The sequence below is a fragment of the Rhinolophus sinicus genome, chromosome 18, assembly GCF_057876585.1.
Source record: "Rhinolophus sinicus isolate RSI-liver-muscle chromosome 18, RSI-T2T, whole genome shotgun sequence".
Lineage (NCBI taxonomy): Eukaryota > Metazoa > Chordata > Mammalia > Chiroptera > Rhinolophidae > Rhinolophus > Rhinolophus sinicus.
In genome coordinates, this window is record NC_142518.1 from 33,531,098 (window position 1) to 33,603,186 (window position 72,089).

A 72,089-nucleotide genomic window follows, 5' to 3' on the forward strand; every position below is an offset into this window, starting at 1 on the left:
TTGGCAGATTCAGACTTTGTTATCCAAGACATCTCTGTCTACCATTTGTACAAACACATGTGCATCTGGCACAAACTTTCCACATTCCTGACTTCAACTGATCCTAAAAACTTTATTATCTAGTTATGATGTATTATCATTCTATTTCACAAATGAAGTGGTTCAGGCTGTTTAAATAATTTACCTGAGGCACATGACCAGTAATTGTGATAGCCTGGACACAAACCCTAAAATTCTGATATCAATCCCAGTGCTTTCTCCAGGAGACTATGTTGCCCTTGTGGACCGGATACCAACCACAGTAGGACTGTATAAAATAGCGATTAAAACAATGGCTGTGATAGATAGGACTAAAGGAAAAAAAACACTCACAGAGAAACAATAGGATAAATAGCTTTGTGTGCTAAAACTGCCAACAAATTGTAAAACTAATATACTGTATAAAGAATGAATGCAGTGAATAAAAAATAGTCTTATAAATATTTAAAAATTTCAAAACTCTGAGTTGTGCTTACCTTTAAAATATGTGTATGTGCATTTGTGTGTATATGAGTATACAGATATACTCATATTCATGCCCTAATTATTCTATTGTTCTAAAAAGGATTGAAAATGCTTTATAAGAATATATAAAATATAAGAAAATACAATAAATTGAAAATAGAATTTAAAAAATTTAGAAGGGACATAAAATGAAACTAAAAGAAATGCAAAAAAACATGCATATCATAAAAAGACTTTCAGTTGTTATTGCTAAGGATAGACAACAAATTTGGCTCTAAGATTTTTAGCAGTTGAAGTTAGAAAGAAACCTTTGTTTTTTTATTTAACTACCAGTATCAAATGGGTTAAAAAGGCTAATTTGTCCGGAATAATATTCCTAACGCTCTTCAAAAGTAGAGCACTCATGTAATAAAGCACATCATCCAAATAGATGTAACTACAACTTACAAATACATAGTTAATTAAATTAGTCTTATAACATGCATTATTTTTTCTCAAGTTGCAAAAGGAATGTGGGGAGCATAAAAAGTTTCTAAAATATCTAGAAACTCAAAGAAAAAAATAAAAATTGTTCGCCATGGAGAGACAACCCTTTTAATACTATAGTACATACTATATCCATATATACACATATGCTTGTGTTACCATAAGCAGAAAGAATGGGGAGGAAGGGAAGAAGGAACTGCAGAAAACAAAGGAAGGAGAAGATGAGATCATCCTTAAGAAAAGGTGCAACTACAACTAATTGTAATGGATTATAACACTGTTAGCATTGCAGGGAAAAAAATCTCTACTTCCTGTGTCACCATGACAGTTCCGATAAGGGCCAAGTAACAAGGGAATCCCTCCTCAGAAGGGAAGGAGTGATCATCCAGGACAGTAAGGACCAGCCTTGGGAATGCCTGTAATGGTAACGCTAAAACTTGAATTTTTCATGCCCTCATTATAATAAAATCCTAAGCTTCTTTGTTCTTCAGGGCAGTTGCCCTCCTCCTAGCTTGCCTGACTCCAATATTTTGGAAATGTATTCTCTTTCTTTTAATAAATCCACTGCTTATGTGGATTTGCTTGTGTGGCTTAATTCAGTATGTCCTTGAATTCTTTCCTGCGATGTTTACCAAGAACTCTTTTTTTCAGTTAACACTTGTATGTGAATATTTATGTATATATAAATATACAAACATTATGTTTGTGTTACAGATGTTTTAATATGTGTTACTATACATTATACTGTATTCATAATATTTATATATTATACAATTTACAGTATAAATGGCAACATATTATATTACAAAATTGGTGACAAGCCCTCTGCTAATCTCATAATTAATGGTGAAAAACTGAAGCCCCTTGCTCTACGTTCAGGAACACAACAGGGCTGTCCCCTATCACCTCTGCTTTTCAACATAGTGTTGGAAGTCCTTGCCAGAGCAATCAGGCAAGAGAAAGAAATAAAAGGCATCCAAATTGGGAATGAAGAAGTTAAATTGTCACTCTTTGCAGATGACATGATGCTATATATAGAAAACCCTAAAGACTCCACCTAAAAGCTATTAGAAACAATCAACGAATACATTAAAGTTTTTGGATACAAAATCAACGTACAAAAGTCCATTGCTTTCCTATATACTAACAATGAAATCTCAGAAAAAGAAATACAAAAAACAATTCCTTTTGCAATTGCAGCAAAAAGAATAAAATACCTAGGAATAAACTTAACCAAGGATGTGAAAGACCTATATGCTGAAAACTATAAGACATTTTTGAAACAAATTGAAGAAGACACAAAGAAACGGAAAGACATTCCGTGCTCATGGATTGGAAGAATCAACATAGTTAAAATGGCCGTATTACCCAAAGCAATATACAGATTCAATGCAATCCCCATCAAAATCCCAATGGCATATTTTAAAGAAATAGAACAAAAAATCATCAGATTTGTTTGGAACCACAAAAGACCCCGAGTAGCCAAAGCAATCTTAAGAAAAAAGAACAATAATGAAGGTATCACACTTCCTGACTTTGGCTTGTACTACAGGGCTATAATAATCAAAACAGCATGGTATTGGCAGAAAAACAGACACATAGACCAATGGAATAGAATTGAGAACCCAGAAATAAAACCACATAAATATGGACAGATCATTTTTGACAAAGAAGCTAAAAACATACAATGGGGGAAAGACAGCGTCTTCAATAAATGGTGCTGGGAGAATTGGATAGCCATGTGCAAAAGAATGAAACTGGACTGCTATTTGTCACCATGTACCAAAGTTAATTCAAAATGGATCAAAGACTTAAGCATAAGACCTGACACAATAAACTGCATAGAAGAAAACATAGGTACTAAACTTATGGACCTTGGGTTCAAAGAGCATTTTATGAATTTGACTCCAAAGGCAATGGAAGTAAAAGCTTAAAAAATATTACAAAATTGGGCTCATACATTGGTCATTAATTAGTATGCTTTGGATATTTACCCATGCTGTACATTCTTTCATGGTGTATTTATATGTGAAATACTGTGCAGTCATTGAAAATTATGTTAAAATTTATTTAACCAAACTTAAATGGCTAGATATGTATTATATATTTTTCTCTATTATAAATAAAACTGTACATAATAATTTTTGTTGAATTCTGATTATTTCCTTATAATGAGTTACTCAAAAAAAGAATAAGTTAGGTAAAAAGGCATAAACTTTTTTTATGCTGTACATTCACATTCATAATCTGCCTTCTGGGAAAGTGATATCAATTTCTACTTGTTTAAAAATGTATGAGATGAGATTCAAGATGGCAGAAGAGATAAACATTGTGCTTGCCTTATACCATGAACACTAAAAATTACAACCAAATTATAGAACAGCCAACCAGGAAAACTATCTGAAGTTTTATAACTAAGGATATAAAGAAGAAGCCATATGGAGACTGGTAGGAGGAGCAGAGACATGGAATAGGTAGCCCCAAACCTTCCTATGGTGGTTGAAAATTGGGAGGGATATCTCAGCCACGAAGGTTACCCCAGAGGACTGAGGCACCCCAGTCCTATACCAGGCTCCCCAGCCAAGCGCACTGGTGCTGGGAAGAGGCCCTCCACAAGATCTCGCTGTGAAAAACAGTGGAGATTCTGGCCCTCGAGGTGTGATAGAGAGCCACAAGAAACCCAGATGTCCTCTTAAAGGGCCCACACTCAGACTCACATGCAGGCACTCACTCTGGGCTCTGGAGGAGGGACAGTGACTCAGGGGTAGACATTGGAGACATATAGGGAATGACTGAATTGTGTGGCTTCAGAGGAAGGACTAGAGGGACAGTTACCATTTTCCCTGGCTCCTTCTCCCAAGCAGCCAGCAGGTGGGTGCCATCTTTCCTGTATTGAGACCCTCCCCCATGACCATGGCAAAAACTAAATCTGAATTGGTCTGGTGAGCTCTGATCACTCCACCCTGGTGACTCACTGAGACCCACCACACACAACTCCCTACTATAGGAGGATTTATCAGTGGTTGAACCTTACAGGAGCAGCAGCTGGCAGCAAGCCTCAGTCCTGGCTTTCTGCAGAGTCAGCACAGACCCAGTACTCGTGGCAGCTGTTCTCGGTTCACAGCATGGCCTCTCCCACATGCCTCCAGGTCCAGCACAGGCAGTGACCAACTGTGGACCACTTTGTAGATCCTACCAGGTAGTCCCTGGCCAGTTATAGGCAGTGACTTATCTTGCCCTGCACCGGAGCCCCTCCCAAGAGGCCCCAGAGCCAACATACTTGGAGGTTGGTTCAGACCACAGAGCACCACCCAATTAGCCCTACAAGTGGCACACTTGAAGGGGAGTCTCAACAGGCACCAGAGCCTGCTGGGGCAAATCCTGCTCCATTGGTAAAGGCCCCTGCACAGTAGCCCATAAACTGTGAACATGAGTAAATCCCACAGCCAGCCAGCCTGAAGGTCAATCCCACCCACTGACATGCCAATAGCAATCAAGGCTCAACTATAACAAGAGAGCACACATGACCCCCACAAGGGACACTCCTGGAGCACCCAGAGCAGGTGACCAGGGAGACTGTGCCACTGGGCCCCGCAGGACCCCTGCTACATAAGGCCACCTGGCAAGACCAGGAGACATAGCAGCTCTACCTAATACATAGAAACAAACACAGAGAGGCAGCCAAAATGAGGAAACAAATACTTTCCAAATGCAAGAAGAGGAGAAACTCCAGGAACAGAACTAAATTAAATGGAGGCTAGCAACCTACCAAATACAGAGTTCAAAACAATGGTTATAAGGATGTTCAAGGAACTTAGTAAGAACTTCAACAAAGATATAGCAAGCATAAAAATAGACATAGAAACCATAAAAAGGAACCAGTCAGAAGTGAAGAATACAATAACTGAAATGAAGAATGCACTAGAAGGACTCACCAGCAGACTGGATGAAGCTGAGGATCATATCAGTGATTTGGAAGATTCACTTCAAATCGAAAGACACACAGAGACTGAAAGTAAAGGGATGGAAAAAGTTATTTCATGAAAACAACAACAAAAAAGCTGAGGTAGCACTTCTTGTACCAGACAAAACAGACTTTAAAACAAAGGCTATAACAGGAGACAAAGAAGGACCCAGTAAACCCACTTCTGGGTATTTATCCAAAGAAACCCAAAAAGCTACTTTGAGGGGACATGTGCATGCAGACACTCATTGCAACATTATCTATAATAGCCAAGATGTGGAGGCAGCCTGGGTGTCCGTCGATGGACTATGGATTATGGATAAAGAGTAGGTGGTACATATATACAATGGAATATTGCTCAACCATGGAAGGAAATGGGTTGTTGCCATATGTGGCAGCACGGATGGACCCAGAAGGTTGTGTGCAGAGTGGAGCATGTCAGACAGAGACAGATAGATGCAATGCAATTTTGCTTATATGTAGAATCTAAAGAACAAAACAAACAAACAAAACAGAAACAAACTAATAGATACAGAGAACATTTTGAGGTTGCCATAGGGGAAGGGGGTTGAGGAGGTGGATGCAAAAGGAGAAGGAATTAAGAAGTACAAATTGGTTTTCACAAAGTAGTCATGGGGATGTAGGTTATATCATAAGGAATATAGTCAATAATATTGTAATAACTATGCATAACTATGTATGTATGGTGTCCGATGGGTACTAGATTTATCAGGGTGATAGATAGGTGGTGAGTAGGGAGACAGGATAAAAAAGGTGAAGGGATTAAGTACAAATTGGTAGTTACAAAATAGTCATGGGGATGTAAAGTAAAGCATAGGAAATATAGTTAATAATATGGTAATAACTATGTATAGTGCCAGCTGGGTACTAGACTAGTCAGGAGGAATAACTTCTAAAATCACAGAAATGTCTAACCATATGCTGTACAACTGAAATTAATATAAAATAATATTGAGTGTCAACTGTAATTGAAAAATTAGAAAAGGGGGTAAAAAGTTGAAAGGGAATAAGAGGTCCAAATTTCCAGGTGTAAAACAAATGTCATGGGGGTAAAATGTACAGCATGGGGAATATAGTCAATAATATTGTGATCATGTGGTACGGTGTCAGATGGCTGCTGGACTTATGGTGATTACTTCTTTAGGTATATAAATGTTGAACAACTGTGGTGTACACCTAAAACTGATGTAATGTATGACGTCTGACAATTAAATTTGCGAACTTGTTGCAACAATGTTGCTAAACTTTTTTGTTATCAGAGGGATTATTCATTATGAATTTGTACCAATTGGACAAACAGTTAACCATGTTAACTATTTGGAAGTGCTGAAAAGTCTGCGTGAAAAAGTTAAAAATAACCTGAACTTTTCGCCAACAATTCATGGCTCTTGCATCACAACAATGAACCAGCTCACACAGCACTGTCTGTGAGGGAGTTTTTAGCCAGTAAACAAATAACTATTGCAATACCCTCCCTCCTCACCTGATCTGGCCCCCAGTGACTTCTTTCTTAAACATCAAAAGGAAGACATTTTGATGACATTCAGGACATCAAGGGTAATACGATGACAGCTCTGATGACCATTCCAGAAAAAGAGTTCCAAAATTGCTTTGAAGGGTGGACTGGGCACTGGTGTCAGTGCATAGCTTCCAAATGGGAGTTCTTTAAAGGTGACCATAGTGATATTCAGCAATGAGGTACGTAGCACTTTTTCTAGGGTGAGTTCATGAACTTAATTGCTTGACCTCGTATGTTAGCTATATTTTTAAATAAAAATCTTTTTAAAATGTATGAGAAATTAAGCTGACTTCCAAAGTGGCAGAGTAAGGACCTTGGTATATCCGCTTCCCTATAAAAGCATGGAAATACTGACAAAGCAATCCAAAGCAACAATTTATGAACTCTGAAAATTAACCAAAAGGTACAAAACAAAATAAAAAGAGTTTATTCAAGAAAAACTATTAAATCTTGGTAATAATAATGGGTCTATGGCATTTTAATTTGAATCTTCTCCCATGCCTTCCTTCCCAGCTCATTGGCATGGTATCCATGACAAGTTGACAGTCTTACAGCCAACAGTGAGAGGTGACCTCTTTTGGATCTCTGTTAAAAGCCCATCCTTAGAGCACAGTCAATATTTTAATGAGACCCATAGATCTGTAAAAGCTCCAATTCCAGGGTATTGGTGCTACTTAATCTGACTCAGAACTCAGTTATGTGAAACAAGCCCTATCCCCAGAGTGTGACTGAAAACAATAGCAATTAACTAGAATTATTAACATCACAGCTGTCTAAGACTGTGATTTCAGTTGGAGCAAACAGTGTGGTTCACATAACACCTGCTTTCTTTCTCGGACACATGTGCTTGCATGCTAGGCGAAGAGTCTCTGTGACCAGTCCTCAAAAAAAAACCTTGGGCCTGAGTTTCTAATTGCTTCTCTGACAGACAGCATTTCACATGTGTTGTCACAATTTGTTGGTGGAATAATTAAATGTGTCCTCCACTGAGAAAGAACTCATGGAAATTTGGAAGTCCAGGTCTTCCCTGGACTGACCCCATCTACCTTTTGCCTTTGGTTATTTTGCTTTGTATTCTTTTGGTCTAATAAATCAAAATCATGAGTATGACTATATGCTGAGTCCTGTGAATCCTCCTAACAAATCATCAAACCTTCTGTTGGTCTTGTGGAACCCTGACACAATGCCTCAATAAACTTGTAAAAAAATGTATGAGAATATTCATTTTCCTATACTCTCATCAACAATAGATATTAACATTGCTGAAATCTTAAATTCAAAGGCAATTAATGATACCATTTTACATTTTCTTCAGCTATTGAGTTTTAACTTTTGTTCCCAGGCTTATTAGTCATTTGTATTTAATATTCTGTAAATACCTGTTCATGTCCTCGACCTATTTTTCCTTTAGGATATACACACAGACATATTTCCTTAATGATTTCTCAGTTTTCCTTGCATATTAAGGATATTAGTCCTCTGCCACACACTGCAGGTGTTCTTCCCAGTTAATTATTTGCACAGAGATCTTTCTTACTGAGTTCTTCCATACTGACTAGTGGTTCCAAAGCTCAGAGGAAAAGAAAAGGCTCTTTGAGGATCTAATTCCCAGCAGTCCATTTTTCAGGCCTCACTCATCCAGCAACATAAAAAAGAGATTTGAAAATCACTCAAGGAATGCACAATATGTGCATCCTTTAAGGGATTCCTCCGAAAAATATTGTTTCTCTTAGCTATGCTTTTGTTATGTAATAAGAAGCAGTTAAAACAAGATTACCCTATCAGGTACTGGATGTGCACACAGCCCATTGGGTCAATTACAGACCTTAGCAGACACCTGAACTAGGAAAAAAGGTTCATACTTTCTGCCCTCCAGCCTCAATATTTTTTTATTTTTTGTTTTTGTTTTTGGTTCTTCCTGCTGAACACATTCTGTCCTGCCATTAGGTCTTTGTATCTGTTGTTCCCTCAACCCAGAAGCATTACCCACCTACTTGTCCTTCAGATCTTAGCTCAAGTGTCACTTCCTGGGGATGCATTTTTTATTTTCTTCAATTGGTCATATCTCCCTTCATGTGTGCTCTCATAGTACCTCCACCTCCTCACTAGTCACAGTTGGAATTCTGTTTTCATTTGTGAGATATTTTGCTTAATTATTACTTCTCCCACTAGACTGTAAATTCTTTGAGAGCAAAGACTAGATTTATTTTGTTCATTACTGGAATCCACATCCTAGCACAATGCCTGGCACCTAGTAGGTGCTCAGATAATATTTGCTAACTAGATTGAGGCATCTCTTCTATGAATGAATATGTCTCCTCACACCAATGAACTATACCTTAGAGAATATTTTTAAATGATATTTAATGAGTACAAATGCTTTCAAAAGGCTCGGCATGATTGAATAACCTTCTGGGTCCATTTGTGCCCTTCTGAGGGGTTTCAATTCACAAGCCCAATTTTCCCGTCACAATAGCTATGCAATTGCTAAAGGATAAATCTTGTCCTAATATATTGTTTCCTCACTTCCAACCATGAGGATTAACTTTTGCTTTTTATAGCTTTACTAAAAGCAAAAGTGAGGATATGAACCACCTATTGGATAAATAAGACATTGATTGGCTTTAAATGAAAGGATCAAATATCAGAACAGAGATGGTGCATGTTCCAGGCAGAAGTGTGGTCCCAGCTATTCGGGGTCATCATCTGAAGCTTCCGTCTTCTTCTTCTGTTGTATAGTACATCATCTAAAGCACAGGCTCAAAATGATGCTTGGAGGCCATGCCTCATTGTTGAGGTTACACAGGATAAGCTGTCCCCATACACAGCAATTTCAAAGAGAGACTTTGCTTGAGTCTGCTCTGTGGTTTCTGCACAAGGGAAAACTATCACTCAGAAGGGTCTTGTATCTATTGCTGCATAACAAATTATTCCCAAATTCAGCAGCTTAAAACAATAAACAGTCATTGTCTCACAATTTCTGTGCATCAGGAATCCAAGAGCAGCTTAACTTAGGAGTTGTACCTCAGAATCTCTCATGAGGTTGCAGTCAAGCTGCCAGCCAGAGCTGCAGCCATCTCAAGGCTGGAGAATCTGCTTCCAAATTCACTTACATGGTTGTTGGGAGTACTCAGTTCCTCACTGGCCATTTGCAGGAGACCTCAGTTCCTTGCCACGTGGGTCTCTCCATAGGCTGACTGCTTGTCCTCACAACATGGCCATTGGCTTCCTTAGGAGTAAGTGATCTAAGAGAGACAGAGAAAGAATCCAAGATGGAAGTCTTTATAACCTAATCTTGGAAGTGACATACCATGATTTCTGCTTTCTGCTGTTTTCTATTGGTTATACTAAATGAACTTCATATAATTTTGGGAGGGGACTACACAAGGGTGTCAATATCAGAGATTCTTGGTGGTCATTTTGGAAGCTGGCTATAAGTCCCTTCTCATCTCAAGCAGGTGGGAAATTTGGTTCTCTGAATTCAAACCATCAAGATGGGAAGAGATGGTAAAATTTGCTAATGATTGTTAAAAAAATTCCACAGAGTAAATTTGAAGATTCAATTGGTTTTGTTAAGCAATTCATGAATTGGGTAGAATCCCATCTAGCAACCAAAAGCACTCTCCCAGGGGTTGTACAAAATGGAAGGTTTTTCTACAAAAGAAGGGTTTGGCAATGAAGGTATTAGCAATAGAAAAGAATTATCTTTAAACCAGGAAATCTTGTATTGGGGGTAAGGGAATGAATGGCAAGGGTTTTTCATCTTGCCATTTTAGATTGCCACTATTTTCTATGGGGGATGAAGAAGGCCCATGTGATAGATTACTCATTTGGTGTTGATCAGAAAATTCCACACTGGTCAAGATTATATTTCTGGGAGAGGTTAAAAGAGCAATTATGTCAGATATTAAATCTAGGTTTTGTATCATGGGCTTTAGCACAAGAGACACCATTTCGGGCCTATGGTTTTCCTCTGTAACTTCTGGCATCCAGCAAAGTTTAGAGTTAGATATTATATCATTGAAAACTTGGTTAACATCCCTGTAATCTGATAATGCATGTGATATACAAAATGAGAGATGTTTAAGTGATTGGCTGTGGTATTATATCCAATGATAAAATAGAAAATTGCTTTATTAGTTTTCCTGAATACAAAGGCAGGCTTACCTTGGCAGAGAACAGGATGGACAAGCAAAGCGACAAAGATATAGTTTGTATGTGTGTATGCATATATCTACATGCACACATATGTGTGCTAAATATTTGAAACACATCTCATGGCACACCTGGCTCAGAACTGACATTTGAACTAAGGTTTTGTGGGGGCTGGAAAAAATATAATTTTCCTCTCACCTTCTAAGTTCTTCTAGTTGAGTTAATATAATCAAATTAACAAAGTTTATTACAGGTGTACATACAGGGGATGTCAGATATAAAACATGAAATGTATTGGGCAGTTGAGGTTTATATGCCATTCTGGACAAAGGAAAAGGGTGCAGGGGTCTGGGATTTCAGAGAGAAAGCAGACAATTCACAGGTAGGAGAAAGAGGAAACATATAGTAAGCAAATTCTTGCTGGGAAACCCAGAAACAATGGGACACAGAAGGAAGTTCAACAAATGGGCTTTGCTATATTTCTTCCTGTCTGCCACATTTAGTTTATATGTGCTAAGGTGAACATGCTAAGGTGATACTGTTACAGTCACAAGGCTCGTGTATTCAGCATATCAAATATTTAATATTCAAAAGGTCAGAATTTGGAATAAGGAAGGATTTTATTTATCAAAACGGTGCCTTAACGAGAAGATGGGAGATTTCTAGATTTCTCAACTTCATCTTAAGAGTGCCCCAAGTTCCAGTGCCCTATACAGTGGTACCTCAGTTTTCTAACGTAATCCGTTCCAGAATACTGTTCGAGTTCTGAAACGTTTAAAAACCGAAGCATGGTTTCCCCATAGAAAGTAAGGCAAAATGGATTAATCCGTTCCAGATCTTTAAAATCAACCCCTAAAACTGCAAATTTAGCGTGAATTTTACTATCTAATGATACCATACATCCATAAAATTTACAGCGTTTGTAAACTGAAATGCTCGTCAATGGAGACGTTCAAAAACCGAGGTATCACTGTGCATCCAGGGAAGGGAGAAGGGGTGGGGCAAGAGGTGGGATCCAAGGAAAGGGCCTCCATAATCTCCAAATCTCTTTGTTCCCAGTCTGTCAGACCACAAGTCACTCAAGTCTCAGGCAGAACTCCTCCAGTCAATTAGCATATCTATAGAAATGCAGGCTGGAACCTGAGTCAGGGAGGAAAGTAGAAGCATTCCACCCTGTTACAATGCTTCTTTCTCTTAAGCAGGGTTTCCTATCTTAATTCCCTTAAGCAAGGATATTGCCAGTAAGTGGGTTCTAGATATACAGCACAGGAAAGAATTCAAGGATGCACTAAATAAGCCAAGCAAGCAGCAGACTTATTAAAAGGAGGACAGTACACTCTCATGAAGGTGAGTGCGGGCAGGCCCAGAGAAGAGCAGCTGCCCGGAAGAACAAAGAGATTTGGGAATTTATTTCACTAAAAATGAAGCTGTGAATTATTCAAGACTTAGGGGTATTGCTATAGGAATTCCTAGGTGGGTCCTTACTGACCAATCCTACCTGTTAGGAGGAGGGATATTTGTACTTATTTGGCTCTTATTGGAACTGTCATGGTGACACAGGGGGTGAAGATTTTTCCTAACCACAATGCCAATAATATTATAATCCATTATAATTAAAATTCACCTTGAGGGGCAAGATGGCATCCTCGATCTGCTCTTGGCCATGAAATCTAGTTCTGGCTGGTCTGGTAGCTGCACTTCTTCTTAAGGATGATCTCATTTCCTCCCTCCTTTTTCTCACCTTATCTCCCCCTACCCTGCCTCCCCCTCTTTCCCGAGGGACTCTATTTTTTCTGCCTATAGTAACAGGAAGGAGGAAGGGGTCAAAGGTTCTTTCTGAGTCTTTTGTTTCTTAATAATCAGCTTAAAATCAATATCCCAAAAGGCACATTGGTCTCCTTCAGTCTTCTCTCCCCCATATCCACTGATATATGCATAAAACACAACCGCTGTGATATTTTATAGTACTTGTATTAACATCCAATTCAATGTAACATAGCCTGAAATATCTACGTAAGTTATAACCAGATACAACTTTAGAAAATTTAGACAGCTTCCAGACCCTTGTTCATGCTTTTTCCCCTGTTTGAAATTCCATCCCCACTCCCAACTCGAGGACCCCTTTTTCTCTATTGAAATCTTTTTTATATATTTCCCTTTTCTATGATTTTCCTAATTTTTCTTAAATCAAAACTAATTATCACTGCTTCTCAGAACTTATTTACACATCTATTATAGTGCCTATGAACCTAAGTATAAATCAGACTCCAATAAATGGAGCATTCACTTGGGGAAAGGAGGCAGTGCATTTTGTTCCTATACACGGCCCTGAGCATCCAGCAAACTCCTTGAATACAGTAGGTTCTTAAAGGGGAAAAAAGGCTGATTCTGAGAATCTGTTGATTAACAAGGCTCCCTGCAGGGAAGAGAATACAGGGTGGTATAAATACCATGGTTTGTTAGAAAAATACACACACACACACACACACACACACACCCCTTGCACTTATAGTAACCAAATATACAATGAATCACAATAATCACACCAAGTGACACAAATACTTGTTTCACATTTGTCAATACCAGAAAATTATTTTCCAATAAAAACAAGATTAGATACAGTGCTCTGCATACCTAAAATAACAAAGAAAACTCAGGATTTCCTTTTGATGTTTAATATAGCCAATAACTGCCACCTCACTAGAAAACTTTTAAATTATATAATAATTTAAAGTGGCTGTCTTATAGTGAATGGTAATAAAACACAGAGCTGTGTTCCAAATCTTTTGTCAGGATAGAACTATCTGAAATAAAATGTATGTTTTTTTCCAGATTCAAATTACAATAAAAGTCAATAAATTTACTCCATATTACTTAGTTGTAAACATACTGTTTTTCTACTCCATATAATTTCTCCTCTGGCTCGCTACCAGCAGAAATCCTGAACCTCTGTAAGTAGCAGAATAACAACACAATAGGAAGGTAGGATTTTTAGCACTTTAGGTTATAAACCCTGGCAATGTTTACCTATTTGTGTTATCTAGAGGAGTGTTATTTATACTCCCTGATGTTTTGCAAAAGAAAACGGAAAAATTAGCTTTCTTCCTCCCCGGGCTTTGGAAACAATGGAGCTGTGTTTTCATAACAGTCAGGGACTTGGAATCAGTAACAGAAACTCTCTTAAGTTGCCATATGGCCCCCAAGCAGCCATAGGTTTCCAAATGCATGTACTATGGGTTTTAGTCTAAATCAGAGGAGTCTCAGCATGAGTGACACTTGCACTACAAAGAAAGGAACAAAAAAAGCTGAGAAACAAAACAGGGAACTGGAACTACTCTAGTAAATTGGGTCCAAGATTGAGCCAGTGAATACCAGGCACTAACCATATGTTTAGCAAAATAAGTAGAGTTCTTATTTTATTTGAAGAAAAAAACAACAGATGAAAAGTGTAGATATCAAACAAATACTTTGGAAATTGTCTCCTAAAACACACACACACACACACACACATACACACACACACACACACACATGTTCAGGAGCTACAAATCAGCTTGGTGTAAGATGAACAAAACTAAAGTCCTAAGAGAGAAGACCAGATTCAAAACAAAAAATATTGTTCAGGCCTGACTTTAAAAAATATTACCCCCATATAATTCATAATTCCTTGAACTGTGAGTGAAAATGGGGCTCTGTAATAAATTCAACAAGTTCAATCACCTAAAGTAACCTTACAGGGTAATCTGATCATAAATTCCTAGCTGGACAGGTCATGGTGAGTAATCATGCCCCAGGCCTGTAAAAGGTTTATCTTCGTTTTAAGCAAGCCCTGTACATTGTTCCTGTGTATGCAGTTTTTGAAATGCCAGAACTAATCCTCTTTTTCAGACCACTTGGAGGCATAACCACCCTCAAGGGAGTACTCGAGATCTTGCTTCCTGGCATCTCATCAGTTTGGCTCAAATAACTTCTTACAAAATTTTGTATCAAAGATCATAAAAATGGCAGCATGAGGTGAGCCTCTTGAAATCTTCCCTGGAATTTACAACAAATTGAATAGCTAAAATTCCACAAAGGACTCCCAGTGCAGCAGACAAGCAAGACTAAGAGACGTGCAGTTGAAATCATCTAAACGTGGGCAAATTGGGTGAGCAGGGGAGGAGGGATTAGAGAAGTGCAGAGACACAGCCACATCGCAGGCCACAGAGCGCAGAAAAAGCTCAGAGATCCAAGCTCCCTGCATTCTGGAGCTACTGCAATTGCGGAAGAGGGAAGAATTTGGATTGCTAGTGTTCCACTTATGTCCCACAGTCCAGCCTGAGGGATCAGCATATACCGTGTTTTCCCAAAAATAAGACCTAACCAGAAAATAAGCCCTAGCATGATTTTTCAGGATGACATCCCCTGAATATAAGCCCTAATGTGTCTGTTGGAGAAAAAATTAACATAAGACCCAGACTTATTTTTGGGGAAACACGGTAACATGGCTGAACCCAACACTCATAGCAGAGACCTCGGAGCACAGACTGAGGGAAGAAGAGTGAAAGTGGCAGCTTAAGCCCTCACTGTCAAGCAACGGATGGAAAGCATAGGCACGGAGCCTAGCCTCTCCTTCCCAACCTTCCCAGAGCTCGAACTACTGCCACCTTCCTAGTGCTAGAAGCAGAACGATAGCAACATCAGATCAAAAGAACAGAATATTGGCAGTTCTGACTTGCCGCCCAACTAGTTCCAGCAAAGGGGAGGGAGACCTGGGTGCAGGACTGGTTATGCTGTTGCTTGCTGCCATTGCTCTGGGCCAACTCTCACAACCCACCCTGCCCCTGTTCCCACCTATGTGGGTGGATTCTTGCAAGAGTAAACACAGCCAATGAAACACACAGGCTCTGAAATTGGTGCAGGACGACCTTTGGAACTTCAGAAGCTCTCCACATCCCTCCACAGAGGCGGTGCCCTGTTACCCAGGCAACCTGTTCACAGAGGAGAAGCCAGTCTTCCAGGAAATCCCCTCATTGTGTGAGAAGCCAGAACAGTGCAGACAAAATATAACACTAAGACATCAGAGAATAAAGGCTGCAGTCAGAAAGGAAACACAACATTATACCAACACCTCCTGGAAAACAAAAGAAAGACCTCTTCTTACAAATTTGTTGCAGAACCCACTCCCACAGATTCCTAGGAAAAGAAATACTAATTCATTAATTGACAGGAATAACCAAAATAAGACAGCTCAGATAGAAAATGAAAATTCTCCAGAAATGGATGTAAAGACACAGAAATATGTGACTTAAATGACACAGAATTCAAGATTGCAGTTCTGAAAAAACTCAACAAGATGCAAGAAAACACAGACAAAGAGTTTCATGAACTCAGAAACACAATCAAAGAACAAAATGAACATTTTAACAAAAAGGTTGAAATTTTAAAAAATACCAAATAGAATTTCTGGAGATTAAGAGCTCAATAAAATAAATGAAGAATGAAACAGCCAGCATAGGTAGTAGAGTTGACCAGATGGAGGAAAGAATCAGTGACATCGAAGATAGAAATCTGGAAATGACACCGAGGGAAGAAGAGACAGACTTGAGACTTAAACGAAATGAAAGAACTCTGCAAGAACTCTCTGACTCCATCAGAAAGAGCAATATAAAAATAATGGGCATACCAGAAGAAGAAGAAAAGGAAAAGGGAACAGAGAGTATATTCAAACAAATAGTCAATGAGAACTTCCCAAACTTGTGGAAAGAACTGGATCCTCGAATCCAAGAAGCAAAAAGAACACCTAATTACCTCAATCCCAACAGGCCTTCTCCAAGGCACATTGTATTGAAGCTGTCAAAAATTAACAACAAAGAAAGAATCCTCAAGGCAGCCAGAGAAAAGAAGATGGTAACCTACAAAGGAAAGCCCATTAGATTATCATCAGATTTTTAGCAGAAACTCTACAAGCCAGGAGGGAGTGGACTGAAATATTCAAACTATTGAAAGAGACAAATTATGAGCCAAGATAACATAACCAGCAAAGATATCAATTGGATATGAAGGAGGAGTTAAGACCTTTCCAGACATACAGAAGCTGAGGGAATTTTCTAACACACGACCTGCACTACAAGAAATACCGTGTTTCCCCAAAAATAAGATCTAGCCGGATCATCAGCTCTAATGCATCTTTTAGAGCAAAAATTAATATAAGACCCAGTATTATATTATGCTATGTTATGTTCTGTTATATTATATTATATTATATGATAAAGACCCAGTCTTATAACAAAATAAGACCGGGTCTTATATTAATTTTTGCTCCAAAAGATGCATTTGAGCTGATGATCCAGCTAGTTCTTATTTTTGGGGAAACACGGTAGTGAAGGAGTCTATTCGACCTGAAACAAAAAAGCAAAAGCAAAATACAAAACCATGAGTACTGTTACGAATAGAGAGAAGCAGGAAATGGCAACCCTACACAAAATAGGACACTATACAGTTGAACATAACATACAGGATAAAGAAGGAAAAAAAACACTTTAAAAAAGAGGAAAAAGAGAACTTGCTACTGCAGCACAGAAAACAACTCAACATAAATAGTGATAATTTGTGACAACAAAAAAATAGAAGGGGAGAGAGCAAAGGTCTGAACTAGCACAAAGGAATGGACAAACTAACCATATCGAAGAAAATGGAATACTCTAAATATGAAACTTTCTTTTACATAAACTTAAGGGTAACCACTAAAAAAAATCCAAAACAGAAATATACAACATAATAAAAGAAGAAACAGAGGGAAAAATCATAGAATACCACCACACTGAAATAATAGACAACAACAAAAAGGGAAGAAAGAAACAATAGAGACACAGTCTTACCAGAAAACCAAAGATAGAATGATAGGAAATTCTCATATAGCAATAATCACCTTAAATATAAATGGACTGAACTCACCAATAAAAAGACACAGAGCAGTAAATTGGATAAAGAAACTAAACGCAACGCTATGCTACCTCCAAGAGACACAACTCAGCTACAAGGACAAACACAGATTCAAAGTGAAAGGGTGGAAACTGATACTACAAGCAAATCTCATCCAGAGAAAATCAGGTGTAATCATACTGATATCAGATGAAACAGACTTCAGGAGAAAAAAAGGTAACAGACAAAGAATCGCGAATGGTGAGAGCGGGGGAGGAGGGAAGGGAGAAGTGCGGAGACTGAGCCACGTGGGCTCCGTAATGATAAAGGGGACTATACAAGAAGAAGACATAACAGTCATCAATATCTACGCCACCAATCAGGGAGTATCAAAATATACTAAGCAACTACTCACAGAACTAACAGGACAAATTGACCAAAACAAAATTACAGTAGGGAACCTAAATACATCATTGACAGCTATGGAAAGATCATGCAAAGAGAAAATAAATGAAGAAACAGCAGCCCCATATAACACATTAGAAGAAATGGACATAATTGACATTTATAGAGCACTTCATCCAGAACATCAGACTATACGTTCTTTTCTATTGTACATGGAACATTCTCAAGGATAGACCATATATTGGGACATAAAATCAGCCTCAGCAAATTTAAGAAGATTGAAATCATACCAAGCATATTCTCTGGTCATAAGGCTTTGAAAGTGGATATCAACTGCCAAAAGAAAGCAGGAAAAAACACAAATACCTGTAGATTAAACAACATACTTTTAAAGAACGACCAGGTCAAAGAACAAATTAGAGGAGAGATCAAAAGACACATGGAAACATATGAGAATGAAAATACATCCTACCAAAATTTTGGGGATGCAGCAAAACAGTTTTAAGAGGGAAATTTATATCATTACAGGCCTATCTCAAGAAACAAGAAAAATTCCAGAGAAATAACCTCACATTAGACCTTAAAGAACTAGAAAAAGAAGAACAAACGAAACCAAAGTCAGCAGAAGGAAGGAAATAATAAAAATCAGAGCAGAACTAAATGAAATAAAGAACAAAAAGACAATAGAAAAAAATTAATGCAGACGTCATCAAAATGGCGGCATGAGGTGAGCCTCCGTAAAGCTCCCCTGGAATTTACAAGTAATCGAACAATAATAACTCCACAAAGGAATCCCTGCACAGCAGACAGGCAAGACGAAGAGGGCCACTACTGAATTCACCTAAAGGCGGGCGAATTGCGAGAGCAGGGGAGGAGGGAAGCGAGAAGTGTGGAGATGGAGCCACGAAGGCTCAGGATGCAGACCTAGCTCTTGGCTCCAAGCTCGCTGCATCCCGGAAGTGCCGCGGCTGCAGTAGAGGGAGGAACTCGGACAACTGGGGCTCTGCTTGTGGCCCACGGGACCGAGGGGGCGGCATGTAGCACGGCTGAACCCAGTGCTTACGGCAGGGGCCTCGGCGGGAAAGGGGGGGGGGACTGGGGGAGGATGGCTGAAAACGGTGGTTTGGGCCCTCACTTCCAAGTGGAGAACGGGGACCCTGGGCACTGACTAGCCAACCCTCCCTACCCTCCTGGAGCTTGCCCCACACCCACCTGCCCAAGCTGGACGCAGAACACTGGCAGTATCACATCGAGGGAGCGGAGTGTTTGCTGTTCTGAGAACTGAAACGCAGACAGATTCGCAGCCCAACTAGTTCCGGCAAAGGGGAGGGAGCTGTGGAAGTAGGACCGGCTGTGGTGGTGGTCTCCATCATTGCTCTGGGCCACCTCTCACAACTCACCCCGCCCCTAGCCCCACCTATCTGGGCGGATCCTTGCAGGAGTAAACAGAACTGCTGAAACATACGGGCTCTGAGTCTGGTGCAGGAAGAGCTTTGGAACTTCAAAAGCTCTCCCCATACCCACCGGGACACTGCGCCGTGTGACACGGGCGAACTATTAGCAGAGGAGAAGCCCATCTCCCAGGGAATCCCCCCATTGTGTGAGAAGCTGGAATAGTGCAGAGAAAGCATAGCACTAAAATGTAAGAGAGAAATAAAAGGCTGCAGTCAGAGAGGAAATAAAACATTCTACCAACAAGTACTGTAAAACAAAAGAAAGATCTCTTCCTATCAACCTGTTGCAGAAGCCACTCCTGTGCATTTCTAGGAAGAGAAATAATAGATCAGTAATTGCCATGAATAACAAAGGCAAGACAGCTCAGAAAGAAAGTGAAAAGTCTCCAGAAAAGGAACTTAAAGATATGGAAATATGTGACTTAAATGACAGAGAATTCAAGATTGCAGTTCTGAAAAAACTCAAAGAGATGCAAGAAAACACAGAAAGGCAGTTTAGTGAACTCAGAAACACATCCAAAAAAAAACATGAGCATTTTACGAAACAGACTGATTTTTTTAAAAAAACCAAATACAATTTCTGGAGATTAAGAACTCAATAGAAGAAATTGAGAATGAAATAAACAACCAGCTTAGGTAGTAGAGTTGACCAGATGGAGGAAAAAATCAGTGACATCGCAGATAGAAACCTGGAAATGACACGGATGGAAGAAGAAAGAGACTTGAGACTTAAAAGAAATGAGAGAACTCTACAAGAACTCTCTGACTCCATCAGAAAGAGCAATATAAGAATAATGGGCATACCAGAAGGAGAAGAAAGAGAGAAGGGAACAGAGAATACATTCAAACAAATTTTCAATGAGATCTTCCCAAACTTGTGGACAGAACTGGATCCTTGAATCCAAGAAGCAAATAAAACACTTAAGTACCTCAATCCCAACAGGCTTTCTCAAAGGCACATTGTATTGAAGCTGTCTAAAATCAACGACAAAGAAAGAATCCTCAAGGCAGCCAGGGAAAAGAAGATGGTAACTTACAAAGGAAAGCCCATTAGATTATCATCAGATTTTTCAGCAGAAACTCTACAAGCCAGGAGGGAGTGGAATCAAATATTTAAACTATTGAAAGAGAGAAATCATGAGCCAAGAATAATATATCCAGCAAAGATATCCTTTAGATATGAAGAAGGAATAAAGACCTTTCCAGACATACAGAAGCTGAGGGAATTTTCTAATACACGACCTGCACTACAAGAAATACTAAAGGAGGCTATTCGACCACCATCAACAGGGACAATTTGTGGCAACCAAAACTCAAAAAGGGGGAAAGTAAAGGCCTGAACCGGAATATGGGAATGGAGAAAGTAAGCGTGCTGAAGAAAATGGAATACTCTAAATATCAAATTTTCTTTTACATAAAATTAAGGGTAACCACTCAAAATAAATCCAGAACTGAAATATATACTGAAATAAAAGAAGAAACAGAGGGAAACATCATAGAATACCACCACACAGAAATAATAGACAACAACAAAAAGGCAAAGAAACAATGGAGACACAGCCTTACCAGAAAACTAAAGATAGAATGACAGGAAATCCTCACATATCAATAATCACCCTAAATGTAAATGGACTGAACTCACCAATAAAAAGGCACAGAGTAGCAGATTGGATCAAAAAACTAAACCCAACCATATGCTGTCTCCAAGAGACACATCTCAGCTACAAGGACAAGCATAGACTCAAAGTGAAAGGGTGGAAATTGACACTCCAAGCAAATGGTACTCAGAGAAAAGCAGGTGCATCTATACTGTTACGAGATGAAACAGACTTCAGGATAAAAAAGGTAGCAAGAGACAAAGATGGACATTCATAATGGTGAGGGGGACTGTACAACAAGAAGACATAACAGTCATCAATATTTATGCCCCCAATCAGGGAGCAACGAAATACACCAAGCAAGTACTAACAGAACTAAAGGCAGAAATTGACCAAAACACAATTATACTAGGGGACTTAAATACATCATTGACAGCTATGGATAGATCATCCAAACAGAAAATAAATAACAAAATAGCAGCCCTAAATGACACATTAGATGAAATGGACATAATTGATATTTATAGAGCACTTCATCCTAAAACATCAGACTATACATTCTTTTCTAGTGTACACGGAACATTCTCAAGGATAGACCATATATTGGGACATAAAATCAGTCTCAACAAATTTAAGAAGATTGAAATCATACCAAGCATATTCTCTGATCACAAGGCTTTGAAATTGGATATGAACTCAGAAAGAAAGCGGGAAAATACATGGAGATTAAACAACATACTTTTAAAGAATGACTGGGTCAAACAAGAAGTTAGAGGACAGATCAAAAGATACATAGAAACAAATGACAATGAAAATACATCCTACCAAAATGTTTGGGATAGAGCGAAAACAGTTTTAAGAGGGAAATTTATATCATTACAGGCCTATCTCAAGAAACAAGAAAACTCCCAAATACATAACCTCATGTTACACCTTAAAGAACTAGAAAAAGAAGAACAAGTGAAACCCAAAGTCAGCAGAAGAAACGAAATAACAAAAATTAGAGCGGAACTAAATGAAATAGAGAACAAAAAGACAATAGAAAAAATCAATGGGACAAACAGCTGGTTCTTTGAAAAGATTAACAAAATTGACAAACTCTTGACTAGACTCACTAAGATGAAAAGAGAGAAGACACTAATTAACAAAATCAGAAACGAAAAAGGGAAAGTTATCACAGACACCACAGATATACAAAGGATCATCCAAGAATACTATGAAGGACTATGTGCCACCAAATTCAACAACCTAGAAGAAATGGACAAGTTCTTAGAAACATATAGCCTTCCAAGGCTGAACCATGAAGAACTGGAAAATCTAAACGGACCGATCACCAGTAACGAAATTGAATCAGTCATCCCAAACCTTCCCAAAAGCAAAAGTCCAGGACCAGATGGCTTCAGTAGTGAATTCTACCAAACCTTCAAAGAGGATCTAATACCAATCCTGCTCAAACTCTTCCAAAAAATTGAAGAAGAGACAATACTCCCTAACTCATTTTATGAGGCCAACATTACCCTGATACCAAAACCTGGTAAGGACAGCACAAAGAAAGAAAACTACAGACCAATATCTCTGATGAAACTCGAAGCAAAAATCCTAAATAAAATTCTAGCAAATCGAATACAACAATGCATTAAAAAGATTATTCATCACGACCAAGTGGGGTTCATCCCCGGGGCACAAGGATGGTTCAACATCCGCAAATCCATCAATGTGATACATCACATAAACAAAGTAAAGGACAAAAATCATATGATTATATCAAATGATACAGAAAAAGCATTTGACAAGATACAACATCCATTGATGATTAAAATACTGAATAAAATAGGTATAGAAGGAAAATACCTTAACATAATAAAGGCCATATATGACAAGCCCTCAGCTAACCTCATAATTAACAGTGAAAAACTGAAACCCTTTTCTCTATGTTCAGGAACATGACAGGGCTGTCCCCTATCACCTCTGCTTTTCAACATAGTTTTGGAAGTCCTCACCAGAGCAATCACGCAAGAGAAAGATATAAAAGACATCCAAATTTGGAATGAAGAAGTTAAATTGTCACTCTTTGCAGATGACATGATGCTATATATAGAAAACCCTAAAGACTCCACCAATAAGCTATTAGAAATAATCAACGAATACAGTAAAGTTGCTGGCTACAAAATCAACGTACAAAAATCCAATGCATCACCATATATTCGATCTCCCTTACCCTCATCTCCCACCCCCCACCCCCCACCCCCCTTACCCTCTGTGGGTGATGAACACACAATGGGATTTATAGATGGTGTAATACAGAATTGTACACCTGAAATCTATGTAATTTTACTAACAATTGTCACCCCAATAAATTAAAAAAAAAAAAAAGTAACATAAAAAAAAAAAATCCAATGCATTCCTATATACTAACAATGAAATCTCAGAAAAAGGAATACAAAATACAATTCCTTTTGTAATTGCAGCAAAAAGAATAAAATACCTAGGAATAAACTTAAACAAGGATTTGAAGGACCTATATGCTGAAAAGTATAAGATATTTTTAAAAGAAATTGAAGAAGACACAAACAAATGGTAAGATGTTGCATGTCCATGGATTGGAAGAATCAGCATAGTTAAAATGCAATATACAAGTTTAATGTAATCCCCATCAAAATCCCAATGGCATTTTTTGAAGAAATGCGACAAAAATCATCAGATTTGTATGGAACCACCAGAGACCCAAATAGCCAATGCAATCCTAAGAAATAGAACAATGCTGGGGTTGTCACACTCCCTGACTTCAGCTTGTACTACAGGGCAACAATAATCAAAACAATATGATATTGGCAGAAAAACAGACACATTGACCAATGGAATAGATTTGAGAGCCCAGAAATAAACCCAGATAAATATGGACAGATAATTCTTGACAAAGCAGCAAAAAACATGGAGAAAAGACAGCCTCTTCAATAATTGGTGCCGGCAGAATTGTAAAGCCACATGCAAAAGAATGAAACTAGACTGCTATCTGTCACTGTGTACCAAAATTAATTCAAAATGGATCTATGACCTAAACTTAAGACATTGAACAGTAAACTGCATAGAAGAAAACATAGGAACTAAACTTACGGACCTTGGGTTCAAAGACGATTTTTTAAATTTGATTTCAAAGGCAAGTGAAGTAAAAGCTAAAATAAATGAATGGGACTATATCAAACTAAAAAGCTTCTGCACAGCAAAAGTTACCATCGACAAAATAAAGAGGCAATCAACCGAATGGGAGATTTTTGCAAACAATGCCTCTGACAAGGGGCTAATATCCAAAATATATGAGGAACTCATACAATTCAACAACACAGAAACAAACAATCCAATGAAAAAATGGGCGGATGACCTGAATAGACATTTCTCCAGATAGAACATACAAGTATCCAATAGACATAAGAAAAATGCTCAAATCACTAATCATCAGAGAAATGCAAATAAAAACCACAATGAGATATCACTTCACACTAGTCAGAATGGCTATCTTCAACAGGACAAATAATGACAAGTGTTGGATAGGCTGTGGAGAAAAAGGAACCCTCATCCACTGTTGGTGGGAATGCAGATTGGTGTAGCCGCTATGGAACGCAGTGTGGAGATTCCTCAGAAACTTAAAAATAGAATTACCATATGTCCCAGCTATCTCTCTCTTGGATATCTACCAAAAAAATCGGGAAACATTTATTCGTAAGGATGTATGTGCTCTGATGTTCACTGCAGCTTTATTTATGATGACCAAGACATGGAAACAACCAAAGTTGTTGATTGGATTAAGATGTTGTGGTATATATGCACAATGGAAAACTATTCTGCCAGAAGAAAAGATGAAGTAGTGCCTTTTGGGACAAAATGGATGGATCTTGAGATTATTATGCTGAGTGATGTAAGTCAGACAGAAACAGTAGAGAACCATATGATTTCACTGATATATGGTATATAAAGCTGAAAAGAACAAAAGAAAACGAAAAACAATGAAGAAACAAACTCATATACACAAATAATAGTTTATTCCTTACCAGAAGGTAAGGGGGAGGGGATGTACATGAGGGTAAAGGGGATCAAATATATGGTGATGGAAAGAGAACTTATTCTGGGTGGTGAACACACAATATAATATATAGATGATGTATTATAGAATTGTACACCTAAATCTATGTAACTTTGCTAATAATTGTCACCCCAATACAGTTTAAAAAAAGAGAGAATGTCTGAAAATTGTCAACTATCTTGTAAAGAAATTCCATTCTCTACTTGAAAGTTAGTTCATTTTACCTTGCACTTAAAAAATTATTCTTTCTATTTGGGAATTATTATTTTAAATGAGAGGTAAATTTATGGCAAAGTTCGATTATGTGCAGTATAAAGCCACTGCATTAAAAGTTAGGAGTGTGAAAAGGTTAGAAATAGGGGCAGATGTGGGGATAGAACTAAGTCATTTAACTACTGTGACCTTCTATAAGGACAGGGATGTCATTTGCCCTCTCTGCCCTCAGGGTCATGGGGAACATTAAAGGAGTGGATTTGGAAACTTAAGTGTTCTACAAATGCAAATTATTATTATTATAGCTGGTTGTAAAGGCTAAAAGGAATTCTAGAATAAAACCTCTCAAAATACAACCATTTCAAGCAGGGAGACACCACAAACTAGGCATTCTTACAGCCATCATTGAACTTGACAGCAAACAGAATATAGAAACAGGGCCTGCCATGAAAATATTGAGCCAAATAAATTATTAATTAGTAGGTATCAATGAAATGTTTGAGTTTGAATTAACTGATGGTTTGATGTCAAGAATGACAAGGCAGAAGGCCACCTTATCTCACAAGGATGTGAAGGTGAGTGGTTGGAAAAGACAGATGCATGCCCAGGGGCTAAGAACTCAGACCAAAAGGGAGTCAGGCAGAGTTGCTAAACTACATTATAATGTATATTTAACCATTCAACAGTCACTGTGCTACAGGTTGGGGTTATAAAAATGAACAAGATAAAATATTTACCTAGGAAAGACATGTTCACAATTTAATGATTTCGCATCAGAGAATTAAACTCTAAACTCTAACATATGAATTTTCTTATGTACAACCATATCTTTAAAACTGTGCCTTAAAAGTAATAGTTTATGGAAAAAATAGGCTTGAGGTATACCACTCAAAACTTATGGCCAATATTAACCAGAGAACCATTAAAAACAAGTATGTGAGACTAATAAAATTCTTCCATGGAGAAAGCTGCACTGATACTTGCACCCAGCATTACAGTCAGTCGATATTTTTTACCTAGAAACTCAGGAGTTTTTGTTTCCTCCTCCAAGAAAAGTCCTAGAGAGCTGTTTCATCAAACATTATGTCTCATCAAAATTAGGCATTTTATCCAGGATATAACCTTTTTCATCATTGTTCTATCAACATAAATGGAAGTGTCTTTGTAGCTTCTGCATATGCCCTTGAAACTACCCTATATAGTTTCCACGTGTGAACATTCGAGCAATTCCTAAAGTCACTAAACAACTTTCACAAAAGGAATTTACTTCTACAGGATTTTCAGGGGTTTTTTTTTTTGTTTTTCTTTTTTTTCCCCCTTGTGGTCTTCATGTATTGCTAGGTCATCCCCTTTAGTGTGAAAAAAACTTTTCCCCATTTGCCTCAAATCATTACATATTGGGAAAAGCATACATAAACTATTACTTCCATGAGGGACAAGTTCATGTCTTGTGGATTCTGAAGTTCTTATAAATTAGAGGGCATCCCTTCAAGAAGAATATCAACTTTTATATGAAATTAGGTAAAAAGTTGTTTATTAGGAAAAATGTGCTGACCTAAATAACTCTGGAACTGAGTGAAGTCTATAAGACAAAAAGCAGAAAGAATTGTACAAAAATACAGTACTCTACTTAATAAATTTTTTCCCATTTCACAAATAGATTCTGTGGTTTGGGGATTTATACAGGGCATATGTGGAAGGTTTGTCTCTACCACACCATGTCTGAGGCCTCCACTGGAAAACTTTGAATGACTGGGAATGAATTGTATGTCTAGGGCTGCAATTATCTGGAAGCATTTTTGCTCACCTACCTGGCACTTGGGCTTACATGATTCAAAGTCCAAACTCATCGGAGGCTATCAATTGGAGCAGTACACATGGCCTCTCCATGCGGCTGAGTTTCTTACAGCATGGTGCCTGGACCCAAGAGGCAACATTCTAAGAGGAATGTCCAGAACTTGTGTATTTAAAGATAACCCGGTGGAAGGTGCATTGCTTTGTATGACCTAGGATTAGAAGTCACATTGCATCACTTCAACCATGCTCTAATGGTTGAAGAATTTACAAGTCTACCCAGATTCGAGGAGATGACCCCACCTCTCAATGGGAGATGTGATAAAAAATTTGGAGGAGTGTTTTGAAACCACTACACCCACCTACTAACACATATCTTCTCGCGCATTTTGAAATACTATTTAGGATTCATGCTTTTCAGTGAAATATTGTTACCAATCAAAAGACAACTCTTGGAGGTGACGTCATAGGAATGGCAGCAGCGAGGCGGACTTCTTGAGTTCTCCTCCAGAGCTTACCACAAATTGAACATCTATAACCCATTAAAGGACTCTCTGCTCATCATGCAGAACAGCTAAGAGACTCATGCAAGGATTACTTGAAGGTGGGCAAATTGTGTGAGCAGGGGAAGAGGGAAGGGAGCGGAGTGGAGATGTGGCCCACATCCGGGGCTGTGGAGACACAGGGGGTCCCAGGATGAAACAGAGACCACAAAAGCGAGGAGGTGGTGCGAGGACAGAGCCCCAGAGAGCAGTTTCCAGGCTCTTGGCCTCACATGGAAAGTTGCTGGCTCAGCTAGTAAATGGCCATCAACTGTGATTGGATGGCCATCAGTTGTGGCTAGTTGGCTGTCAGCTGTAACCAGTGAGCCATTGGCCACTAATGTAACTGCTGTGGCTACGCTAGCAGAAAAATGGGGACTAGCAAGAAGATGGTGACTGGCAAGTGCGGATTGCAGTTAGGACGGCGGGTTGTGGACAGTGCGGCTCCTGCTTCCTGTGTCTCCAACCCAGCCACCAGCGAGAATATAGTGGCATGATTCCAGTATCTATGGCTCCGTGGGTGTTCCTTTCTGGCTTCACCATATCCTGTGTTCTTATGTGGGGAGTGGGACCAGAGACTCCGCATACCGCCCAGCATGACAGGTGGGCTCTTTCCCTGTGTCCCACAGAGGATCTCTCCCAACAAGGGAGCAGCATATCCAGCATTTGAGGCAGTAACCTCAGCTGAGACCTCCAGCTGGGACCTAGGTCGGACAAAGGATGTAAACTCCATAACTGAGCCCCTCCCCCACTCTCCCAATCCTACCCCCACGCTTCCAGAGAATTAAGCTGGCCCCTGAACTGAGGAGTAGTGTCAGATTACAGAGGAGCCTTAGTGCTCAGGCTCTGGGAAGACTGGCATGCTGCTCTGACGCAGGGAAGAGCCTGGGAAGAGTGTGAGTTTTGCTGGGCTAGGAGAGAAGAGACTCCAGCACCCCCAGCCATCACCTTTTCTGGCCTGTGTGAAGACTGTGACATAGCTGGGCTGGGAGAGAGAAGACCCCTCCATCCCCAGCCCCCACCCTTTCTGGCCTGCCTAGGGCGGGGCAATTACAACTGCGGAGGCACTCCCAGGGATCAGCAGTAAGCAGCAGATGCAGCTCTGGGCTTTCAGCAGCTCAGAAATCTCCCGCCCGCCACACACACACACACACACACACACACACACACACACACAGAGAGAAGTGCCCTAAGACTCAGGAGAACAAAATAGACTTTAAAATGAAGAACATATTAAAAGAAAAAGATGAGCACTATTTAACAATAAAGGGATCGATCCAACAAGAGGACATAACCCTACTAAACATCTAGGCACCCAACATAGGAGCACCTAAATATATAAAACAGGTATTGACTGACATAAAGACAGAGATCACCAGTAACACTATCATAGTACGGGACTTCAACACACCTCTGACAACAAGGGACAGGTCTTCCAGACAGAAAATCAATATGGAAACAACGGCCTTAAATGACACATTGGACCACTTGAATTTAATCGATATTTTCAGAGCATTTCACCTCAAAGCTGCAAAACACACATTCTTCTCAAGCACATATGGAACATTTTCCAAGATAGACCATATGTTAGGCCACAAAACAAGTCTTGATAAATTTAAGAAAATTGAAATCATACCAATTGTCTTCTCTGACCATAGTGCTATGAAATTAGAAATGAACTACAGGAAAAAAAAATTGGAAGACACACCAATTCATGGAGGCTGAATAACATGTTACTAAATAATGAATGGGTCAACCAGGAGATCAAGGAAGAAATCAAAAGATATCTCGAGACAAACGAAAATGAAAACATGACGACACAAAATCTATGGGATGCCACGAAAGCAGCCCTAAGAGGGAAATTCATAGCATTGCAGGCCTACCTAAAGAAATAAGAAGAATCACTAATCAACAGTTTATCTTCACACTTAAGGGATCTGGAAAAAGAACAACAAAATAAGCCCAAAGGGAGTACAAGAAAGGAGATAATAGAGATCAGAGGAGAAATAAATGAAATAGAAATCAGAAAAACAATACAAAAGATCAATGAATCCAAGAGTTGGTTTTTAGAGAAGATAAACAAAATTGACAAACCTTTAGCCAGACTCATCAAAAACAAGAAAGAGGATCCAAATTAATAAAATAAGATATGAAAAAGGAGAAGTGACAACAACACCACAGAAATACAAAAAAAAAAAAATTAAGAAATTACTATGAGCAACTACATGCCAACAAATTTGACAATCTGGAAGAAATGGACAATTTTCTAGAAGTATACAACTTTCCAAGGCTAACTCAAGAAGAAACAGAAAACCTGAATAGACTGATTACCACCAGGGAAATTGAATCAGTATTCAAGAATCTCCCAACAAACAAAAGCCCTGGACCAGATGGATTTACAGGTGAATTTTACAAAACATTCAAAAAAGAATTAATCACCTACTCTTCTCAAGCTCTTCCAAAAAATCCAGAAGGAGGGAAGGCTCCCAAACACATTTTACAAGGCCATTATCACCTCAATCCCAAAATCAGACAAAGACACTAGAAAAAAAGAAAACTACAGGCCGATATCGTTAATGAACATAGATGCAAAAATCCTCAACAAAATATTAGCGAACAGAATTCAGCAATACATTAAAAAGATCATATACCATGATCAAGTGGGATTCATCCCTGGTATGCAAGGGTGGTTCAACATCTGCAAATCAGTTAATGTGATACACCACATTAACAAAATGAAAAATAAAAATCATATGATCATATCAATAGATGTAGAAAAAGCATTTGACAAAATCCAGCAGCCATTTATGATAAAAACTCTTAAGAAAGTGGGAATAGAGGGATTATATCTCAACATAATAAAGGCCATATATGAGAAACCCACAGCTAACATAATACTCAATGTGGAAAGGTTAAAACCATTCCCCTTAAGATCAGGAACAAGGAAAAGTTGCCCACTATCTCCACTTTTATTCAACATAGTGCTGGAACTTCTAGCCACAGCAATCAGACAAGTAAAAGAAACAGAAGGCATCCAAATTGGTAAGGAGGAAGTAAAATTATCATTAAATACAGATGACATGATGCTATATATAGAGAACCATAAAGACTCCACCAAGAAACTATTAGTTGATAAATGAATTCAGTAAAGTAGCAGTATACAAAATTAATATTCAGAAATCAGTTGCATTTGTATATACCAATAATAAAATATCAGAAGGAAAAATTAAGAAAACAATCTCATTTAGAATTTCTTCAAAGACTATAAAATACCTGGGAATAAATTTAACCAAAGAAGTAAAAGACCTATACTCAGAAAATTATAAGAAACTGAAGAGAGAAATTAAAGAAGATACAAATAGATGGAAACACACACCATGTTCATGGATAGGAAGGATTAATATAGTTAAAATGTCCATACTGCCTAAGGCAATATACATATTCAACGCAATTCCCATCAAGCTACCAAGGACGTTTTTCACAGAAACAGAACCTATACTCCTAAAATTTATATGGGACCATAAAAGACCCCAGACAGCCTCAGCAATCTTGAGAAGTAAGAACAAAGTGGGAGGTATAATGATACCTGACATCAAATTATACTACAAGGCTACAGTAATCAAAACAGCATGGAACTGTCATAAAAACAGACCCATAGATCAATGGAACAGAACAGAGAGCCCAGAAATAAATCCATGCCTATATGGCCATTTAATCTATGACAATGAAAGCAAGAATTTATGGTGGGATAAAGACAGTCTATTCAATAAATGGTGCTGGGAAACCTGGAAAGACACATGCAAAAAAATGAAGCTGGACCACCTCCTTTCACCATATGCAAGAATAAATTCAAAATGGCTTAAAGACTTAAATGTAATATCTGAAACCATAAAATTCTAGAAGAATATATAGGAAGAAACTGTACAGACATTACCCAGAGTAAGATTTTTACTGATATATCCCTTGGGCAAGGGAAGCAAGAGAAAAAATAAACATGGGGGATTACATCAAACTAAAAAGTTTTTCACAGCAAAGGAAACCATCGATCAAACAAAAAGGGATCCTACAGGATGGGAGAAGATATTTGCCAATGATATGTCTGATAAAGGGTTAATATCCAAAATTTATAAAAAAAACTCACTCAACCCTCTCCAAAAAAACAAAGAATGCAATTAAAAAATGGGCAGAGGACATGAAGAGACATTTTTCTGAAAAGGACATACAGATGGCAAACAGACATATGAAAAAATGCTCAAACTCACTAATCATTAGAGAAATGCAAATAAAACGCACAATGAGATACCACCTCACCCCAGTCAAAATGGCTATTATCAATAAATCAACAAACAACAAGTGCTGGCAAGGATGTGGCGAAAAGGGAACCCTTGTACACTGTTGGTGGGATTGCAGGTTGGTGCAGCCACAATGGAAAACAGTATGGAGGTATCTGAGAAATCTGAAAATGGAACTACCTTATGATCCAGCAATTCCACTCCTAGGTATCTATCTGGAGAAATCCAAAACTCTATTTCAAAAAAATTAATGCACCCCCATGATTATTGCAGCACTATACACACTAGCCAAGACATGGAAACAACTGAAATGCCCATTAGTAGACGACTGGATTAAGAAACTGTTGTACATTTATACAATGGATTATTATGCAGCCATAAAGAAGAAAGAAATCTTACCATTTGCAACAACATGGATGGACCTAGAGAACATTATGTTAAGTGAAATAAGTCAGACAGAGAAAGACAAATACCATATGATCTCACTTATATGTGGAACCTAAAGAAAAGGATAAATGAATGAACTAATCAGAAACAGTCTTAGAGACATAGAGGTAAAACTGAGGGCTGCTAGATGGGAGGGGGGGTGAGGATAAGGGGCAAGGTGAGGGGATTAGAAAGCACAGTCAGTAACCACAAGATTGCCACGGGGTTAAGAAAGTCAAATTGGGGAATGTAATCAATAATGTTGTAAAGATTCTGTAGGTTATCTGATGGACACTTGTCTCGTTAGGGAGAACACCTCAGGGAAGATGTAGATGTCTGATCACTGCACTGTACACCTGAAGCTGAAGCTGAACAATGATGAATGTCAACTGCAGTTTTATATATATATGGTTAGAAGAAGCGGAATATAGCATTAGGAATAGAGACAGTGGAAATGTAATAGCTGTGTGTGATGTCAGAGGGATTGTGCATGGGGGGAAGGGGTGGACACTGTGTGAGGGATACAAATTATAAATGTCTAGCTATCACATTGTTTTGTGCACCTGAAACTAATAAAAAAATTAATCACACAAAAAAAGAGAAACAAAAACCAAAAGAAACAAAAAATAATAATAAATTTAATCAGCCCCCTGGGGGAAAAAAAGGCAACTCTTGGAAATCAATATTTTATCAGTATATCATAAATTTTCCTAGATGTTCTCCAGTGTGCTAGGCAGACTAGAGCAGGTTACAATGGACTGGAGGTTGTAGAGAACATGTGGGCCTGGGCGTCCAGGATTAGAAGGGTTTATAGAAGGTGTACAGGGACTGAAAATTCACTTCTCAGGTTTGCATGTGGCTGGCACTACTTGTTGGCTTCATAAGGCAGTGTCCAGAGTGTGCAAAAGTTACCTATGCCTCAGAAGGCCTCAGAGAAAGGAGGGACTCCCCACTGCCTTAACTACCAGTCTCTTGTTTGTCCATCTCTTTGTCTATTTATGTGCCAGGCTCTGAGCTAGGTTCTGGGATACACTGACAATAAGAGAAAACACACTCCCTGCTCCCCAGGGACTTTTTATGAAGTGGAAAAATCCAGACATGTAAATAGGCATGTTCAATGTGATAAGCATGAGGATAAAAGTTAGACCAGAGTGCTCTGGGACCACAGAAGACAGGTAGCCAACCCAAACTGGGAAATCAGGAATGGCCATGAGGTTAAGGTGAGGAGGCTCTGTAAGATAATTAGTAAGGGATTACTAAGTAAAGGATTATAAGGAAGGGTACCTTGGCAGAGGGAAGTGTGCTGCCCAGCCACAGAAAAGTGCATGGCGCTTTTGCATAATGAAAAACTGCTAGAGACTGCAGTACAACAGTGCTGGTGTGAGAGAAGATTGAAGATTGAAAATTGAAGAAGGTTGAATCATATAAATTAGGCTGAGCTGTTTAAACTCTATCCTGTAGGTTATGGCAAGTCATTTATGCATTGTATGGTTTAGTATGATACATTAGCATTTGCATTTTACAAAGACCACTCTTGCAAAAGTTTGGCAAATGATTTAGAGTGGATAAGGTATGATGATAGATATGCCAGTTATGAGACAGTTTACTGTAACAGAGGTTATACATAATTATACAGTAATATAGGTAATGGTGGTGAGTATGTAGACAGAATGGATTTTGGATATATCATAAATATGCAATTATCTGGTCTTAGTGACGGATTGGATTTGAGAATTTAAACAAAGGAAGGAATCTGGGATGGCTGAGGATGGGGGGTAATGTTGACTTTCACAAAAATAGGCAATATATGGAATGGAGGGGAAAAGGTGGAAGAAGTAGGGATAGTGAGAAATGAATAAAACTCTAGGCATATTATACATGAGCAGCCTGTGAGGCAACCAGATGAAATATATAGGGAGAGGTCTGGAGTAACATATTTAAGAATCATCAGTGGCTGATGGAGCAGAGCTAGTGGAGCTGGGATGATGCTGTTGGAGAGCGAGCAGTTCCTGAAGGAGCTGACCAGGCTCTTCCAGAAATGCTGGTTGTCAGGTAGTGTGTATATAACCCTGAAGAAGTATGAGTGGTGAAGTAAACCCATTCCAAGGAAAGGTTCTGTGGAGGGCTTTGAGCCCCCAGACAACAAGTACTGTGGTGAGATCCAACAAAGTGAATGAGTTTCAGATGGCTTATTAAAACCTATTGAGAGCTAACATGGATGGGCTGAAGAAGGACAAAAAGAACAAGAGTGAGAAGACCAACGCAACACAGTGAATGGCACCAGATTCCCTGCTTTTACCAACTAAGCACTGAATTGCTATTTCTCCTTTGGTTTTTACTTTCGACCACAAAGCTAGGTTTCTGGTTCCTTTACAATAACTATTTTCATGTGAAATTAGGGTCATTTTGGATAGAAGAAGGGATGTAATGTTTTCAGGATAGTTTTCAGAAGCCAGTTTATTTTAGATCTGGCTAATTGGTCTGTGTTGTGTAGTTGCATATTCCTAGATTATAATTTAAAGATTGTAGCCATCTGTGTGAAGAGCAATGTATCATTAAATCTATTTATCAGCAGAAAAAAAATATCGAAACATCAGTATATAACCATGAGGTAAATGAATCCACAAAAATTGATGGATTAGCCTAGGATGGGTATAGAGTGAAAAGAGGAGAGGTTCAAGGACACAACACCAGAAGGCAGTAATTTTCAGGGATGGACAAAGGCTACAAAGGAGACCAAGAGACTGAACAGGCACAATCAGAGGAGAAGAGAAACATGAGGAAAGAATAGTCTGAGGAAATTTCCCCTTGGGAAATTAAGGATTTGAGCGTAACCAAGGAAATAGTTCATTTCCACTGTGGAACAAAAGGCGGGTCTGTGAATAACTCTTTGTGAGGAAGAAGCTGTCCTTGGGGATTATGTAACTGAAGGATAAATGTATGTGTTTGTATAACACTATGATTGTTGAATAAACCATGTTTTCAACTGCTGTACATTTTATAAAACTTACAGATCAGGTACATTATATGGTTTGATTTCCTTTTAGTTTTTTTTTCCTGTTTTAAACCATACACTAGTATGAGGTTTTTGTTTCTTTGTTTGTTTGTCTTGTTAATTTGTTGCTTTCAGTTTCCTATCCCACATGTGACTGAAGTCATATCATTCTTGACTTTTCCTGTCTGACTTATTTTGCTTAGCATGATAATCTCTAGATCCATCCATGTTATAACAAATCATAGCATTTCATCTTTTCTTTTTTTAAATAATTTATTTTGAATTTCAAACTTACAGAAAAGTTGCAAGAATAGTCAAAGGATTCTTACATATCCTTCACCTAGATTAATCAATTTTTAACATAGAGCCTCATTTGCATTATGATTCTCTTTCTGAATTACGTTTTCTGAATTATTTGGAAACAAGTTACAGATACTCATTCATGGAAAAAAACACACAGCAAAGTAGGACTAGAGGGAAACTCCTTCAGTTTGATAAATAACACCCTACAGCTAACACAATATTTAATAGTGAGAAAGTAGACACTTTCCTTCCAAGATCAGGAGCAAAGTAGCACTGTCTTTTCTCATCACTCCTATTCAACATCATATTAGAAGTCCTAGCTTATGCAATAAGACAAAAAATAAAATGGCATGGGGCGGGAGAAGGAAGAAGACAGGGAGAGAGGAAACAAAAAGGTATATAGATTTAGAAGGAAGAAGTAAAACTGTCTTTGTTTGCAAATGACTGCCTATGTAGAATTCCCCCCTCCAAAAAAAAAAAAATCCTAGAACTAATAAGAAAAGATATCAAGGTCACAGGACACAAGGTTAATATTTAAAAGTCAATTGCTTTCCTGTATACCAACAAGGAATAATTAGAATTAGAAATTAAAATAATACCAGGACAATAGCAACCCCCCAAATTAAATACTTTGTTATAAATATTTATATCCATACTAACTTAATAAATGATTACATAAATAAATGGGGGAGAATAGATAAATCTGTGCAAAAGAAGTCTAAATCATTCATGCATAACTCCCCATTCCTTAAGCATGGGCTGTGTACATTGACTCCCTTTCACAATGCAATATGGAAAGGGGGGAATAAAAGAGTAACTTTGCAGGAGAGAAATCTGACAAACTCTACCTCAGCCATGTGTTCAAGATCGATATCAACAATCATCAGTCATGCTGATTGTACATACCTTTTGGATGATGTGATGAGAATGGCACTTTATCTTTGTGGCCTCTTCGCAAAATACTACAACCCCAGTTTAATCATGAAAAACGTCAGACAAATCCCAGTTGAGAGATTTTACAAAACACATGGCCAGTATGCTTTCAACTGTGAAGATTATCAAAAACAAAAAAAGTCTGAAAAAATTTAACAACCAAGAGGAGCCTAAGAAGACATGATTAAATGTAATGGGGTATCCTGGATGGTGTAGTGAAACAAAAACACCACACTAGGTAAAAAAGGAAATCTGAATAAAGTGTGGTCTTGAGTTAATAATAATCTATCAATATTGGTTCATTAATTGTGACAAATGTATAATAGTAAGATGTTAATAATAAAAGAACCTGGGTGCAAGTTATATGGAAACTGTGTACTATCTTCACATTTTTTTCCCTTTAAATCTAAAGTTGTTTCAAAACTGGAGTTTATTTATAAAACAAAAAGCAGTGATTCAGGGTTTATCATAAAGTACCTTTTAATAAAAAATGCATAACTGAAGGGTTGCCAAGGCACTGAATGAATTTCATCTATGCAAAAAGCATCAAAGTTTTTTTGTTGTTGTTGGCAAAGAAATTTTGTAAGTATGTTATCATACTCAAAAATGTGAAGTTTTCACAAGGACTCACAAAAGACGAAATTATCTTTGGTGGTATCATCAGGAGCTTCCTGTCCTGAAGAACACCAGTGGTTTTAATAAAGCCACATGCTGTTGGGATGTGACATAACTGCCAATTATTCCTTGACCTACTTCTTAATATAACAAAAGATATGAGTTGTTCTGGAGTCAATGATAGTGTTTGATGGAGACACTATTTCTGAATTCTCCCTCTATTCAACAGTGTGTACCAGTTCAACCAGCTCCAGGGCACAGGACTTCATCAATCTTCCTAAATTGAGTGTGTCATCTTTCTCTTGAAAAGATGCATATGAGGTCTGACTATTAAGTTCACGAACCCATCCTAGAAAAAGTGCTACATACCTCATTGCTGAATATCACTATGGTCACCTTTGAAGTACTACCCTTGGGAAGCTATGCACTGATGCCAGGGCCTAGTCCACGCTTCAAGTAATTTTGGAACTCTTTTTCTGGAATGGCCATCAGAGCTGTTGTAGTATTATCCTTGATGTGCAGAATGTCATCACAATGTCTTCCTTTTAATGTTTTCTTTATCTCCAGGTAAAGAAAGAAGTCACTGGGAGATAAATCAGGTAAGTAGGGAGGGTGTTCCAATACAGTTACGTGTTTACTGGCTAAAAACTCCCTCACAGACAGTGCCGTGTGAGCTGGTGCATTGTGATGATGCAAGACCTCCTTCAGGACCATTTTTGCACACACTTTTCTCTTGCCAAGGTTGTCAGTTAAGATTTTCCTAACTGTTTCTCTATCGATGTTTACTTGGTCTGCTATGCTTCTCACAGTCAGCTGAAGATTTTGAGGCACAATTCGACAAATTTTTGCAATGTTTTCATCAGTTCTGCCCATTAATGGCCATCCTGACCTCTCTTCATGAGTGACGCGTTCTCTCCCCTCAAAAAAACGTAAAATCCATTTGTACATTGCTGTTTTCTTCATGACATTATCTCCATAAACTTGGACTAACATCTCCCTGATTTCACTTCCACTCTTGCCAAGTTTAACAAGAAATTTAATGTTTGTTCATTGCTCTAATTCAAGCTCAGACATTCTGGTGATGGCACACAAACACAGGCAACAACAATAATGAACGCCACTCAGCAAGACACTGCCATATGTTGACACAAACACAGCTGTGAGACATCAATATGCCAAGGTTATTGTGGGGACAGAGTCCCAGAGAGCAGTTTCCAGGCTCTCGGCCTTTCGTGGGGGTGTGCTGGCTCGGGTGGTGGTTGGCAATTGGCTGTAGCTGGTTGGCCAATTGGCTGCTGATGTAGGTGCCATGGCTGCACTGGTACGTTGGTTGGTTGGTTGGCAGGCAGGAAAAGCGGACAGCGGATTGCAGATCGTGTGGATCCTACTTCGTGTGTCTCGCCCGGTTGCCAGTGAGAATATAGTGGTATGACTCCCCTATCTATGGCTCCGTGGGTGTTCCTTTTTGGCCTCACCAAATCCTGCATTCTTATGCAGGGAGCGGGACTAGAGACCCCATATGCCACCCCACATGACACATGGCACAGCAAGCAGGGTATGGCGCTGGCCAGAATTCCCAGAGGGGTAATGGAGCAGTTTATAGGTGTGAAAGTTTAGCTTCGAGAAGCCCATGAGGAGTGGTGCCGGGAATGGGAGGCATGGTTTTCCTGGGAGACTCAAGCCTCCAGATGGCATACCACCCTCTTGGCCAAAAAAGGCGTCACCATCCTTTTGGTAATCTGCTGCTGCTGTAGGCTCCGAGGATTATGGACGTCTTGCACAGATGCCACCATCCACTCAGACACCTGGAACGGTGAGCAAGATTCCGGCCAGGTAGAAATGACGTCTGACTCTGGGCAGGAGGGCAGATGGCCGCCACACAGTGTGTGGTGCCCGGTGGCCACAGTTCTCAGGAGTTGGACCTCCAAGGAGGGGTGGGAGGACATGGATGGCTCTCCAGCCAGCATGGAGAGGGCCCTGCAGGTTCTAGCTGAGCTGTTGCCAGAGGAGGCAAAGGGTACAGCCAGTTGCGTGGGCTGGATGTTCCTCACCACCTTATGTCATAACACAGAAGATGCACTTAAAGAAATAGCTCAGGTGCCGGACCAGGTGTTCTGGTGGGAGATGCTGGAAGCTTGGGTCCACCTGTTAGAAGAGGGGCCCCACAGTGGAGACTCTGAGGCAGAGGTGGACGAAGTGAGTGGAGATAATGTAGCTCCCAACCCCCAAGCCTGGCCCATCCTGAAGCAAAGGGTAAAACGTGAGCAATGTTTGGGCCCTGGGGACATTGCTGCCAGCAACCCAGCTGTGACTGAGTTCACAAACTACACCCCTTACACTCCCACTGAGTTGCAGGAGCGGGGGAGGCAGTACAGACAGCACCCTGGAGATCCAGTCTTGGCTTGGCTACTACATTTATGGGATGAGGGAGCAGACAGCATTCTCTGCTCCCCAGGCGAGATGGAAAAGCTAGCCTCTGTGACAGGGCATCAGTCCCTGCAACAAAGGTTACAGAATTGCCATAGGTTGGCCCAAGACCAGAGCAACCATTCTCTAATAGAGTGGCTCACTACTGCGGTACGCACAGTATGGGGAGAGGCTGGCGAGCTGCCAGACACTGTGAGTAAATGGCAATCGTATACTGAACTTACTCAAATCATCCGTGAAATGGGTATGAGACATGCTATGTTCAACCCTAATATGCGAGGGCTGGATAACGAGCGTTTTACAACCAGCACGAGAGATCTGGTTTTGGATACTGCCCCTGCCAGTGCTTTTGGATCCTTGGTTGCCAGTCTTACACCCTGTGTGGGGCGGCAGATCCAAGAAGTTACCATTGCCATGGCCGCCCTAGGCGATGTTGAAAGCTGGCAGCAAAGGAAGTTAAGACAGGAGGTCTGAGAAGTTAAGGCCTGGAAGCCCAAGTCAAAAGTAAGAGGGCGAGGTCACCGGTCTCAGAGAGTAACACACACGCAGATGTGGCGTGATCTCGTGGCAGCAACAGCTGATCGGGGAAAAAATAGACTGACAACTCAATGCACTCTTGTTGGAACTCTGGAAACAGTTTCATCCGTAACAGCAATTCCAGTGAAGCCTAGTGGAGAAGTCCAGAAAGTGCGACCCGTGTCCTTCCAGGACTTCATGCGGCCGACTCCTTTCAGCTCAAGTAGGGATGGGGCCAAGATACCTGGTCAGAGGGGACGAGCGGGGACCCGAAGCCTCATGTGGAACTGTCCATAAATTGGTCCCCTTCTAATGTGCAGAAGGTTTTGGCCCTAGTTGACACCAGCACAGACTGCAGTCTTATTTATGGGAAACCAGAACTGTTCCCCGGACCAGCAATCTGCATTGATGGCTATGGGGGAAAGACGGTGATAGTAAAAGCTGTTTCCTTACCACTCAGTATACGAAGGCTTCCCCCCATACCTACAAGGTGTATGTTTCCCCCGTTCTGGAATATATTCTAGGAGTGGACGTGCTACATGGCCTCAGTTTACAGAAGTTGGTCGGAGAGTTCCATCTCTGGATCCAGGTGGTGAATGCAATGACATGTGGGCATGCTCCCACTCTCCTCAAGTGTTGCTGCAGCCCCAGCGCATGGTTACGGTGCAACAGTACCACCTGCCAGGAGGACAGGAGGAGATTGGTCGTCCAATTTTGTAATAGGAGAAGGCACATATTGTGAGGCCGATGCACAGTCCCTTTAACTCTCCAGTATGGCCTATCAAGAAGCCAGATGGGACCTGGCGAATGACTGTGGACTGTAGAGAGTTAAATAAGGTGACACTACCTTTGCATGCTGCAGTGCCTTCAATTCACGATTTGATGGATTGTCTGACAATGGGAACGCTGGCTGTGCCCAGGAACTCTGGCTATGCCCAGAAAGACTGGTGGTACCCTGAGAACCCTGGTGGTGCCCTGGGAGCTCTGGCTGTGCCCAGAAAGTAGGTGGACATCGAGGGACACCCCCTGGGACATTACTTGAACTGGACTGGGAGCTGTGTTTTTTTTCATGAGCTGGGTTCCTGACACAGGGCCCCTCGCAGAAGACGTTTGTCACGTAGATTGCGAGGTGAGACCCTGGAGGGGTGGAGTGTGGGGGTAGAGTCGCATAGAGCAGTTTCCAGGCTCTTGGCCTCATGTTGGGGGTTCTAGCTCAGGTGGTGGTTGGCCATTGGCCGTAGCCTGTTGGCCAATTGGCTGCTAGTGTAGCTGCCATGGCTGCATTGGTTGGTTGGTTGGTTGGAAGGCAGGAAAAGCAGATGGCGGATTGCGGATCATGTGGATCCTACTTTGTGTGTCTCTCCTGGCCGCCAGCGAGACTGTAGTGGTATGACTCCCCTACCTATGGCTCCGTGGGTGTTCCTTTTTGGCCTCACCCTATCCTGCATTCTTGTGTGGGGAGCGGGAGCTGAGACCCCACAGGCTGCCCCGCATGACAAATGGCACAGCGAGCAGGGTCCCCCGCATGACACTGCACTTAAAATCAGGGGGTGGCGATGGGATTGTGCCTAGGGAACCAACATTGTTTGCTACAAGACTAAATCATGTTCACATAGTTAATTACTTGTATGACCCTAATAAATCTAGCTGGATGAGAAATAGTCAACTATAGGAGCAATGAGTCTTAAGATACTCTGAGATAGCAACTTATCCTTTTACCTGCCTTTGAATAGGCATGCCCTTAAATTATCTTAGCCAATCTTTATGATAGACATAACATGATTACCTCCTTTGTTCAGTTCTCCTTTAACCATTTAAATTTTAAATGCTATCACCCACGATGCAAAACATCTAAATTTGTGGTTTTAATGTGAAAGGAAGTAATTACCATATTATTCATTCTTCTGCCTAAAAAAGTAAACAAGTACATCTTTGTCATAGTGACTGTTGGTGAAGAATCTATGTGATTACTTTTCACAATGACAGAGATGAAATGAGTTGTATTCACCTTGGGTGATTTTGCTTTCTCTGAAGATAAATTTCAGGAGGATTTTGCATCCATTCCTTTCTCCATCTTGGGCCTTCAACCTTTATAGAGGCCTTGGGTGTCATATTCTTTGCCTAACACTGTGACTTGGGCTTAATAGATATTCAATAGCCATTGCTAAAACTAAGGGTCAATTCTTTCATCAGTACTTCAGCGTATCCAACTGTGACTGGACCAAATATCATCCTGTGCTTTGTGGATTTCCCATTCTGGCTTATTCCAGGCAGCTAAGGAACATGCAGGGCTGAAAATGAAATTCTTCCATACAAAGTGGTTAGTGTTTCAGAAAACAGCACTGCAAAATGCTGAAAACTTAATTCACATCTCGATTTGTGATGTGTGGAACTCAGAAGAAAAACATGCATATATTTATTTTTCCCATCTATCTGTCAGTACAGATTAGAGTGAAGGGTGTGTACAAGGCATGATGCAGTAGTGCCTCAGTCCAGTTAACATGCCTTGAAAATCACACAAACGCCCAACAACACAAGAACAGAAGAGCTGGAAACTCAGTAGAGGCTGGGTCTCAGGAGTGTCTTAAATTAGCCTGGGTTCAAAAAACAAACAACCCATTAGACCAGTGTGGAGATCTGATGATGGGAAATCATGGCCAAGATGAACAAGGCAGAACATCAAAGACTATTAGACAGTTCCTCTTGTATGCTAAGAGGAGCTCATCCCTACTCTGGGAATCTGTGAATACCAGCTGTTAACTACAACCCTTTGCAGAAAGATGACTGTGTGGCTAATTTGGAGGGGAGAAGCAGCTTGGTGGAACAGAGTGGTGGATATCAAAGGAGTTGTTATAATTAGACCAAGTTTAAATAAAGACATTTCAATAAAAGATTAAAAAAGAGAAAGTCCTTGAAGGTGGAAACAACTTATTTTAAATGAGTCATAGCATTGAAGTCTTGGGCTGTGACAAAAATGAAAATGGTACAATACTTCAGCTCCACGGGAGATTTGGAAATGATTTTTGGCCCAGCTGGCTTTAGATTCACAGAAGCAGACATGGTTTTCTTTGTTTCCCAGGATTAAGTCCTAGAAATGTACCCCTTTTGTGTGGCAAATAAGAGAAGGAATTGTACTCCTCCACTCTGTTCATCTCAACTGCATGGTTAATATAAGAGCCATCTGTAGATGGATTGACTACCAAGTTACAGGTGAGTATGGTGTTAGGTGAGTGTTTTCTGACAGAAAAACACTACAGATGGCAGTGAATGCTGAGAATTGCATTGTGTAGGCAGCCTGTAGGAAACGAACTTTTATTCACCATCTCCACTGTTGAAACTTGGGCTTGTTCTTAGCATAGAAAAAATTTAAACTACAATTAAGAGGCATTTGTAACATTGATTTACACTGGAATCCTTTCAGCATTGATGTGTCTTCTCCCTGATGTCAACAAGGTTGTCATGGAAACAAAGAATCAGTAGATTAGAGCATCTAATTCTCTCTTCAAATACTCATCATAAAAAAGTGAAAATCTGAGACAAGAGTAATCATTTGGGGGAGAGGTGAATTCTGGCACCTCAGGAAGTATGAGGATCTCTGTAGGGAAGAGAGGCAGGGGGGAAAGAGGGTCATGAGAACACTTGAAAAAAGAAATCAATACTTGGCAAACAAAAGTATTAAGAGATCATATTATTACACCTGACCTCTTTAATACAAACCAAAAGAATATCTGTTACCTCTCAACCCAATAATTAAAAATAAGAAAAGAGTGACGTAGAAATACAGCAGAAAAAAATCAAGAGGGGAGTTGTATTGTGGTCTCAATTAGTGGCAAAGGTGACCTAAGAGAGGTTCAGAGGAGAAGAAAAAGCATAACGACTCTTTTAAAAATAAGCCAAGCACATTATTTTAAATGAACCATTAGAAATTAAAAAAATGAATAGCATAAGTGAAAACTGAATTGCATGATAGAGTTCAGGCACCAATTACCATTTGTTTATTTTTCAGTCTCTTTTATAGGAAGGTCAGAGAACTCAATACTGTATTAAAATGCAACTTTTATGCCTGTGAACCTAGTGTTGCAGCTGATGTAATAATCTTCTTGGAAAAGACAGATCAGCCTAGCTATGGGCTTCAGCACAAGCAGTGTTTGTCACACAAAAGTCTCCAGCCTTCCTGAAGATTCTCTGACCATTTTCTGTGCCTTTCTTTGTGGAAAAAAAAAATCTACTTAAGGAAAATACCAATTCCCTGGAAGAATGAGACTGACCAAGAACTATTTGCTTTGCTATCAATTCTGCAGATCATATTTTAAATTTACAGCTTTGTCTGTATTCGGGTGTATGGAAGACAGGGTAAAAGAAGAGGACAAGGGAGCAAATGTTATTTTCTTCTCATTTAAGAATACATATAGTTAGTGGGTAGATTGACATTTTAATAGTTGGTTTTAACTGGTTGCTTTTTTGGATTAAACAAGTGCCTTTAACTGCCACCTGACTTTTGAATGGGAGAGGGTGTGGGTTGTAGTTTATTTTCAACCCTGCTTATTTATATCTAGGTAATAGAAAGGTGAATTATAGCTAGCTGTTAAAAATATACAGAAAATCTAATCACTATAACTCATCAAAGTGAAGAAAGGGATAGTATATATGAGTGAGAAACTTACAAGTAAAATGTTTTTAAATTCAAGGATATTTGAAAGTATCAATCAAAATTTACTCCATAGAAAACACAACTAGGCAAGGATTCAGAAAACTTTTTTTTAGGGGGGGTGGGTCTCTGCCTTTATATGAGTTTTTTATTGTCAAAATAATTCCCTGTAATAAAACCACTTTATAACTCAGTGGACTAAAATAACAACCACTTATTTTCACTTACACATATGTAATTGAGGCTGTGTTTATTTGGGTAGCTGTACTTTAATCTGAGGCTCCAGCCTGGCTTGTTTCTTTGCTGCAGGGGCACAAGTCTTATCTATGCGTGATCCTATTGTGGCACTCAGCTGAAGAGACAGCACCTAGCCAGGACAATGGCAGAGGCACCAGAAGATAAACTCAATTGTAGAAGTGCATTTCACATTTCTGCTTGCATCAAGTTTCTATCATATCATTGGCTAAAGCAAGTCACATGGCAAAGCAAAAAATGAGGGGTAACAATACACTCATTCCACTCTGAGGCCAAAGCAAATCACATGGACAATCCCAAAGTCAATGTTTCAAAGGAACATATTTTCCCCATAGGTGTGAGAGAAAAGGAGTAAATATTTTTGAATAATAATCTGCTACAGTTATAACTAGCTATATGATTTTGAGCATATCATTCAATATCTCTTATCTAAAATTTTTTCAACATAAGTGAAGAAAATAGAGACACAATATGATATCATGGGAAGCATGAGTTTTGGATTTGTACAGACCTTATTAAAATCTCAGGGATTGTCAAGGATAATATATGGCTCTTGAGCAAATCACTAAATCTGATTCTCAGATTCTTCCTTGCATTTCTTTCCAGGGGAAATAATGTTATCTGTTGTAGCAAACAACCCCAACACTCAGTGACTTAATACAATAAAAGATAATTTCTCATTTCTGATATGATCTGATGCAGTTACAGAAACTATCCTGGGCAACTTTCCTCTAAACCAATGGTTAACAAACTATAATCCATAGGCCAAATCTAACCAGCCTGTTTTTATAAATAAAGTTTTATTGGAACACAGCCACACCCACTCATTTATGTATTATCTATGGCTACAACAGCAGAGTTGAGTTTTTGCAACAGAGACACCAAAAGTATTTACCATCTGGCCTTTTATAGAAAATGTTTGTCAACCCTTCATCAAATCAATAAAACAGGGATTGAGGCTCCTTCAATCATGGTCCACCATGATGGATTCTTTCACTTCTAGCCACTCAGACAGAGAAAAGAGAGAACACGGCTAGGCTTACTGTCTAATTCACTACCTTCAACCAGAAGTGAAACATACCACTTCTCACAGTCCATTGGACAGAACCAGTCACATGACCGACAAGCTGCAAGCAGGCTGGGAAATATAGAGGACATTTTAAAACTGTCTATTAAATGAAATAAAATTAAAATGAAGAATTTCAAACAAAATAACTCCATGTAACATTGATAACAGAAATATTTACAGACTTCAACACTAAAATTGATAAAAGTAAAAACATGAAAATAAACATCCAACTCAAAAAGGAAAAAAATCAATAAAGTAGAAAAAGAAAATACTAAATATAAAAGTAGTATTAATGAACTAGAAAAAGAAAACAATAGAAATAATATATAAATAACAAGCCAATTCCTTGAAAAATAGACAAACTATGATCTAAACTAGTGAAAAGAAAAAAAGGAATAATCACTAATAAAAATGATTGCTTGTGGAGGTAGGATGAAAGGAGTACAGATAAAAGGAATGAAAGTAAGTCTTCTCTGAATATCAGTTTTTTAAAGTAAAATTTTGACTTTAAACAGTTTAAATGTCTTATATACACAAAATAAATTTGTATCCAAAAGAAAAGTAAACAAAATTTACAACAGAATACAGATAAGAACAGAAAATCTAATTCTGTATGACACTGGTAATAATCACGTACAAAAAGAGTTATTTCAAGTGACTTTTTCACATAGATACCTATACACCCTTAGGTACTTACAAAGTATGTACAGACAGATTTGTTTATGAAATAGTTGAGACAAAAAGAACAGGAAAAAAATCTTAACTTAGTCATTACAATAGTGGGAATACTGGTATTGCAATTTTGCTGTTGCATGTATATTGTAGGATAAGCAAGGAAGTAAATAGTTAATCTTTTAGGTACCAAAATTTTAGGGACCAAAATTTTAAGTGTTAGAGAAAAGAAAAACAAATACCAAAATTTTAAGTGTTAGAGAAAAGAAAAACAAATAAAAAATCAAATAAGATAAAACCCTGTAGTATTAAATTTGGAAGTATATTTTAAATAATTCATATTGATATATGCTAGCTCTATCCCTGAAAGATATTAGAAGCAATGACATCCCAGTGGAATTGAAGATATAGCTAGCACTTAGATCTTGATGTATAGGAACCATTTTCCATTAGACAGAACTTGTGTGGAGAATTGGCTGAATCCACATTTGTGGCAGGGAAAATAAAAGGGAAGCTTGAATGACTTTGTGCTAGAAAGCAAGGAAGGGCTCATAGAATAATGGGGACATGTCAAAAGGATACAGGAGCCAGCATGAAAGAACTCACACTTGCCAAATTGAGGACAATTTGAGCATAAAATGAATAGTGACTCTTAACTGATTATGAAACACTGAAATAATTTAAATACATGAATCCACAGTGATAAAATAATGTAATTTTTTAGACAGCTATTTTTGAAGAATCTATAGTTCATTCCCAGCTAATAAGGGAAACTCATTTTTATAAATGAAAGCCAGTTAACAAAATGACAGAATTAGAAAATCAGCATTTTTGCAACATTCAGTGAAATACTTGATTCAGCAAATACTATAGGTTAGTAACAATAGCTGTAGTCAGGCAAGTAGAGGAGTGAGTATTTCAGGGCTACCTTAGGGAAGGAACCCAGGGTCTCAGGGCATAAGATCAGGGTCATGTGCCATTAAAAGAAGGTCTGGCAAGACTAAACAGGTTGTCAGGCCCCCAGTGAAGATAATAGTATTCTAGGGACTTAATTCTGAGAAGGAATTAAAAGTAAAGTTAGGAATGGGAGAGCAGCAGCCTAGGTCTATGAACTGGGCTAGTGGGGAAAGCTGCAGCTCATTGAGCATGAATTACGTCCAGTTACAGCTCACCCAGGCATACCAGCTATCACAAACTGGAACAATAGTAGAGCTCACTGCTAGTGAGTTTAGGGCTCATTAGAACTCATTATGAATCACGATTATCATCAGCATGATATTCTTGAAGGACCCTGGTCAAACTCCTCTTTATAGTCCTGAAATGCCCTGAATGCTTACTAATATTTGTTCTTCCTTTAGGTAAAGTATGATGTAGCACTTTACTACTTAAATCAGCATTATTATCACCTAGGAGCTTGTTAAAAATACACATTGCAGGCTCTTCCTCAGACCTACTGAAACTGACTGTCGTGCGGGGCGGCCTGCAGGGTCTCTGGTCCCGCTCCCCACACAAGAACGCAGGATATGGTGAGGCCAAAAAGGAACACCCACGGAGACATAGATGGGGGAGTCATACCACTATATTCTCTCTGGCGGCACTATACTCTCACTGGAGGCTGGATACACACTGTCGGCAAACCGCCATCCACGCTTGCCAGCCCAGCCGCCATCTTCTTGCTAGCCCCATTCTTTCTCTCTCTTCTCTGTTTGCGTAGCCACAGCAGTTATATTAGTGGCCAATGGCTCACTGGTTACAGCTGACGGCCAACTAGCCACAGCTGATGGCCATGCAATCACAGTTGATGGCCATTTACTACCTGAGCCAGCACCTGTCTATGTGAGGCTGAGAGCCTGGAAACTACTTTCTGGGGCTTTGCCCCCACACTGACTCTTCATTTTAACAATATCCCCAAGTGACTTTTACGCATATCCAAGTTTGAGAGGCCTTGGTATGACAAACACTTGGAGGAACTTAGCTGAAACAGCAGGCCTATAGGATGTCACAGAGCTGTGGGAGATTGTTCCTGGCATGTCCCAGTATCCTCCATGAAGAGTACATCCCACCCTAAACCCCTTTTTTCCTTTCTGAAATTCATATCACTGGCTTGGGAACAGATGCTTCCCACTTGTGAGAATGTGAGGTAAATCATGGTGGAGCTTGGGGAGGGATGGGAGAAGGAAAAATGTGTCAAGAGAAGATCAATTACACTGATGACAGATAGGGAAAAGGGCTGGAAGATATGGCTTAAAAGGGGACAAGTAAGTTTAGTTGAAGTTTCCATTTGATCACGGCTTCTTATACACCAATGCTCTAATCTAAAGGCTTGGCTTTGAAATTCAGAATCACAAGCTTGAGGAGATGCCACCAGGATGACCTTACACAGGTTACATAAACTCCAACCCTCAGTCTCCTCATCTGTGAATTGGGGAAATAATAGTACCTACCTCCTAGAGCTGTTGTGAAGATGTGGGTACAGAGCCAGGAGTGCAGTCTTCAGGCTCTCAGCCTCATGTGGAAAGGTGCTCACTCGGGTAGTAAATGGCCATCAACTGTGATTGGATGGCCATCAGCTATGGCTAGTTGGCCATCAGCTGTAACCAGTGAGCCATTGGCCACTAATATAACTGCCGTGGCTACGCTAGCAGAAAAATGGGGGCTAGCAAGAAGATGGTGGCTGAGCTAGCAAGCGCAGATTGTGAGAGGCGGATGCCGCCAGGGAGACTATAGTGGTATGACTCCCCCATTTATGGCTCCATGGGTGTTCCTTTTTGGCCTCACCATATCCTGCGTTCTTATGTGGGGAGCGGGAGCTGAGACCCCACAGGCCGCCCTGCATGACAGAAGATTAAATTGGTCAAGTAGCTGCCCAGTACCACAGGTCCAATAAAGAATGCCCATCTGTGATCTGAAGCCAGCCATGTGGCTCCAGCATCAGTCAATGGTTCTGAACCACTATACTGCGCTTCCACTCTGAAAAATGAAAAGAAAACTTAGAGAAGAATTTGGAAACAGTCCCTTCTTCAATCATAGCTTTGATGAACAATGTGGGGACAGAGCCCCAGAGAGCAGTTTCCAGGCTCTCGGCCTCACGTGGGGGGGTGCTGACTCAGGTAGTAGATGGCCATCGGTTGTGGCTAGTTGGCTGTCAGCTGTAGACAGTTAGACAATTGGCCCCTGATATAGCTGCCATGGCTGTGCTGGTTAGGGAGTCGAGGAGAGTTGAGGAAGTCGAGGAGAGAGTTGGTTGGTTGGCAGAAAGCGGACAGCAGGTCGCACGTCGTGAGAATCCAGCCTCCATTGAGACTATAGCAGTATGACTCCCCTACCTATGGCTCCATGGGTGTTCATTTTTGGCCTAGCCATATCCTGTGTTCTTATGTGAGGAGCGGGACCAGAGCCCCGCAGGCCACCCTGCACGACAAACAGTCATTCCCAGACCTTTCCCTCTGTGATTGTGGGAACAGAGTCAGGAGTGCAGTTTCCAGGCTCTCGCCCTCACGTGGAAAGGTGTTCACTCAGGTAGTAAATGGCCATCAACTGTGATTGGATGGCCATCAGCTGTGACTAGTTGGCCATCAGCTGTAACCAGTGGGTCATTGGCCAGTAATATAACTGCGGTGGCTACACTAGCAGCAAATGGAGGCTAGCAAGAAGATGGTGGCTGGGCTAGCAAGAGCGGATTGCAGTTAGCACGGTGGAGTGCAACTGGCAAGTGGGGTTGGTTGGCAGAGAAGCAGACAGCAGATTGCAGGTCGTGTGACTCCAGCCTTCAGTGAGACTATAGTGCCACCAGTGAGACTATAGTGGTATGACTCCCCTACCTATGGCTCCGTGGGTGTTCCTTTGTGGCCCAGCCATATCCTGCGTTCTTATGTGGGGAGCAGGAGCAGAGACCCCACAGGCCGCCCCGCACAACAAATGGCGGAGTGAGCAGGGTCTCCTGCATGAGAGTAATAATCCAGAATTCTTAGAGAATATGGGTTTTTGTGTCTGTTGTGAAAAGCTCAACTTATATTTCTCTACTCACCCCATCACTGTTGCTGCTCTCTGAACACAGCAGAGACTTCAGTCAGTTAACTCTCAGTTAATCAGAGTATTTGTGCCTTGGATTAAAAAAAGCCTTGTTAGTGGCCACATCAGGTGACTTGGAGAGATGTTTAATCAAATGTTAACCATGATTTTATTCATTTACACCACAGGGAAAGTCTCGGGGCTTAGTTTTCTGAACTAAAATAAACCAGCCTCATTTAACTCTGATGTTTATGCCTGTTGACAGAAACTATCATCAAAGCAACACAAGGCAAAGAGGCGAAAAAAAGTAGTATATAAAATGAAGACAAGTGAGAGACATAAACAGGGAGAATTGCAGTGTGGTGTGGTAAATAAACTGATAAGTTTTAAAATCAAACAGACCTGGGTGATACAGCTGTGTGACCCTGTTAAGTAACTTCATCCCTCTGAGTTATTTCTCTCTCTCAAAATTGGGGGTAATGCTATCCACTTCACAGAGATTTTGTGAGAGTTCCAGGAAATAAGCTATGTAAAGTATTTGTATATAGCCCTACAGATGGTAGCTACTCAATAAATGGTAGTTAGTATCTTTTTGGACATGTAATCCTAATAATATCAGAATTTAAAATTTAAGGCATTAATACATCCAGCTCTACATTCACAGCTTTAAGGTGTAGAGGTCACACATAAAGCCAGTGCTTGTATTTAGTGAAAAATATACTTGATAAAATTACTATTTACAAATATGCATTGCTTGTGCTAGCTGCTCCTTATTTACAGAGCAAATGTAAAGGGAAACGAAATTCCATTTGAAGAGCTTTTAGTCAGCTAAAACAGCACAATTATAAACCTAAGAAAAAAATTACATGTGTGTAAAACCAAATACAAAGGAAAGCCTTTCAAAATTAGGCTTGAGGTGAAGGATGAAAAGGTAACATCAACTTGAATTCTAAGCTTTACATTGTAAACAGGTACACTGCTATTATTCTGGTATTTCAGGAAATACTAATACCTGAAACTTAGGAAATGGTCTAGAATGTGGTAAACACTATAAAAGTGCATATATTAACTTATTTAGTACTATGTTTGTAGCTACAGAACCAGCTGGAAATGTTTCTAACAATGTTTCTATCCTGTTTCTAACAAGATGCTGAGTTGCTGTTCAGGGACAACAGATCAAAATCACAAGTCATACAGTTGAAACATGGGCAGAGGAAAGAACTTTGACCTCTAGCTGCACCCAGAATAAAGGTCTCACCATCACACCCATGGAACCAAAGAACTGGGACATGACCAGAACTTGAACATCGGACCTCTTTCAGAAGTAAAGTGTCCATTGTCTAGGAAGATATGGTATTTAAGCACCTTACCATATCTTACCATAAATGACCAAGTTCCAAAGCTCTGCAATCAAAACCTGCTCTGAGAGCAGTTCAGCATACCAGCCAGTTACTCCTAACCCTTTGAAACTCACTTTGAACCCTGGATCATGAAGACCAATTTGAGCAGTGCATCTTGTCTCCTGAGAGCTGACTCAGCATTAAATAGCTCTTCCTTTTCTGAAAGGCCCGCTGTCATAGTTTTTGTTCCCATGTGCATTGGGCAGTGGGCCCTTGCTCAGTAACATAACCATATGAGGGCAATCATTTTATTATCCCAATTTTACAGATGAAGATACTGCAGCACAGAGAGGTGAAGTAATTTATCCAATGTCACACAGGTAGTAAGAGGTAAAGCTGGGATTCAACTCCATACTCATTCCTTAGAGTCCTGAGACCGTGCCACATCAGATGTTGAATTCATTTCCCATCACACACTTAAAACCATCTGCTTGCATACATAAATGAAGATAAAAGCAAAGTTAAGAAAAATTAAGTGTTGAAGCTTTGGGATTTTTATTCCCCTGTAAAATATAAAGTGATAGAACCAACGTGGAGACAGTGCTGGGAAGATAGTCAAAATTTACTCCATTTAATGTATATACTATTTTACTGCTTTCAAGTTTGCTGTCTCAGTTTCCACATGGCCAATTATAACTCAAAGCTTCTATACATATTTTTTTTATACTGCTCTGCAGGGCTTGAATAGTTGCTTTCAGGCTCGTCAAGCCAGCTGCAAAGTGTAGCTAATCAATTACAGCAGTCAGAAATAGTATATATTCATGAGTACAGCAGTGGCCTTTAACCCACAGAGCAAGACCATTTCAGAGGATAGAAAACTAAACCTTGCAGCGTAACCTCTACTTTCACCCTGACTTCCCATCCTCAGCAGCCACAGAGAACTCATTTTCAGCTTAGTCTCTTGCTGATAGTCATCTGCGTCACAAAACTATTACCCACCATGCGCCTTCCTACTTAACTCAATGTGTTCTGAGCCTGATAACCAAGACTGCTGAGGAGCTGCTCAGGACTGGAGTTAATAGGGAGACTCAATTGCATTTCACCCTAGACGGAGCTGCTTACAGGTCAGTGCTGAGATAATCAGCCAAGCAGCTTATGCCTTCGCCCCTGCTGCTGCCACTGGTTGTTTCTTAACTTTGTAAAATTCAGAAACATTTATTGATAAATAAAAGTGACAACTGAAATGCTAGGAAAATCACCTCCTTATTTTCTTAATCGAGATTGTACACAGCAAGAAACATTTCCCCAGGCATGGTTTTGTTTTTCCTTCCAATTCTTCCTCCCGAATATTTTATATTAAATCTCAGTCTTTAAGACTGGAAAACAATGTTCAGTCAACAACAGCTTTCCCAGCCGGAGATAGCCATGGCTTGATCTGCAACAGAAAATACCAGTGATAAAAGGCCTAATTGATTGCTTAAGAGGGAAAAGATGTGATTCATGCTTGTGTACATTTTTAAGGTCTTAAATGTATCACTTGCTAAGCCCAGAAGCATTTTTATAGGACTATTACATAAACACTTTTGTTCCAGGTACTGTGTTTATACAGAAAGTATCTTTATCAAATATATACCTGTCATGCAGGGTGTCATGCGGGGTCTCTGGTCCTGTTCCCCGCACAAGAACACAGGTGTCATACAGGGACTCTGGTCCTGCTCCCCACACAAGAACACAGGATATGGTGAGGCCAAAAAGGAACACCCACGGAGCCATAGGTAGGGGATTCATACCACTATATTCTTGTTGGCGGCTGGGTTGCAGCCACAGGAAGCAGGTTCCACACGATCTGCAATCTACCATCACTTCTCTGCCAACCAACAAACACCCTAGTGTAGCCATGGCAGTTATATTAGTGGTTAATGGCTAACTGGTTACAGCTGATGGCCAACTAGTCACAGCTGATGGCCATCTACTACCCGAGCCAGCACCTTTCCACATGAGGCCGAGAGCCCGGAAACTGCTCTCTGGGACTCCGTCCCCACAATATCAGATACCTTATACACTAAGGATTCAAGTAAGACACAATTTTACCATCACAGGTTTTGACTGTCAGCTACATACTTCTCCACTCTCTGACCTTCAGTCTCACCTAGGATCATAGATTTTGTGTGCACAAAAGATCTACAATTATAGGAGCAGAGCCCTGAAAAGGAAAGAGGAAATATGTGAAAGTAAATTTCTTCTCTTTATCCTCTGTTTGTCCAATGGAAGGAGAAACAAAAGGATGGAATGCTTTTCCTTCTACCAGGAGACCTTAAACATCAGAAAAAAGAGTTTGGATATAATATGATCATTAAAGATTTTTAAGAAAAGAGATGGCTTGATTTCTTAATGAAGTGTTTTAGAAAGTTTAATCGGGAAAACATGCAGAATTGGTAGATCATTATTAGAAGCAGTAAGGCAAGTTAACAAAACTATGGAATTTAGGCAGGGAATGGTAATTAAATGTGGCTGGGAGGAGGTATCTGCTTCTGGCCAAGGTGGAGTAATAGGGACTACATTCACTCTCTGTCGTGTGGGAGACCCTGCTCGCTGCGCCATTTGTCATGCGCGGAGGCCTTCTCGCAGCGCCATCTTTCAGGCGGGGCGGCCTGCGGGGTCTCTGCTCCCGCTCCCCACACAAGAACGCAGGATATGGTGAGGCCGAAAAGGAACACCCACAGAGCCATAGGTAGGGGAGCCATACCACCACGGTCTCACTGGAGGCTGGGCCCACCGGACACCGACCTGCCGTCGGTTTTCCGCCAACCGACCGACCGACGACTCTCTCCTCCACTCTCTCGACTCTGTTCCTCTCTCTCGGCCCTCCTCTTCTGCTCTCTTCGGCTCTGCTCGGCTCCACGGCAATCCTCGGCAATCCTTCGTAGTCGCAGCAGTTATACCAGCGGCCAATCGGCTAACCGGCCACAGCCGAGGGCCAATCAGCCACAGCCGACGGCCATTCACCACCCTAGCCAGCACCCCTGCACGTGAGGCCGAGAGCCTATAAACTACTCTCCGGGGCTCTGTCCCCACACTCTCCCACCTGAAACAGATAACAAACAAAGTATGTACTCTAATGGTTTACAGATATTAGCTATTAGGTGTAGGAATGATTCCTTGTGGGGACAGAGTCCCAGAGAGCAGTTTCCAGGCTCTCGGCCTCACATGGAAAGGTTCTGGCTCGGTTATTAGATGGCCATCTGCTGTGGTTGAGTGGACATTAACTGTAACCAGTGAGCCAGGGACCACTGATATAACTGCTGTGATATAGCAGGCATGGATTGCATTTAGCAAGGGTTTGGCTGGCAGAGAAGCGAATGGCGGATTGTGGCTAGTAAGTGTGGTTAGGAAGCAGATTGCTGTTAGCAAGGGGGTTGGTTGGTTGGCAGAGAGGCGGACGGAGGATTCCGGATCATGTGGCTCCTGCTTCCTGTGTCTCCAACCCAGATGCCAGCAAGAATATAGTGGTATGACTCCCCTATCTATTGGCTCCGTTGGTGTTCCTATTTGGCCTCACCATATCCTGCATTCTTGTACAGGGACCAGGAGCTGAGCCCTGCATGACATTCCTATAAAATAGAAACATATGAGGTAGCCCCTCTGATTGCACCAGCTGACTCTCAAGACAGAGTTTCCAGGCCATCACATAGGCAGGGTGAACCCAGGAAGAACCCAGCAGTCTCCCTGCATTAAGAAGATGGAATTGGAGAGACGTCATCAAAATGGCAGTGTGAGGTGAACCTCTATAAATCTCCCCTGGAATTCACAACTAATCAAACAACTATAACTCCACAAAGGACTCCCTGCACAGCAGACAGGCAAGACGAAGAGGCCCACTACTGAATCCACCTAAAGGTGGGTGAATCGCGGGAGCAGGGGAGGTGGGAAGGGAGAGTGCGGAGACGGAGCCGCACGGGCACAGGACCCAGACCTAGCTCATGGCTCAGAGATTGCTGCATCCCGGAACTGCCCCAGCTGCGGGAGAGGGAAGAAGTCGGACTGCTAGGGCTCGGTTTATGGCCCACAGGGCTGAGGGGACAGCATATAACACGGCTGAACCCAACGCTCACTGCAGAGACCATGGAGAAGAGACTGAAGGAAGAAGTCTGAAAATGGTGGTTCAAGCCCTCACTGCCAAGCAGAGAATGGAAGCCTTAGGAACTGAGACTAGCCGCCCCCTCCCTACCCACCCAGAGCTCGACCCGCCCCCACCTGCCCAGTGCTAGAAGCTGAACAGTAGCAGAGTCAGATCAAAAGAACAGAATATTTGCTGTTCTGAGAACTGTGGGCCACTGACACAGATTCGCAGCTCAACTAGTTCCGGCAAAGGGGAGGGAGCTGTGGTGGAGTTTGCTGCCATTGCTCTGGGCCGCCTCTCAAAACTCACCCCACCCATGGCCCCACCTATCTGGGCAGATCCCTGCAGGGTTAAATACAACTACTGAAAAGTACAGGCTCTGAATCTGGTGCAGGAAGAGCTTTGGAAATACAAAAGCTCTCCGCATACCCACACAGACATGTCGCCCTGTGACCCAGGCGAACTATTAACAGAGGAGAAGCCCATATTCCAGGGAATCCCCCCATTGTGTGAGAGAGAGAAAAAAAGGCAGCAGTCGGAGAGAAAATAAAACATTCTACCAACAAGTACTGAAAAACAAAAGAAAGACCGCTTCCTATCAACCTGTTGCAGAAGCCACTCCTGTAGATGTGTAGGAAGATAAATAATAAATCAGTAATTGCCATGAATAACCAAGGCAACAAGACACCTCAGAAAGAAAGTGAAAAGTCTCCAGAAAAGTAACCTAAAGATATGGAAATATGTGATTTAAATGACAGAGAATTCAAGACTGCAGTTCTGAAAAAACAAAATGAGATGCAAGAAAACACAGAAAGGCAGTTTAATGAACTCAGAAACACAATAAAAGAACAACATGAACATTGTACGAAAGAGATTGAAATTTTAAAAAGGAACCAAATAGAATTTCTGGAAATTAAGAACTCAATAGAAGAAATTAAGAATTAAACAGCCAGCTTAGGTAGTACAGTTGACCAGATGGAGGAAAGAATCAGTGATATCTAAGATAAAAACCTGGAAATTAAATGGATGGGAGAAGACAGAGACTTGAGACATGAAAGAAATGAAAGAAATCTACAAGAACATTCTAACTCGATCAGAAAGAGCAATATAAGAGTAATGGGCATACCAGAAGGAGAAGAAAGAGAGAAGGGAACAGGGAATATATTCAAACAAATTGTCGATGAGAACTTTCCAAACTTGTGGAAAGAACTGGTTCCTCGAATCCAAGAAGCAAATAGAACACCTAATAACCTCAATCCCAATAGGCCTTCTCCAAGGCACATTGTATTGAGGCTCTAAAATCAATGACAAAGACAGAATACTCAAGGCAGCCAGGGAAAAGAAGACGGTAACCTACAAAGGAAAGCCCATTAGATTATCAACAGATTTTTCAAACGAAACTCTACAAGCCAGGAAGAATGAAAACAAATATTCAAACTAATGAAACAGAGAAATTATGAGCCAAGAATAATATACCCAGCAAATATATCCTTTAGATATGAAGGAGGAATAAAGACATTTCCAGACATACAGAAGCTGAGGGAATTTTCTAATACACGACCTGCACTACAAGAAATACTAAAGGAGGCTATTCGACCACCATCAACAGGGACAATTTGTGGCAACCAAAACTCAAAAAGGGGGAGAGTGAAGGCCTGAACCGGAATATGGGAATGGAAAAAGTAAGTGTGCTGAAGAAAATGGAATACTCTAAATATCAAACTTCCTTTACATAAACTTAAGGATAACCACTCAAAAAAAATCCAGAACTGAAACGTATATACTGTAATAAAAGAAGAAACAGAGGGAAACATCATAGAATACCACCACACAGAAATAATAGACAACAACAAAAAGGCAGAGAAACAATGGAGACACAGCCTTAACAGAAACCTAAAGATAGAATGACAGGAAATCCTCACATATCAATAATCACCCTAAATGTAAATGGACTGAACTCACCAATAAAAAGGCACAGAGTAGCAGATTGCATCAAAAAAATAACCCAACCATATGCTGTCTCCAAGAGACACATCTCAGCTACAAGGACAAGCATAGATTCAAAGTGAAAGGGTGGAAATTGACACTCCAAGCAAATGGTATCCAGAGAAAATCAGGTAGCCATAATGATATCAGATGAAACAGACTTCAGGGTGAAAAAGGTAACAAAAGACAAAGATGGACATTTCATAATGGTAAAGGGGACTCTACAACAAGAAGACATAATGGTCATCAATATTTATGCCCCCAATCAGGGAGCACCGAAATATACCAAGCAACTACTAACAGAACTAAAGGGAGAAATTGACCAAAACACAATTATACTAGGGGACTTAAATACATCATTGACAGCTATGGATAGATCATCAAAACAGAAAATAAATAACGAAATAGCAGCCCTAAATGACACATTAGATGAAATGCACATAATTGACATATATGGAGCACTTCATCCTAAAAACATCAGACTATACTTTTTTTTCTAGTATACATGGAACATTCTCAAGGATAGACTATAGATTGGGACATAAAATGAGTCTCAGCAAATTTAAGATGATTGAAATCATACCAAGCATATTCTCTGAACATAAGGTTTTGAAATTGGATATCAACTGCAAAAAGAAAGCAGGAAAAAACACAAATACATGGAGATTAAACAACATACTTTTAAAGAACGACTGGGTCAAAGAAGAAATTGGAGGAGAGATCAAAAGATACATAGAAACAAATGACAATGAAAATACATCCTACCAAAATTTTGGGGATGCAGCAAAAGCAGTTTTAAGAGGGAAATTTATATCATTACAGGCCTATCTCATGAAACAAGAAAAATCCCAAATAAGTAACCACACTTACACCATAAAGAACTAGAAAAAGAAGAACAAATGAAACCCAAGTTCAGCAGAAGAAAGGAAATAACAAAAATCAGAGCAGAACTAAATGAAATAGAGAACAAAAAGACACTACACAAAATTAATGTGACAAAGAGCTGGTTCTTTGAAAAGATTAACAAAATTGACAAACCCTTGGCCAGACTCACTAAGACAAAAAGAGAGAAGACACTAATTAACAAAATCAGAAATAAAAAAGGGGAGGTTATCACGGACACCACAGAAATACAAAGGATCATCCAAGAATACTACTATGAAGGACTATATGCCACCAAATTCAATAACCTAGCAGAAATGGACAAGTTCTTAGAAACATATAGCCTTCCTAGGGTGAACCGTGAAAAACTGGAAAATCTAAACAGACCCATCACCAGTAATGAAATTGAATCAGTAATCCAAAACCTTCCCAAAAGCAAAAGTCCTGGACCAGATGGCTTCACTAGTGAATTCTACCAAACCTTCAAAGAGGATCTAATACCAATCCTACTCAAACTCTTCCAAAAAATTGAAGAAGTGACAGTATTCCCTAACTCATTTTATGAGGCCAATATTACCCTGATACCAAAACCTGGTAAGGAAAACACAAAATAAAGAAAACTACAGAACAATATCTCTGATGACTACAGATGCAAAAATCCTAAATAAAATTCTAGCAAATCGGATACAACAATGCATTAAAAAGATTATTCATCACGACCAAGTGGGGTTCATCCCCGGGACACAAGGATGGTTCAACATCTGCAAATCCATCAATGTGACACATCACATAAACAAAATAAAGGATAAAAATCATACGACTATATCAATTGATGCAGAAAAAGCATTTGACAAGATACAACATCCATTGATGATTAAAACACTTAATAAAATAGGTATAGAAGGAAAATACCTTAACATAATAAAGGCCATATATGACAAGGCCTCAGCTAATCTAATAATTAATGGTGAAAAACTGAAGCCCTTTGCTCTACGTTCAGGAACACGACAGGGCTCTCCCCTATCACCTCTGCTTTTCAACATAGTGTTGGAAGTCCTTGCCAGAGCAATCAGGCAAGAGAAATAAATAAAAGGCATCCAAATTGGGAATGAAGAAGTTAAATTATCACTCTTTGCAGATGACATGACACTATATATAGAAAACCCTAAATATTCCACCAAAGAGCTATTAGAAACAATCAACGAATACAGTAAAGTTGCTGGCTACAAAATCAACGTACAAAAGTCCATTGCTTTCCTATATACTAACAATGAAATCTCAGAAAAAGAAATACAAAAAACAATTCCTTTTGCAATTGCAGCAAAAAGAATAAAATACCTAGGAATAAACTTAACCAAGGACGTGAAAGACCTATATGCTGAAAACTATAAAACATTTTTGAAAGAAATTGAAGAAGAGACAAAGAAATGGAAAGACATTCCGTGCTCATGGATTGGAAGAATCAACATAGTTAAAATGGACATATTACCCAAAGCAATATACAGATTCAATGTAATCCCCATCAAAATCCCAATGGCATATTTTAAAGAAATAGAACAAAAAATCATCAGATTTGTTTGGAACCACAAAAGACCCCGAATAGCCAAAACAATCTTAAGAAAAAAGAACAATAATGGAGCTATCACACTTCCTGACTTTGGCTTGTACTAAAGGGCTACAATAATCAAAACAGCATGGTAGTGGCAGAAAAACAGACACATAAACCAATGGAATATAATTGAGAACCCAGAAATAAAACCACATAAATATGGATAGACAATTTTTGACAAAGAAGCTAAAAACATACAATGGAGGAAAGACAGCCTCTTCAATAAATGGTGCTGGGAGAATTGGATAGCCACGTGCAAAAGAATGAAACTGGACTGCTATTTGTCACCATGTACCAAAGTTAATTCAAAATGGATCAAAGACTTAAGCATAAGACCTGACACAATAAACTGCATAGAAGAAAACATAGGTACTAAACTTATGGACCTTGGGTTCAAAGAGCATTTTATGAATTTGACTCCAAAGGCAATGGAAGTAAAAGCTAAAATAAATGAATGGGACTATATGAAACTTTAAAGCATCTGCAGAGCAAAACAAACCATCGACAAAATAGACCACCAACTGAATGGGAGAAGAGTTTTGCAAATAGTGCCTCCGATAAGGGGCTAATATGCAGAATATACAAAGAACTCATGCAACTCAACAACAAAAAAACAAACAACCCCATTGAAAAATGGGCAGAGGACTTGAAGAGACATTTCTCCAAAGAGGACATACAAATGGCCAATTGTACATATGAAAAAATGCTCAACATCACTAATCATCAGAGAAATGCATATCAAAACCACAATGAGATATCACCTCACCCCAGTCAGAATGGCTATCATCAACAAGACAAATAGTAACGAGTGTTGGAGAGGCTGTGGAGAAAAAGGAACCCTCATACACTGTTGGTGGGAATGCAGACTGGTGCAGCCGTTATGAAAGGCAGTGTGGAGGTTCCTCAAAAAATTACGAATAGAATTGCCATATGACCCAGCAATCCCTCTCCTGGGTATCTACCCAAAAAATCTGAAAACATTTATTCATAAAGACACGTGTGCTCCAATGTTCATTGCAGCTTTGTTTACGGTGGCCAAGACATGGAAACAACCAAAATGTCCTTCGATAAATGAATGGATAAAGAAATTTTGGTATATATGCACAACGGAATACTATTCGGCGGTAAGAAAAGATGATATAGGAACATTTGTGACAACATGGATGGATCTTGAGAGTGTAATGCTGAGCGAAATAAGTGAGACAGAAAAAGCAGAGAACCATGTGATTTCACTGATATGTGGTATATAAAACAAAAACAACAAAAGAACAAGACAAACAAATGAGAAACAGAAACTCATAAACACAGACAACAGTTTAGTGGTTACCAGAGGGTAAGGGGGGTGGGGGGTGGGAGATGAGGGTTGGGGGGATCAAATATATGGTGATGAAAGGAGAACTGACTCTGGGTGGTGAACACACAATGGTATTTATAGATTATGTAATACAGAATTGTACACCTGAAATCTATGTAATTTTACTAACAATTGTCACGCCAATAAATGAAAAAAATAAATTATAAAAAAAAGATGTCCGTTAGTTCTTTCTGAGGACTGTGAGGAATAATCTACTCCATGCTTCTCCCTTAGAATCCTGTGGTTTGCTAGCAATCTTTCGCATGCCTTGGCTTACAGAAGCATCATCTCCAATTCTGCATTCATGTTCACAAATAGGCATAAAATAATATTCTATTATAGCTGAAATGTTATATTGGTTAGGATTCTCTGAAGAAAAGAGAGAGAGTTATTATAAGGAATTGGTTCACACAATTTTGTTGACTGAGAATTCCCAAGACTGCAGCCTGCAAGCTAGAGATCCAGGAGAGCCAATGATGTAGTTCCATTCCAAGTCTAAAAGCCTGAGAACTAGGAGAGCCAATGGTGTAAATTCCAAACTGAAAGCAGACAGGAGATCAAGGAAGAGCCAATGTTTCAATTCAAGTCCAAAGTCAGGAAAAGACTGATTTCCCAGCTCAGTCAGGCAGGAGGAATTCCCTCTTACTCAGCCTTTTTGTTTTATTCAGGTCTTTGACTGATTGCAGATTGGGTCAACGTCATCCAATCTGTTTTACCCAGTCTACTGATTCAAATGTTAGTCTAATCCAGAAACACACTAAAATAGACATATCCAGAATGCTTGGCCAAATGTCTGGGTACTCTGTGACCTAGTTCAGGTGACATAAAATTAATCATCAAAAGCATGCATAAATAAAATTGTAAAATTTGGACATGTTTATTGTGGGGTTTTTTTGCTTCTTTTATGAATTGCTTGCTCATATCCTTTGTCATTTTTCTATTGCAGCACCCATTTAAAAACTCTGTGCTTACTTAATTAAAAGGCCAATTAACAATCAATAAGCATGTTGAGAGCATATACAAACACCCATAATTCAACACTATTTTTATTTTCAAATGTTGCCTTCCAGTTATTTCTCATTATGAAAGCTCATTTTTGCATTATAGCAGCCATAATATATAATTTTGTATTATGATGTTTTGATTTATTTTACATAAAATATTAAAATGCCATTTAACATCCTATTCTGAAAAATAAATGAGAAGAAGGCAGTTTGAAAAGGGGGCGTTTGTTGAGCTATAACCCAAGGTGAAAAGAAAACTCTTATAGCTTTAATGTATTACCCCTCTCTCTTTACTTCCTACATAACTGTTTTTGTCTTTCACACTGCTTTACTATTCACTCCAGAAATGGTCCAGGGCAGTCCAAGATTAAACATAGCAAACCCACCAGCTGTGGTTCCTTCAGTAAGTGTTCGCTAGCGACACTGGAACTTGTATACTGGAAAAATATATGCAAGGCATAACTTTGGCCCCCTGGCAATGCTGACACTTTGTGTAAATTTTGACAAGGTGATACGGGTTCTCTTCTCAGATACAACCTGGCAAATCTTGCTCACTACAAATGGGTGCTACTGACTCTAATTTAAATGGAGTTAGGCTCAAAGTATAAGGTTCTGGGAAACAGTGTTTTATTTTGTTTCATTTTGTTTTTTAAAAATCACATCCAATCAAGTCTGAAAGTCACATATGTAGCAAAGGACCTTTCAGACATGCTGAGCCCATCCTGTCTGAAAGGCTGCCTTGCTCCAAGGGGCTCAGGTTACTTCCCTTGTACCCTAAGCAGTTATTTCTTAAAAGACACAGCTACAGACCAGCTTGAGGCAATTTTTGTTGAGCAAGGCAGCCTGGGACATTGGATAAAAAAGCTGCACTTAGAATTAGAAATCTAGAGAACTGGGGCAGGGGAGTGACTTCCTGAAGTTTATACCTGTAATGAGTACTAGGACAAGGATAACAGTCTTCTGTATCTTCATGTGTTAAAAGAGATTAATGATTCGTATAGTCTCTGTTTAAATTTGAGGTAATCTCTAATCTATTGTTTATTAGACTGAGTTAAAATTGTGGCTTTGCCTCTTATTAGATACATAATTTTATTAAAATATTTAACTACCCCTGCTTTTTACAGATATAGAACTACCTCACTTACAAGTTGTAATATATATAAAATGATAAGTACAAGGCTTAGCATATAGATTCCAATTAATAGTAGTAACTAGCAATATAATTATGAAAAATAACAATTACTTTTTCACTAATATAGAGGAAATTTTCCTTTCCCATTTCATAAGTATTATAAAAATGCTAAAATTATAGGGTCTTAGAGAATAGTAATTCAATTTGCTAATATTACAGATGAGAACTCTGAAGGCTAGATGATCTGGTCAAATCACCCAGCTGGTTAGTTGTAGAACCAGAATTGGAAGCCTGGCTTCCTTGCCCTCAGCTCTTACTACTGCATCCCTTTCCAGTTTCACTTCTGGTCTGCCTTATTCCCAGACGGGGAACTCACAGCAGGCTGGGTGTTCTGATGTCAGTGCCTCTGATTTCCCTCAAACTTTTTTTTTAATAACAGACATTTGAATGCAGATATTTATTTCCCTGTATAATCACACAGAATGCTGTAATAAGGCTACTAAAAGGACCCAATTTGCATGAGTTTAAAGTCTCTGGTATCAATACAAACCTTCTTCTTGTCCTCATTCATAATTTATTTACCAGGTAAATAATTTATTTATCACACTTATCCTTTGATATTTAGCTACATCTTATGTGAACTCTTTTCTTGCCCATCTCCATTTACTTACAGAGTTAACTTCTTTTTCTTTTGTGTTTCTAAAGCATTTACTATCTTTCTCTATATAATAGCTTTTACCCATAACATTGTATTTTCATTTACATGTTACATTTTTTCCCCTCAAAGTTTCTAAAGGTTCCTCCAGGGAAAGAGGATAAAGCCTCCTTCAGTTTTACTCCTGATCCATGCCCATTCCTAGAAGGGTAAGGTTTGGCCATTCTGACCTCAATTATCTTACTTATCTTGGCCATTCAGTCAACCAGAGCAGCTCGCTGCTCTAGTTCACTCTCTTCCTATCACCTGTGCCTTAACATAACTCTCAGAAGAATTCATGTATCTGGTGGTAGTACTGCTCATACCCATTTTGACTTAAAATAGCTTAAATTATTTTCCCAGCGGCATCACCCAATGCCCTATGTAGGAAGAAAGAACACCTTTTTATCAGCTTGTTTAATGGATCATCCTCCTCCCTATTGGCAAAATCTAACCTGGGGATTTCTTTGACATCTTGCTTCTCTGTTTGGTTCCCAAAATGAAATCCATATGAATATAGATATTCCCTGATACATTCTGGTATATAAAAAGATAAAGAACAATTATTAAAGTTTTGAAGTGGTCATAGATTCTCATCTCCTTATGTCATAGATAGAGAACTGAGCCCCAGAAAGGTTAAATGACAGCTTCTTCTATTCAGGAATTATGTGGTAGTTTATTGGATCAGACACTTAAAAAATTAGTAAGCAAGCTTTAGAAGTTCAGTGCTTCAGAAACATCTGCAATGTATACATTTTTTTCTTTTCTGGATGTAAGATAAGAAATAGGAGGAGACATGACAGGCTGGCAGTGGCAATGGAAAGATATGGCAACAACTCTGGAGTAGATCAAAATGGTATCTATGTTCTACCTTCATCTGAGTTTTCAATGCACTGTGGGAAGGGGCAATGAGAGCAGCATATTCCAGAGATAAAGTGCCTGGATCACAGGTTTTAGAAGGCACTACAATCTGTATTTGCTGAGCTTTCTCGGAAACTGGAACATATGTGCCTGAATAAGAATAAGCTTGCATAGCCAAGTTCATCACCAGGGAGTGTGAGCTTGCCTTCAGACCAGTGGAGGTCGTATCAGTTAGCAGAATTAGAACTGAGAGCACAGCCTATACCAGGTATCAAAAAAAGCTTGTGTGTGTGTGTGTGTGTGTGTGTGTGTGTGTGTGTGTGTACACATATCAATGCCTTTTACTTTCTGGTCATTGGATTTGTCTGTTTAACACTTGAGAGGGAGCAGAATTTAGGAGCAGTTCTGGGACATGGATTTAACTGTTCTGTATGACATATTCTTGAGGGGAAACACCAAATAAACACAGTTCATATTTCATTAAACTAGTCACATGGGGAACTTATGAAAGGGAACACTCGTAAATGTTCTAACCAGATATGGGACTAAGGACATGGCAGGACTGAAGCCCAGGTTCAAGTACATAGTTCAGGACAAAAAATCCATTCCATTTCTTTTTTTTTACCTAGTTATTCTTCCTCTGTCTTCATCTTTTGGAACTTTGCTTTGCTGCGTATTGCCTATGTAAAGGACAAAAATAAAACTTCTGCACTAAATCAATTTCATCAGGATCATAATAAAAGTATATATATATATATATATATATATATATATATATATATAGAGAGAGAGAGAGAGAGAGAGAGAGAGAGAGAGAGAGAGAGATAATAGATTGAACAAACTCATCTCATTAACATATTTTAAGGGCACAAAACCACAAGGACTAAGGTAAACAGGAGAGGATATAACCATAACAAAATTTTGGAAACTGCAAAGCTGATTGGCAAGCAAAGTTAAAGAATTTTAGGAGACACAAGAATACTGAATTTAAAACCAACAGTGAAGTAACACAAAGTACACCAATTCACACAACAAAATCTCCAATGGCAGTATTATATATCTCTAGCAGTGAGGAGAGTAGGGGAAAGGAAAGATCCAAAACAAGGGCGATGAATTTAAAATCTATTTAGGCAGCAATTAGGGCCTCAGTTCCACTTTTCACTCCTTGATATTTCTTCCACTCCCACAGCAAATTGGAGATTTAGTCTCTGGAAAGGGCAAAAATAGGGTCTTTTTTGCCTGGTGTCCTCCAGTTCAGTCAAGATGGAAACAGATAAATTAAGTGAGTAATCAATGCTGGATGGTGAGCTTTCCCCTGACCTCTTCCCTACTCTGCTCTCAGAATACTGTGTACCACTGCTCTACCCTAAAAAAGCTACTGGAAAAGACTTCTCTGAAGAATATGACCAGCACAAGTAAAAAAATAAAAGTAATCAAAGTTTCCCTCGAAGAAATGGCTCAGCCAGATAACCCTACAGTGACATTGACACTTGACAAATCCCACTTGTGCTAAAATGCTAATAGCTTCCAATCAGCTTTTAGTGTCCCTCTTGTAAATGTAAATGGACAACCAAGGATCACTAGACAAGCTGAAAAAAAGGCAATTAGATGAAATAGATACTTTCTCTAATATTTCTGCTCTCTGAACAATCTATCAACATATCACAGAGCTAAGAAGATATTGCAATCATGAAAAAAGAACAGGACAAAGAGGAACATAAATTTAAAAGCAAGATTCTTAAAAATCAAAAAATATAAGTACATGTATATGTATTATTGGTATACACATAAATGCATATATTTAATCATCTCACACGAGGCCTGACAATTAAGTTCGAGAACTCATCCTAGAAACAGTGCTACATACCACATTGCTGAATATCATTAAGGTCACCTTCGAAGTACTCCCCTTGGGAAGCTATGCACTGATGCCAGTGCCTAGTCCATCCTTCAAAGCAATTTTGGAACTCTTTTACTGGAATGGCCATCAGAGCTGTCATCATATTACCCTTTATGTCCTGAATGTCATTAAAATGTCTTCCTTTCAATATTTCCTTTATCTTCGGGTAAAGAAAGAAGTCATTGGAGGCCAGATCAGATGAGTAGAGAGGGTGTTCCAATACAGTTATTTCTTTACTGGCTAAAATCTCCCTCACAGACAGTGCTGCGTGAGCTGGTGCATTGTTGTGATGCAAGACCTCCTTCAGGACCATTTTTGCACACACCTTTCTCATGCCAAGATTTTCAGTTAAGATTTTCCTAACTGTTTCTCTTTCAATGCTCACTTTGTCTGCTATACTTCTCACAGTCAGCCGACGATTTCGACACACAATTTGATGAATTTTTGGAATGTTTTCATCAGTTCTGCTCATTACTGGCTGCCTTGACCTCTCTTCATCAATGACGCATTCTCTCACCTCAGAAAAATGTTTAATCCATTTGTACACTGCTGTTTTCTTCATGGCATTATCCCCATAAACTTGGACTAACATGTCCCTGATTTCACTTCCATTCTTGCCAAGTTGAACAAGAAATTTAACGTTTGTTCATTGCTGTAATTCAAACCTTCTCGCCACGACACACAAAAACATGCAACAACAATAATGAACACCACTCAGCAAGACACCATCACACATCAACACAAACACAGCTGTGAGACACTGATATACCAAGGTTATGAAACCTCACCGAGCTGTTTGCATAGTGTTGCCAATGTAAGCATGTGGTGGCAATTTTGTCAACTTAATTGTCAGACCTCGTATACATACAAAATTTCCCTCTAATTTGTTCTTATGGTCCATGTCCAATGACTGCTACATGACTAGGTTCTTTAGGCACTTCAGGAACTCATATTTCTTATACAAAAGCCCAATATGTAACCCATGTATACTAAACTGTAGTCCACTGAAATAGTTTCCTTATAACAATTACTATAATGTACATTATTTATTGAATGGCTACTATGTATGAAGAATTAAGTTGTGTGCCTTTTCTACATTCTCTCATTTAATCCTTACAACCCTGCAAGGCGATATTACTTAGAGATTGTAAGTAACTGGCTGACACTCAGCTGTTAAATGAGGGAACTGTAGTCTGAGCCCAAATCTTCCCACATCCAAACACTTTCAAATGCAACATGGGGACTATGAAATCCACTCAATGGCTGGCTTCATTACCAGTAGTTTTAGGGCCTTTGCTTAGGCACAGTCTGGCTGGTCTGCCCTTGTAATGTTCTTATGTTCTCTTTTTCATTCTCTTCCTCCATGTTGAGTCATCTATGCACAAACCAGCCTTCTGAACACTAAACTCTCCATTCTAGGTTAAGATAATGCTGTCATTTTATATGCAAAGAAACACACACACATATACATAGAAATTAAATGTTTGCATTTATCTTTTTCAGTTTATTACAGTTGACCTCCGAACAATACAGAGGTTAAGGGCACCAAACCTACACAGTTGAAAATTTGTGTATAACTTTTGACTCCTTAAAAACTTAACTACAGTCATCCCTTAGTATCTGTGGGGGATTGGTTCCATGACCCTCAGGGGATGCCAAAATTTGCAGATGCCCATGCCCCTTATATAAAATGGCATAGAAAATGTATATAATTGGCTCTCTGTATACACAGATTGAAAATACAGTTTTCAATCCACAGTTGGTTGAATCCACAGATGTGAAATCTGGGGATACGGAGGGTTCACTATATATTGAAAAAAATCCATGTATATGTGGACCCACATTGTTCAAACCTGTATTGTTCAAGGGTCAACTGTATTTCTCTTCTCTGTCAAGGATTTTTTCCCCCCTCTACCTTCTGGACACTTAGGACTGACATGCTCTGGCATAATTTCAAATCCTGATATTCAGAGCCCAGAGTTCTTATTCTTTCTGCTGAGCTGGGCATTCTGGTTATGAACTGTTTGGCTTTTTAAAAATTTGGGTCAGTCTTAGAGAGAACTGGCCCTCCTGTCAACTTAGTAGCAGAAACAGAAAGTCCAGGTTAGAATATCTGTTCCACCAAGTTAAACTCTATTATAAATTCATATGTGGGATATAAAACAAGATAAACAAAGAAACAAAAATTCATAGATATAGACAATAACTTAGTGGTTATCAGAGGATAAGGGGGTAGGGGGTGGTAGATGAGCGTAAGGGGGGGTCAAACATATGGTGATGGAAGGAGAACTGACTCTGGGTGGTGGGCACACAATGTGATATATAGATGATGTATTACAGAATTGTATACCTGAAACCTAACTTTATTAACCATTGTCACCCCAATAAGTATAATTTTAAAAAATGTAAAAAGGCTCTTGTAAATTTGTGGTGTATTGAAATGAAGCTTTAAGACTTGTATGGGGTTGTCAGTGGCACAAGTCCTATTTTATAGGATACTGCTGGGAAGTTATAATGTACTATCCTCCTGCAGGCTATTAGCCTGCTGGCCTTCCCGCCTCTTGGACACCTATGGAACCTCAAAAGACCGTGCTTCATTGAAGGGGTGGCAGTATATGACCCACAGCTTTACAGGGCCCCCAAGTGAATTCTCAGTGCACAGAGTTAATGAGGCTTTGAAAATTGAGTCATATTGACCCATCACTCAAATATCTTCTGAGGACAGATAATACCAGCCATGTGTCTGAGCATTTGTTGGTTTGCCACTTGATGGTTTGCTCCTCATTCTGAGACTTACTGTGGTTTTGGACTTCAGCTCATATAGACCCTGACTTCAGGATCTCTCTTGTATATTTCTAGGACTAATGAAAGAAGGTGGCATGGGGTTTGTTCTACTTAATAATTACATTAAAGTAGGATTATAGCTCATTCTGTTTTACACAGAATTTTGGAGAATTTCTCAAAGATTTGTTCATGGATCGCTTACATCAGGATCACCTGGGAAGCTTGGGTCTTACGTCAGTGTATCCCATAAGCAGAGCCTGAGACAAAGGTTTTGATACAGGTAGTTTATTTGGGAAGTGAACTCAGGGAACAAGTTAGGATTTGAAGAAATAAAAAGAAAAAAGGACAAAAACAATACAAGGATGCGTTATCAAGTTGGACACCGTTACTGGTGACTGTTGGATGATTTTGGAGAGCTCTCTAAAGAACTTAATTGAATGGGTCTCTGACCTGTTCACCTGAGGATGAAAGACAGAAGCTTTATTCATTGGATTTCATCTCCCATTGGTCAAGGGTCTCCTATGGGGTGTTAATTCTCCCATACTTCTAAGTTATTCACATGTCACTGCAGTAGGCATTCCATGCTACTGTGTTGGAGAAACCTGGGGTGAGAAGTAGGAGATGCTGGCTGCGGGGGGGGGGGGGGGGGAGGGGTTGAGGTGCTGTCTAAGTGCACCTGCATGGAATGAACTAAATACGCTTAGAACTGCTTGGCTACTGGAATCTAAGATGGGGCCCAAAATTACAAGCAGCAGTTCAAGAGGTATTTAATACAGTGTGTAAAAATGCCAGTTCCTGCTAATCTGTTCATTTTTGTGGGTTGAACCATGTCCCCTCAAAAATTCATGTTTAATTCCTAACTTCCAGTACCTTGGAATGTGACCTAACTTGGAAATGGGGTCATTGCAGATGCGATTAGTTGAGTAATTCTTAACTTTCTTAAGTTGGGGGGGACATAATGTAATATGACTGGTATCCTCATAAAAAGGAGACATTTGGACACAGACCCTCACACAGGGAGAACACCATATGAAGACTACACTTACGCTGCCACATACTAAGGAAACACCAACAGTTAAGACAGAGGAACAGATCCTTCCCTAGACCCCTAGAGAGAGCACAGACCTGTTGACACCTTGATCTCAGACTTCTAGCCTCTAAAACTAGAAGACAATACATTTCTCTTGTTTAAGCCCCCCCAGTTGGTGATACTTTGTTATGGCAGTCTTAGGAATCTAACATACCTATGATCTATTGGATCACTATCTGTGAGGGTATCATCTACACTTCTGCATTTCTAACAACGTCTGCAGGCAGTTCTATGTTAAGAAATCTGGTCTAGAATGAAATAAATAATGTAGTAGCTATTCCCCAGGGAGAGTAAATCCAAGAGGACATGCTTTTACCCAAACACTCTTCTGAATATCTAAGACACCACACTAGATGTAGAACAATATCAGGTGTAGGGAATTCTCTTTTCAAATGTCAGCTCAAATAGCACAGTTTAGGCTATGGTTGTTACTCTAAACCACGAGCTGGAAAAATGAGGAAACAGTGTAAAACTTCACCACCAACTCAAAACCCTTGCAAAGGGCAGAATATATCAGTTAAGGCACACAATGCCC

At 39.6% G+C, this 72,089-nt stretch overlaps 1 pseudogene; it reads left to right on the forward strand.

The window, feature by feature from the left end:
- The first annotated feature begins 34,336 nt into the window (after positions 1-34,336).
- LOC148754591 (signal recognition particle 14 kDa protein pseudogene) lies at positions 34,337-34,628 on the forward strand (annotated as a pseudogene).
- Positions 34,629-72,089: the final 37,461 nt, after the last annotated feature.